At 27.3% G+C, this 62,848-nt stretch overlaps 6 protein-coding genes across 11 annotated transcripts in view; 2 read left to right on the forward strand and 4 right to left on the reverse strand.

Annotated features, from left to right (window-relative positions):
* Positions 1–5,057, reverse strand: part of LOC112687358 (ABC transporter G family member 23-like) — a 12,591-nt gene extending 7,534 nt beyond the window's left edge. Inside the window, exon 1 of one of the 3 annotated variants that reach the window (XM_025560006.1) lies at positions 4,618–5,057. Coding sequence is in view for 1 of the 3 variants with exons in the window: in XM_025560005.1 (XP_025415790.1) it covers positions 4,566–4,675 (110 nt within the window). In the remaining 2 variants the exon portion in view is untranslated. Of the gene's footprint in view, positions 62–4,565 lie in introns of those variants that run through there. The other 2 variants (XM_025560005.1, XM_025560007.1) reach the window with 2 other exon arrangements.
* A 6,908-nt stretch (positions 5,058–11,965) lies between these two features.
* LOC112687355 (ABC transporter G family member 23-like) lies at positions 11,966–21,008 on the reverse strand. Its single transcript, XM_025560000.1, has 15 exons — positions 20,842–21,008; positions 20,570–20,702; positions 20,328–20,482; positions 20,113–20,220; positions 19,948–20,041; positions 18,416–18,541; positions 18,214–18,347; positions 17,925–18,141; positions 17,688–17,865; positions 17,188–17,294; positions 15,825–15,895; positions 12,816–12,904; positions 12,562–12,744; positions 12,290–12,376; positions 11,966–12,198 (listed from the first exon to the last, which is right to left on the reverse strand). The coding sequence occupies exons 1-15, from the start codon at positions 20,973–20,975 to the stop codon at positions 11,966–11,968; spliced, it is 2,049 nt and encodes a 682-aa protein (XP_025415785.1). The 5' UTR covers positions 20,976–21,008.
* Positions 21,009–21,522: 514 nt separating this feature from the next.
* LOC112687356 (ABC transporter G family member 20-like) lies at positions 21,523–29,507 on the reverse strand. The gene is given in 16 exon segments (XM_025560001.1): positions 21,523–21,771; positions 22,012–22,098; positions 23,638–23,817; positions 23,878–23,966; positions 25,553–25,620; positions 25,687–25,802; positions 25,880–26,051; positions 26,118–26,337; positions 26,393–26,526; positions 26,726–26,851; positions 27,728–27,818; positions 27,887–27,994; positions 28,798–28,868; positions 28,870–28,953; positions 29,025–29,157; positions 29,374–29,507. Coding segments are annotated over 16 exon segments (2,046 nt in total). The 3' UTR covers positions 21,523–21,538.
* Positions 29,508–34,224: 4,717 nt separating this feature from the next.
* On the forward strand, positions 34,225–40,307 carry LOC112687350 (solute carrier family 15 member 2-like). The gene is made up of 11 exons (XM_025559993.1): positions 34,225–34,525; positions 34,998–35,080; positions 36,650–36,898; positions 37,006–37,266; positions 37,673–37,809; positions 37,873–38,022; positions 38,498–38,624; positions 38,754–38,882; positions 39,733–39,840; positions 39,915–40,059; positions 40,128–40,307. The coding sequence occupies exons 1-11, from the start codon at positions 34,225–34,227 to the stop codon at positions 40,166–40,168; spliced, it is 1,731 nt and encodes a 576-aa protein (XP_025415778.1). The 3' UTR covers positions 40,169–40,307.
* A 1,202-nt stretch (positions 40,308–41,509) lies between these two features.
* LOC112687351 lies at positions 41,510–44,428 on the forward strand. Its single transcript, XM_025559994.1, has 4 exons — positions 41,510–41,600; positions 42,240–42,419; positions 43,336–43,439; positions 44,211–44,428. The coding sequence occupies exons 1-4, from the start codon at positions 41,510–41,512 to the stop codon at positions 44,331–44,333; spliced, it is 498 nt and encodes a 165-aa protein (XP_025415779.1). The 3' UTR covers positions 44,334–44,428.
* An 806-nt stretch (positions 44,429–45,234) lies between these two features.
* Positions 45,235–59,150, reverse strand: LOC112687352 (exportin-1). Of its 4 annotated transcripts, none has more exons than XM_025559995.1 (20): positions 59,047–59,150; positions 57,100–57,219; positions 56,545–56,687; positions 56,201–56,482; positions 55,861–56,091; positions 55,658–55,777; positions 55,452–55,580; positions 55,235–55,390; positions 54,964–55,179; positions 54,639–54,881; positions 54,333–54,567; positions 48,421–48,584; positions 48,228–48,362; positions 48,053–48,157; positions 47,789–47,974; positions 47,474–47,722; positions 47,269–47,394; positions 46,299–46,425; positions 45,948–46,225; positions 45,235–45,744 (listed from the first exon to the last, which is right to left on the reverse strand). In XM_025559995.1, exons 3-20 carry the CDS (start codon positions 56,653–56,655, stop codon positions 45,598–45,600), a joined length of 3,240 nt encoding a protein of 1,079 aa, XP_025415780.1. In that variant the 5' UTR covers positions 56,656–56,687; positions 57,100–57,219; positions 59,047–59,150; the 3' UTR covers positions 45,235–45,597. The 4 variants fall into 4 exon arrangements, with proteins under 4 accessions (XP_025415780.1, XP_025415783.1, XP_025415782.1 ...); XM_025559998.1 differs by having other exon boundaries at positions 56,545–56,708; XM_025559997.1 differs by lacking the exon at positions 59,047–59,150 and adding an exon at positions 58,763–59,007.
* Between the last annotated feature and the right edge of the window lie 3,698 nt (positions 59,151–62,848).

Raw genomic sequence — 62,848 nt, forward strand, 5'->3', positions numbered from 1 at the left:
AAATTCCTCAATCTCATCATTTAATATTAGTTGAACTTTATAAAATTTTAATTTCATTTTCTGGTGATAACAATAATTTTAATAAGTATTGAAATAAATTACATGTTTGAATGAACTTCCGGAAAAAAAAATATTGAAAGAACGTTTTATTGAGTATGACAAAAGTACATAAAACTAGATCGGATAACGCCATGTGAAGTGAATGTTAAATATTTTTTTTTTACCTTACTGATCTTATCGTGTATTATTACGAATATTTTTAAATGCCCATTCAACACGGTGTTTATTATAATCATATGTACGCTTAAAAAAGTTGATGAAGTTCGATTAAATTTCAAATGCAACTATAATTATCTGTTAAATATGGGTTTTATTACAATGTCTTTACTCTAAAATTGAATTGACAAATTCAAAACACAGTGCCATTCACTAGTGAGTTTATTTTTATTATCAAACTTAAATGAGTAAACATTTTTTCCACTGTCCGTGAGACATCGCAGTAATGTTTACAATCAACCTTCTACCACTGTTGAGTGTTTTCTTTTACTTTTAGTATTTACACTTGACTTTATTGTTGAATAAAAAAAAGTCATCCCAATAACGATTTTAATAATTATCACATACCACCAAGGTTCTAACTATTTACATAAGCATTGTACGAACAAATAAAGAAAGCACACACTATATGTGAACATGCTGATCGCTTGTAAACACAATATTTCAGCAATGTTATGCAAATTAAAATATGAATAAGCTCTGTATACACTTCACCATTTTAATCTATTCTTCTGAAAATAATTCTCCCACGTATTGTTTTGTAACGCTGCCGTATACAAATTTAGTATTTTGATTCTCCTTAAAATCGCTATCAATCCCACAAAACGTTAAGCTTTGTTATTATTCATACGTTATCAAATTATATCCATTGATGTAAGCATACGCTAGAAGTTATAAGTTTCGACAATTAATTGGCAGATCAATAAATTATAACGGCGGAATGTGTACTGACATAGTTAACGTTTCGTTCATCGCGTACTGACCCAGTAACGTGCAGGCCGTACATATCAGACCGATGTTCATAAATTGTAAACACTAACGTTATTAAGTCATTGTTTTTGACAATTGTTTCCAGTTTGAACATTTATCGCGTTGAATGTTAAATCGTTATATTGAACGATTATATATTATTTAATAAATTACCAGAAATAACAACTTTCTAGAATATACTAGTATATTATAGTTATCGCTTGGATCGAATCAAAAGAACGGTAGTCTTGGAGTTTTGGATCCAAATTTTATCGTTTCTATAAGTAGTTTACGAGTGCAAAAATGAAATATTAGGTCAGATCCAATATTTTCAAACTAACATTACTAAAACGGTGAAGGCGTTTAAACAGCACGTGGTGAATGCGAAGGAGTTCGTTGAAAAATATAACGGTCGAAGGGTCGAAGTTAAAAGTTTTTACCATACCATAAATTTTGTTTTCTGTAGGTCCGGCACCTATAAACTTCAAAACTAAGAGGTACAATAAAAAATTGAGAATTTAACTTACTCGATTATTCGCATTACATTATACTTAGTATTGGTTTATTTACCACTACTAAAACAATAATTTAGATGTCATCTTACCAAGCGCGTAAAGGTGCTTACTTTAAGGAGAGGGTGATTAATCTTCTTCAAAACTATTGGGGCTCAAATAATGATCAATAAAATGACATATTTTATATATTTTAATTCATGGATACTAAACTATAATATTTGAGGAGGGAGGGGCAATCGCTTTTACCACAATCCTCTAAATTACGTGTTTGTATCTTACTTTTGATACTATGTCCATATATCTGCATGGATTATAACTGAATTACGCTCAAATTCATAAATAAATTTTAAAGTGTATATTTGAATAACTACAACGTCAAATGACTGATACGATAAATGATGCGCAGTAGACTTGCAATAAAAAAATATATTTTTAATTAATTAAACTAAAATAAAACAATTCATTCTTGACAATTATTTTTTCAGAAAAATAATTTATCTAGTGTTAAGAGATGATAAAGCCATATAAAATAATATATAAAATAATTATAGATTAACGTCACCGTTTCCAAGACGTGGTTATTACGTTTTCGTGTTAAATTTTGATTAGTTGCTCCTCAAACCAACATGAACTTTTAGAATTTGCTAAACATTCCTAACCAAATCTTCTAACATCAATAAAATTCAAACATTTCAGTCTGAATTTTTCCGTCTTATAACCAACGCCCCATACAGTCTCAAATTATACTCCCCACAAAGATCTCTATTCAACCCGATAAAAATTTTGCTAAAATCTTTTACTTGTGCTTTCGTTCAAATTTAATAAATCACCTAATTCCCTAAAACTATCAATAACCCACAATTCCCAGATCCCAGATAGCACTTAAGGACGAACTAGGTGTCGTTAACTATTAAATAATTAACCCCCTTATATACATGTCAGGAAGTTCCACCAATAGATAGCTTTTTCCTTTTCTTATTTTATCTTAAATTTACAACACTTAAACTTATTATAAAACCTAAAATTACAGATTTTTAAAATGAAAATAATAATAATAATATTAAAAAAAAAAATTAAATGGACCTATACATATTTTTTAAAAATATTTTAATTAACTTGGTTATATTTTTAAATTAAGACAACATAATTAAAGTGAATGGTGAAATACATTATATATATTGTATACAATATAAGCCCAAAAATCAATAATATTAGAAATGATTTTACTATCATTTTTCTAGTTACTTAATGAATACGAGAAATATGTAAAAGTGTACTTTCCGGATTTTTTGATAGTCAAATTTCTAATGAAAATAATGAAAAAAGATGTACAAGAAATTAATATATTTTTCCGATGATAAACTTAAATAGTTTACTTTCATGAAAATCTATGTGAACCCTTTTATGGTTGGAGTAGGCATTATGTAACAAAAAATATTTAATTACGAGTATGATTAATACTCGTAATTAAAATTAGTAACCAGGGCCGTATTTAGGAATTTGACACCAGGGAGCAACAATAAAAAAACGCTTCTTTATACCAAATACAAATTTCTGCCGGTTAAAAAAAATCTTTCTGAAGAACAATTCGTTGCCGGTGTACACAAAAACATTCTAAGTGCAATGTCAACATAAGGATAGATTGTTTGTAAATCTTTGGATCTATCGACAGTGCTCGACTATTATCAAGTATGTGTATGTGTGTGTGTCGTAATGCCGTGATTGGTGATATATATTTTTTTTGAAATACACTTTTTATTTTGTAAAGAAGTTTCACAAAAATATTAGATCATTAAATATTGAAAGTATAAAAAATTAGTCACCCAAGGTAACAGCACCCTGTAGCTCTCCCTAAATACGGCCCTGTTAGTTACGATTGTCTTTTTAAGTGTTTTATACATTTTTTTCATTTATTCGCGTAAATACATTGACTAAAACTTTAGTTTTAATATTATTATTATATATTATTATAGTTAACTATAATAACGAATTTCAAAGTTTAAACTTGTAGTTACAGCCGTGACTTATTTTAAAACATAATTGAATAAAGGCAGCCACAAAACCGCAACAGTAAAAACAATCAAAACGTTCAACTACTAATTACAAATTTTAGAATATTACGTTACAACACGAACGGCTTGTAAAATATTTGCTTTAAAAATATTATGACAGAACTAGTGCCGAATAATAATAAAATGATTGATTTGATAATATTTTACAGAGTACATTTTTACCGGAACACAAGTGCTTATACTAATACAATTATATCCACACACCGTTGATAAATCGGTCTATACCAGCAGTTTATACATGAGGTTTGTATATGAGCAGACATGCCCATTTCTCGTCAAACAAATTATTGAAATGAAAACGAACAATATTATCATCGGCATTAAAACTTATAAATGACTGAATAGTATTGACGCTATGTTTTTATACGCTAAACGAACCTACGAGGAACAAATTAAAAATCAAGTACTGAGTAGTACATAATTTTTTTTATGGGTGGTGGTTAAAAATTGATATTCATGCACCATTTTTTTTTTTTTTTTTTGGTCATCTCAGTGACCCCACGAATAAAAAAGCTCGAGAACCATGGTCTACACCACAGTAGCGCGTTTTCCGTTTTCTGTTGGTCCTAGGAGTAGCGTAAATTCGATACTAAAATATATTCGGTTGTTCTAACGGGGGAGGAAAACGGCCCGGATCAAATTTTACATAACTCGCGCGCACTTGTGTTACAAGACGGAAACGTATGTTTCGCACAACATTACAAGACCCGCGGGTCAACCACATGACTCGTGCGCGGACTCTCTCCGGACGGGGCCGAACGAATTATTTCGTACGCCGACTGCAAACTCTACATCGTAACGATGATAATGGCCGTTCGTACTTGGAGAAAGTGTGCGCGGGCGCACGGCCGTCATTCGCGCATTCTGATCGCGGTGCAAGGCGGGGTCGGGAATAGAAATAGAAAAAAAAAACTTAAATAAAAAAACTTTCGTGAAAAACGAAATCGCTTACATGGTGCACGACGGTACGGTCATCTGCAAACCGTCGAGTACCTGGACGTTACCTCCGTAGCTCTTGAAAGCGTCGACGACGCGAACGTCGCAGCGGTGCTCGCGGTCCATCGTCGTACGTGCAGCAGCGGACGCGAGCGAAGCCGAGAACGGGAAAACTCTGCCGGTTCGCCGGGACGGCACGCGACCGTCGGAGAAAAATGGCCCTGCGGCGGGACCGGGCGGTAATCGGACGGAAGTCACCGGGTGTCGGACGCGCGCATGTTTCGAATGCTCGCGGACGGGTCGGGCGAGAGACGGCGACGCGAGAACGGTCGGCACCGTATTGCCGTTCCGGCGGGACACGCGCGACCGTCGAGAAAAGAAAAAGTGGGCACGTCGCCGAGGCGGCTGCACGGTCGGCCGACCGACGACCTTGAGGTCGTACACGTAATGTTGTGCACACGCGGTGTTATGTAAAAAAAAACCGAAACTAGACGTGTCCGCGAGCGCACTGCTTCGGTTAGTCCGGGTGGTCCGGTGGAAATGAGTTCGTTCGCGGCCCCTTCCGTCCGAGAGAAAATAAAATTACACTAAGAGAAAATAAAATTACACTAAACGTCACCACACGCACCCTCTTGCCGCTATACCGGTACCGTGTTTGCTTGCGGACAACCAGAACCGATCGGCAACGCGCGTCTCCTCTGGCCTCCTTTGTTCCGCAACCGTTACCGCGGTACCATCCGGTACACGGCCGACGCGGACAAACACTACTGCTGCGGTTGGCGTGGATCTAGACCTCAAATATGGGGGGGCATTTTTTCTAAATGTCAAAAAGATAGCACACGATTACAAAAAAATTTAAAGTAAGTTGTTGATTGGAATTAGAACTTTATTATTTAAATAAAATCGTTAATTTTTAAAATTAAATTACAAAGTTTAATCTTCTTTGTTTTGCTTTATCAAATTTAGTAATAATATCGTCAACATTTATGGGTAAATTCTTGTTAATGTTGAGCAAAGCGACACCGGTGAGGCGTTCCTCTCCCATGTTTGAAGGAAGCCGCATCTGGGAGTAAAGAATGATCGCATGTATAGTAGGTATTTTGTAACAAGTTATTAGAACCAAAATTAGCGATTAGCGGTGCCGTAACAAGTATATAATAGATTATAATATAATCTATATAATCATTATATAGACATATGGGTAAAGGATTGACAATAATCTTATCTAAGATAATTTATCTTTCCGTCGAAGGTTGAACACTCGAACATTTCTGCAGATTTCCTATTATATTTATACTTAATCGCCAACAATATTATAGTTTATCGGTAAGTTTATAATTGCTATTATTCTTTGCTATTATTATTGCTTTATATTCTTAGAAGTTGGATAGAAATTATGATTTTATAAACAATTGGTGGTATATAAATAGAATATGTTGTATAACATTTTTATTGCAAAAAAAATTTAATTGAAAATAATTAAAAACGCAATTTATACATATATTAATTTTTAAATAAATTTTAAATATTTTTTTTTTAGGAGGGTCAGACCCCCCTTGAATCTGCCGGTGTACTGTAACTGAGCATGCACCGTGACCTTTTTGTAATATATCACCTAAACCCCGCATACAAGATTTTTATAAAATTATATCTATCAATATGACCGTCATTATAAAATTCTATGTTTTTATTTATAAATTCCATATTGGTTTTTTGTTTAGTTCTAACTACTTTCATTATGATTAGCAGAATTCATTCGTATGTAAGAATCTGTCTGCATAGCTAATAAGTTTTAATGAAAATTGCAATATTTGGATGTGCTGAAGTAAATAAATTACCAAATTTTACACTGATATAGTGATATTTTAATAGGTTTATTGATAAATGTGGAACTCCAGCGTTTTCAATATTTCAAACAATTTTATGCCATGTGGACTTTCGGTGTTAAAAATATTTTTAGAATCCGGAGCTACGGTACATTAATTTTTTGTGCGGAATTAAGGTGCATGCGGAGTTGCGGATTTACAAAATAATTTTATTCGTGCATCCAGATCCGCGCCTGGCCGTGATCGAAATCGAACGAAATTTTCTCTCGACATTAAAAACCACTGGTTCGATCTCGGACGTTGGTTCAGAAACGAGTTCGAGTTCGAAACACCATGGAAAACGGATAACCGTTCGAAATGTAAATACAAAATCAGAAAGAAAAAGAAAAACTAACTGATAAACGCTAATCATTTATTTATACTTTACTATCTCGGAAAGTGAAGAATGGAATCATTAGAAATCCGTTTTTACACACTATACCAGTTGATTTTGGATTAGTTTTACTAACCAAAATTGTATTTGAAATATAACAAATCACTACTATGAAATCAATACAGTCTCTGAATAACTCCGGCAGTCAGTCCTACTATAAAAAATTAACCTCATTCATTTTTCCTTTATACGTCCAGGATCCCTGATTTGCATCTATTTGCTCGACTTAAAAATACTAAATATTTTTCCATACTGCAATCATCTAGCTTTTCATACATTCAAGACATTTTTTTTCACCACTTAACAATTTATTTTTTTGAGCGATCACGTTTTCCATGACTATAGTATTCAGGGGCGGCTTGTTATAAGACTATCAGGAGCAACCGCTCCTGGTCCAAAGAGCGGTGGGTATGTATCTATCATAGGGCTACTGGAGTCTAGATATGCTAAACATTACAAATTACAATTGGTGGGTGGGTGGTTTTATGAAGGTTGCTCCTGGAGTTTCAGTTACTCAAGCCGCCACTGATAGTAGTGTCAAGTATACAAATTAACATTTCAGCTATAATTTTTCGTTTAGATTAACAGTGATTTTTCACTCTTTCACTCTGAATAAAATTGAATTTTATTTTTACTACTTCAGAATACCGTTTTCCCAAGTTGTGAAGTCTAATTTTAACATCAATGAATTGGAAAACCATATACTTTAGTTATAAGAGCATTTTTTTGTAATCTTTAGTAGTTTTTTTTTTATTCTTTTATTTTTAAATATAAATGCATTTTTTTTCTTAATAGTATTACTTATTTACGTTACATTTTTTTATCGAAGTTCTTATCTAAAAACGTTTATTTTTTTTATAGCCCTATGCAAATTTATAGTATTTACATTATCATATTATGATATAGTGATGTGTACTAAAGAACAAAACTATACAATACATTAGACTATCGATCAATCTTTCGTAGATTAAAATAGTAACATCTTACTCGTAAAAAAAAATTACTAAAGATGCAGCGGTGACATTAAACGTGTACCTGGTACACTGTACCTATATATAATATTTATCTAAAAGGTTAAACAAATTAACTAGTTTTTTTCTATTCGATGAGTAAGGTTAATATTCAGATATTTAAATTAAGCTCAAGGTTAAAAGTTACTTTTCATTTTATTACAAAATTGTAAAAGTTGCAACTCAAATTAAAAAAAAAGTAAGTAGTTAAAATGATGTTACATTTTTTTTTCTAAACTGAATAATGTTACAACATTTTTATAAATCTATATTCTTGTATATTATTTTGATCCCTAATTAAATTCAAGAATAGTGCTTTCAAGACTGCAATTAATTATTTTTATTTTATTATATTAATTTTGTTTTTACTAAAATTAATGAATTATTTGTTCAAAATAAACATTTTTTTTATTTTCAAACTCTATAAATGAAATATTGCGAAAATGTAACCACGTTTCTATATAATAAATTAACTCATTATTATCTGCATAAATTCTAAGTGGAAAAATTTAATTCATCTGGTTAAAAGTTACTAAAAAAAAAAAAAAAAAATCGCTCATTAAGTAATTTAATTAAAGTAGGCAAATCGATGAGATAATACAAACGATGCACCTATAACTATTACAACAGTCAACAATTCAGATTTTATTATTGTCCGGAACTTCTATTACTTGACTGTATTAATTATATATAAGTCCGAAAAAATGTAATTAAAAGTGTATACGTCAATGGGATATTATCGTTGTGTTCTTTTCTTGAATTAACAATTTTTAAACACCAAAAATTACATTTATTTACTAATTTTTAAAATTAAACATAGAAGCGAATGTATAATACGATATACCACCTAATTAGGTAGTGTAATGTAATTTAAAAAAAATACCTACGTGCATAATTAACGATTTCAACCGTTCGCAGCTCGAATTATTAATTGTTTTCCAATTTCGACCATTAGCAACGAACGATTAAACCTAAAACCTCTGTCGAATCCGACAATTAGCTCGTGTGTCACCGTTGATTGCAAACACCCTGGCGTGTGGACACTGTGATGCAATCGACGGAGCTAAGAGCACATGACGTATAATTATTTATCTGTACGTTAGTTCGTATGCACGTCGCGTCCGGTTAAACGTTCGGGCAAACATTTCGATCACCATCGAAACGCGTTCCATCGCGTCTGCACCCGGTGTGCGTTTCCGACTGTCGATAATATGCGCCGCACGTTTTTCATCGAAAAAATACAACAATTTCACGAATATTTGCACGCGTAATTATTGTACAGCCGTCGCACCGTCCTAGTATCGATGGCACAGCCTATCGCCTAAAATCGAATCCGGCAGAACGCAGCCGCCGATCCTCGCAAGAAAAAATGTGCACCTGTGAGTTAAAAAAGTTATTGGTTACCCTGTCGCCGTGTTAACTTAACATTGCCGTTGACACGATCGTGATCGGCGTGAAGTCGCCGCCGAGCGATACGTGACTTGGAACCGTACAGACTTGGTGGAAACAGTTCAGTCGAAAACCCGAAGTCAACTCCGTGTACAGCAACGTGGCGAAAGGGGTGATGGATAGGTGGCTGGCCCTCAGTTTTTTGAATGGATGAGGGGTAATATTTTAGTCTCGTAGTTATGAACGTAAATAAATAACACACACAACTATGTGATGAAATATAAATTACAAATTAATAAATGGTCAATACTCTTAAATCAATGTATAAAAAAATAAACAAATTTTTTATGTGTAGACTTAGGCGGAAATCGGGGGGAGGGGTCTTGAGGAGACTAGGCCCCCTAGAAATGTAAAGTACAGGTCTTAGTCCCTCTAGCCCTAAAAATTGTTAAGTGACTAAAAATACAATAATTATTGTAATTGTAAAATGCATTTTTAATAACTGAAATAAAAAAAAATATTCTGTGATAAAAATTAAATCAAATTCAGAAGATTTTACAAAATTACTGTCATGACTTGGAACGATCGTAATTAATGTTATATTATATTAATAATATGTAATAATACCCGCATTATTCGTTTAATTTAATTAGTTAATAATTTCTGTTTAGAATACCTACACCAAAAAATTTTAAGATAAGGCACCTAATTGTTTTTTTTGGTTAAATTGCTGAGTATGTCAAATTGTCAAACTTTGTAAATTGCCTTGTTGAAATAAATAATTGCGTACAGGGGTATTTATAGGTATAATAAGCAAATAATGGTCAGCCCCCCTCCACTAATTTTACCAAATTTTCGCTTATGTATGTAGAAATAAATGAAAAAAAAAATTAATACTTAACCTGGAGCATCATTATACTTATAATAAAGTACGACCGGTTTTGAATTAAAAATTCATCGTCAGGTAAATACAAAGTCAATAAAATCGCAATTTTTAAAATTTAAACCACTTATAAATTTCACACTTTACAAATCACATCCTACAAAAATTAAAAATTAATCGCGATTTTTTAATTGATTTTGTATACATATACTTGATCATACTTAACGACTATAATAATACTCCACGCTATTATTTATCCATGAATTTATTATTTATCTTTATATATAAACTATTTGTATATTTATTTATGTATCAAAAATATATTTTTTAAATGTTGATACAAGCAAAAACTAGTGTCCAGTAGCCACTGATTGGTGACGAAAAGTCAACGAGACTAATACGTGGTATAAACGAGCAATACAGTGTTATCATTGCCTATGGCCTTGTATGCCGTTTATTAGGTATTAGGGGTGCATCGTTTTGATTTTTAAATGCAGTTATTATACACTAAGGCCTCCCGTAGATGGGTAGGTGGAAGTAAATATGTATCGAATATTATACTTACCACTGAATATATTTGAGTTCACCTTGCCACTGCTCGTAAGGTACTACTACAGTTCGACCTGTTTGCTGGGTTTACTTACTGTAGGCCACTCGCGCTATAAAGCGGTACAATGCAATGCCACGAATAATAAAAATGATCGGATCGTCCGATGAAAGTCCTGATTATCGACGATAACCCATGGTTTCGTATGCTTTCTAATATGATTTCCTGCACACCCCATATTAATGGATGTATAATGTTATTTATATTATAAAATACGATCGCATACTATGCCAAACTCTAATAAGAATTTACATCACCAAATCCAAACATTTTTTTCTTTTCCGTCTATTCCGAATCGTGATGTTATGACAAACATCAGTATTTTACCAGGAAGTAATTATATTAAAAATTTCAAATCATTTTAGCGTTTAACAAAATAGTTTCTAAGCTGTATTTTTTTCTCTTGCAAACTGTTTTTTTAAATAACTACGGTTTCATTCGCAAATATTATCTTTAGATATTCATCAAAAATCTGTTCACCTAATTTGGCTATCCTGATTTATACACAATCATTAATATGATTTATAATGATTGAATGATAAAATTTTACAATATCATCGCCTTTACAATTTGCATGTTGATTTATCACGATCACCGTATACATTTGTTCGACTAAATTAATTTTATTTTTAATTCCATAACTTGAATATTTAATAATATTTCCTACAATGGTGGTACAATCAATTCATCCTATGATACAAAAGCAATTTTATAAGGCAGACCTTACTCGCCCACTAACTCCTACCTCCAAGTCCCCTCTATAAATAAATGCCTGTTTAGTATTCCAACGAAAATTGATTAAAATTGGTTAAAAATTGATTTACCTAGATCTAAATATACATCGATTATTCAATCACAATATTTCACTTGATGACTATTGGAGTACCCTACCCGTCCAAATTTTCACTGATAAAGTGGGGTATATATTCGCGCCATATTTTTGTATATTTTTCTAATCGATATAAAAATAAATCGTAAAATTTCATTTATGTGGATTATTATTATTATTATTATTATTATTATTATTATTATTATTTCTAAACCTATAAAATTATTTTACTGCAAGTTAAGTTTGTTTCAGTTATTTTTAGTTTAACTGGTGCAATTCAATTGTATACTTGTACTGGCTACTTTTTTTGAACTTTTCTCCTTTGTAAAATGTTCTTATATCATGAACACAAAGACATATAAAAATAAATAAGTAAACAAACTGGATCATTATTTATTTTTACAGCTTAAAGGATGAGTACATTTTAACTTTTACTCAATTATTTGCTTATCAACCACGCATTTTTCTTTACTCGGTTTAGATACAACAGTATAATTACGTGTAATAAAACGTAACCAATAATAACTGCCACTCCAACTATAACAGCTGGATGTCCAAGAGTCCATCCCCTCAAAGCGATGTTATTCAATAATCGACTGATGTAGCACAATGGTAATTTTTCGGAAACGATTTTCATGTACGGAACTTGAGCCTCGATGGGCCACATTATACCTTAAATACAATATCATAAAATCAGTACATAAAAAAAAAACCTAGTAAATCTAATTAACGTGGTATAAACTATTTATGAAAAATAATGTACCCGATAAATAAACTTGCATCATGTTCCAACCAATAATCATATTCATGGCTTCACTACTTGATTTCGATATTCCAACAACTAACAAACCTAAAATAAAATAGCAATGATTAATTATATTTGGAAAATACACGTATGTATAGTTAGATTTTAATTTCCAATAGGATTTTTATAAAATAATCAAATTATATTTCAAAAATCATAAATGATAATATTTTATTCCCTTTTTATAAAAAAATTAAATAGTACTCGTAATTCGGATAAGAAATACTTACCATAAAGTAAGCCTAGCCATCCAGTCAAAATAATTATAAATATGAATGCGAATAGTCCGTTAGTGATCTCGATTGGATTTTTGAAAATGAAATACGTTACAAACATAACAGATACTGTCTGGATTAAGTGTATTACAGTTTGAATGCATGTTATAGAGATTACTACTTCTTTTATGGTAATGCCTACCAATGAATATAAAATTGTGTTAATAACAAAATTATTTTCTAGGTATAACAAGTATATCACTATTTACCAGCTGTCATAGAACGGTCGAGGAAACCTTCCATTTTCTCTGTCAACATGAATCCTGTTGATATCACACTTGAGAAATAAAATCCTATCCTAAAAATAATATTTAGGTAATATATATTGGTTAAAATTGGATCAGTGATGAGTATAATGTTTACTTCGGTTATTTTATTTGTAAAATGTGATGGTAAATTTTAACCAATAAATATTAATAAGAAATTATGTGAATTTATTTTCAAATTTATAGATGAGTACAAGTACAATGTAAAACCAGATTTAGGGATGGATGATCTGGGCATACGTCCAAGGTGCCTGTTGAAGTGAGGGCATCTCAATGATATATTAAAACTGAAATAAATATAGGAATTTAATTCTATCCATTCTGTAGTTTATTATGGTATACAATAATTTAGTTTATAAATCATTTGTCAGCCGTTGTTCGTAATCGTTATTTATTTAGATACAATCATTTTACTGAGGGAGACTGCAGATGATAAAAATAATCATACAAAACAAACCATAAGCTAGACACTGTGGAACATGGATTTGACGGATTTTAATTTTAAAAATAAATTGAAAATTTTCAACAACTTTACTAAATCTGATCGAAGGAATTTCCGAAAGAAATTATCATTACTAATGTAAAGATTTTACAATAATTTATATTTTAAAGTTCACGACTCACACACACTAGCGTTCATTTACTTTTCACACACATACACGCCATTAAATAAGTAACGTATAAAATTTCCAATATACGACTCCTAAGAAATTGTACAGCTGCAGCCCCATAGTAACACCAGATAATAATAGCTGTAACGACAAGATTCGTTGCGGTTATTATTACCGAAAATGTCTGTAATATAATACCTTATTTGGTTGTTTACGAGTTAACACTAGACAGTTGTGTACAGTGCATGACGTATGTTTACTAGTATTAATTGGTTTTACTCTACATCTACTACGTTTCCACGATTTGGATTTAAACGTTTCGTTAAAGTTTATTTATTATTGATTTCATCGACATCTCGACATATTATGGCCGTTAAATAAAGCGAAACGTAAAAACTACGTATTTGCGTTGTTTTACTAATGTTGGATTATATATTGTCGTGATTGAAAGCCAGTACAGGACCCATTTTAGAATTAAGTTTTTTATAAATCTAAAAAACAATTGTAATTGGTCATTAGGAAAGTTAGGGCGCAAAGACATGGTTTCGCCCAAGGTGCGAATATTTTGTAGCGCCAACCTTGAGTACAATCAATAAAAATAATGAGTGCCTTAATTTTGTAATTATACTTATTGCTTAATGAATACCTAGTATATATTGTATATATACGTGTTATAGACACGTATCAAAAATATAATTATGCAAATTTAGTAATGTTTCTAACATAATAATCACAGAGAGATCTCTAGTACGATATATTAATTATAAAGATACCTCGTCGAAAAAATTTTAATAATAAAATGAGATTAAGAAAATATAAAGCGTTGTTTTTTTAGTATTATTATTTTTAATTTTAATTTTTGCTTTAATTACAATGGATCAATTAATATAGTAATGCAATAAAAGTTTTGAAATTTATTTATATGTGAAATTGGACCCGAAATGAAATTCACTTTCAGACTTTAAATTTATTGTTAGAACTTATAAAAAAATGGCAATATATTAGATTGCTAAAAAAAGTAATCCTCTGTTGTTGTATAATTGGATGAAACACAGAAAATATATAATTCGCATGTTCTATAACTTTTCACACGTTACTTTCACACGCACTTTTAATTATTTATTTCTTCTCAGAAAAAAAAGTGAATGTAATGCACACAAAAACCCAAATTATCTATTAAAAATCCATTGTTAAAAAGATAAAATGGAAAATTAAACCTTTCGATTGTCCGGAGAGCTTATTTGTATGGTTACATTTAAGGAAAACTGCACCCCAAAATATTAAATTAATAAGATTATCCAAATAATATCGTAGTCATAGACTTTTTAAATATTGTTTACACTTACGGAAGCAATATATAAAAACAATACATTATAATATTATAAATCGCGATTTTATTGACTTTATGCATGTTAAGGACAAAATAGTAAATCGAATAAGTACACAAGTGTCCGGTCACTATGCACAACGCATTTGAATGCAAAGTATGAATAATTTTTGCCCAAAAATTGTCCAGACATTGTATACAATACTACTAACCTACTTAGATTTGGGTAGTGCAGTTTAAATATTGAAAATATAAAAATTAAATAAAATCATATTAGGTATTTTATTAGACTTATAATAAAAATAACTTGAAAAAGATACCTTGAATAATAGTATTTAAATAATTTATCTAATTAGGTACCATTAATATATATAATAGGTATTCTATTGAAGAATAAATATTATTATCTAAAGATAGTTTGAGATGAATAAAATAAATAAAATTAATACTTAATAATTTACAAAAATTATTTAATATTGCTATTTTAAAATTAATCATTGCTAAAAAGTCATATTAGATAAATAGAATTAAAATATTTTTTATTTATTATTACATACACCACTATTATGGCACTTTGAATTACAAAGTCGACCAGATTATTTAATGTTCGGTTAATGTATTATAATTCCGACGGTAATTCTTAAAATGTCCAAAATATTCGGACATAATGTACAGAGCCCGGGAATTGTATCACAATACCCAGATTTCCTACTTTGCCCAATATATATATATATATACTTGATGATGCATTTTTAATTCGAACCCGATCGTACATTACAAATATAATAATACTCTAAGCATTTATTTATTTATTTATTCATTTACGAGTATTAACAATTAATTAAATTGTTGTTTATTTCATTACTTTATTATTTATGATAATACGTTACTTACCTATAATATAGTTAATTATATTACGTACGTCTAAGATTAAATAATTATGACACATAAGTACAAAATAATTACTGAAAAAAAATCGAAATTTTCACTCCATTAAAATATTATTATACTTACATCGAAACAAACATAGTGGCTATACTATTAATGAATTGTTTGACTTTGTCTCCCACTAAGTAATCAATTTTCTGTAATTAAATATAAAAATGCTATATGATTATTTTTAACAATATAAATTTTTAGAATCTGATGATTGTTAAATATTGATTATTTTAAGTCACATTAATATAATAATAATAATAATAAGCTATGTATTGATACATATTAATTTCGTATATTAAATACATTTTTAAAATTTCTTATAAGAAACGATAAAATTGTTTGTTTTCAAAACACTTTTTATTGATACAATCCCGTTAAGTTTTTATGGAGAAATATTTTTAAAATAATCATGTTTTAATGTATCAAATAATAACCTTTTTCGGTTAATTAAATAGTAAAAACCATTGCTCATATAATCTATTCATTGCTATATAAACAACCTATAGCTATATAAAAAAAAAAAAAACACTTTTTATTCCATCACAACCCCTTATTTACACGAATCTATTAGTTCCCCTAAAATTTAATTAAAAATTGTAATATTTAAATAAATAAATAAATGCTTAGCCCGGAGTATTATTATATAATAATACTCTAAGCTGAGCATTTAATTATTTATATATTTCTATATAAAAACTATTTGTTTATTTATTTATATATTAATTTATGAGTATTAACCATTTAATAATTTGTATTTTATATTTTTTTATATTATTATTTAAAATATATAATAATAATATAATATATGCACGAGTTACAAATACTGATCAAATTGATGCATAATTATATCAATAGTCATAAACTTTTAAATGTAGCAATAAAATAATGATATTTGTCAGGAAAACTTTATAAATAAATAAAAAAAAAAAAGTAAAATAATGACTTATAACAAGCAAACATGTTAAATAGTGGTAAATCGCCAAAGTTTTGGTGAGGAACTCGCTTTAGAGTCGCATATAATATAGCTCATACTGATAGCAGAGTAAATTTTGTACTTAGATAATTAATTACACAAAATTGAAGAATAAACATTCTATAAAAAACAATAAATTATGTATTTTAGATCCCACTTTATTTAAAATAATAATAATATTTCAACAAAATAAATTTTTTAACTTTTTTTTAAAATTTATTTTCAATTAAACGTTTATTTCGTTAAAGTCTATAATTTTATTTAATTTATTATTCATTATTTAGGTTATTTTTCAAAAAGTAATCGAAATTTGTTTATGAGATAAGGGTCATTATTTATATTAAATAAATCCAACAACGGACAATAATAATAAAGATAATAACTATAAAACGTATAATATAATGAAAAATTATATTAAATAATTTTAATGCTTAATATTTGTCGGTATTTAACCTATATACTTACAAACGATTTCCCAACGAACTTTCCATTACAATTGCGGGTAGTATTAACAATTACTTTTTCCATTACATCAAATAAATTCCGAAAGATTTGACTTTTAATCAAAAAATCTAGAAGAAAAAAATCAGTAAAAATTTTAAACCAATCACATTAAGATTTAGGAAATTTAACTAGAAAATTAATTAAACGTTAGGTTTATAAGTGAGACTATTTGATATTCGGTATCAAAAAAATCTACGGACAATTTAAAAACACAACAATATTTATCTCGACCGTAATACATTGAATACAATTTAATACAAGCGCCCAAAGCAAACTCTACATTTTTATTTTCAGGACTTATTTTACAACCCAACTTCCTGGAAATTATTGTAAGATACATTATTAGACTTGTAGTAAAAAAAAACTCACCAACAATACATCTGTGATAGTAAAATGATCAACCATTATAATAAATAACTGGATTCGTATTCGCTATAGATATTTTAACGGAATGTACTCACTTCCATTGTCGATATTTGCATAGGCTAATGATTTTGTTGAAGTTTCACCGCTTAAATCCCACGAACCTAGAACACGTTGTTGTAGTTCTTTACTGAAATCTTGAGGGAACTGAATAAATGCTATCGAACTAGCTAGTTTCACTAGATTATCGCCTGCTTCCTGGCTATCGACCTCGATCTAAATAGTACAACTTTTTAGTACCATGTATTAAAACTATTGGACAATGAACATTTTACCAAATTATATTTTAGAGCTCGTAGACCATCCAAGACTTCACAGCTTAAAGTAAAATTTTTATTATCATCATAAATGCAGTTATTGTTTACGACGTTTCGACAGTCGGTAATTTCTTTATTTTGAATAGCTATGTCAACGTTTTTAATATTACCTCCTATAGCTAAATTAAAAATGATAGCTGCCAACATTGGGAATAAGATCATGAAAAATATAAACCTATTTCGAAAAAATTTGATTTAATTTTGACGGTTAGTGTAGTACAACCGTTTACTATAATATTAAAATTACGTGAAATCACGAGTGCAAATGGCTACATTTTTCTTGATGAAAGCACGAATTCTAATAAAAGATAATGCATTGTCCGAGTACAACACATGTGATGAAACTTCACTATTTCGAATTGTTTTGGTCACTTTTTGTAACTAAATTAAAACAATAATTTAGTTAGTGAAAAAAAAAATGAAAAAAAATGATAGTATACGATATTCACTTTATTAAACTGCTGAATTGAACTTAATGATAAAAATGCTTCTTCTAAAGAGTTTGTATTTTGTTTGATCAATAATTCTTCGGGTGACGCTTCTTCTATTAAAACTCCATTTCTCATCAAGCCTATCTACAAGTTAAAATGGCAAAATATAATTAATTGGCAAGTATAAATAATTGGGTTCGCCTTATATTTTACTATTCTTGTTGGTTTTTTTCGAAGCCATATCTTTGTATATCCTCTTTTACATTAAAACTAAAATGTATACGTCTGCATCGCAATGTATTACAAGACGAAAAACATGATTAAACGTTATAAATGCATCGTAAATTACATTAAAATTAAAATTAATCTATTAAATGTAGTATCATTTGTGTAATGCAATATTGTTTAATGAAATATAGTGCAAATGTGTAGTGTACAATGGAAAATATAATCAGTTTAATATGGCAATGAAACAACATAATATACTAATAACAATTATAAATCCATAAAAGTATATCCATATATATATATGTCGCTGTAACAACTACTGATAGGTGTCGTACCCGTTGATGGAATAATCAACTATTCTTTTGGAAAACCACAACAAAGAATGTTATGACTGATAACTACGCAAAGATATCCAATAGTAGTTAGTAAAAATAGAATCCTTTAATATACATTTATGTATTGAAACATGAGTTTTTCACGACTAACATAAATAGCAAATTATTTCAATATATTTTATTTGTTATGAACATAAAAAAAAACTTATACCTCTTTCCATTACCTATTATTCTCAGCACAATTATATTCTCGTTTATCAGTATTTTTCCGTTTGAGTTCAATAAATCTTAAGATAAACCCAAAGTTTTTAATTCCTAAAATACATTTTTTTCACTTTGAAATCGATGAAGACCTCGCAATTGTTTATAAAAATGTTTCAAGGAACATAAACCGTAACAACGTTTATATAACTGTATTGAAACAATTAAATTTTATTGAGATACTCCACCAATCAATTTTTATACATTTAAAATGCGTTACTAATGAATACATTCAAGAACAAATGTTAAAAGGTTTTTAAACTACAAAAAAATCCTATACAATTTAAGATTATAGTTTCAGTAAATAAAATAGGTACTCATATTCGTAATCTATCATTCCCTCGGTCTTCGTTATCATTCATTTTAAAACGACGTCTGATTAATTAAATGCGTACCAAACTAATCAGTTATAACTACAAAACCACACGCAAACCTTTAATCATGAATAATTGTATTTGCTATACTCATGGTCATCTATCTCATAATCAATACTTATGCATTTTCAGTACCTAACTAATTATTATTTATTATTTCCGCCATAACGTTTCCGTTGTTTTGGATAACCATGTGTAACAATATAAAATTATTGTTATTAAGAATACAATTGATATTTTCGTGTTATTAAAAATTACAAAGATTTTTAGTTTTATGTGCATTATATTTAACTATATAAGACAATTTTTCATTGTTTTTCGGTAAAATATTTAACATTTACGTTTTCCTTACGGTATGCGCCTGATGTGCTTCTTCTATATAATGCGTGGTAATTATAATAGTTTTGCATTGTTCCTTTACGATTTTTAACAACTTTTGCCAAATTCTAATTTCAACAAATCACGGTTATCAAAACAAAAACATAATTCCATTAATTTTGCAGTAAAAATAGCTTACTCGTATCTCAAAACAGGGTCGATTCCTACTGTGGGCTCGTCTAGAATAATAATTTTTGGATCGTGAATTAACGCGACGGCCAACGAAACCCGTCTACACTGACCTCCACTGTATGAACATCAACAAATAATCGTGTTATATATATGCAATATTTAATCGGCTGGAAAATTATTTTAGCTTTCTAATTTCATAACATATGTATACATCATATTAACCTTAAATCTTTTAGTAATGTGTTACCCGACGGTAATCTGAGCCAAGCAATAAGTTCATTGCTTTTGCTAGTAATTTCGCTTTCATTCATCTTGTACAGCGAACCGTAGTATTCGAATGTCTCGTATATGGTAAGCATTGTATCTAAGCACAAATCCTACGGGAGTGCGATTAATAATTGAAATTAGATTAGTACACGCAAAGCCTATGTACTGTACGGTACAGTATACACAACAATTCTTACTTGTGGCATGTATCCGATATCAGAGGCGTGATTTGTGTTCATTTTAATAGATCCCGAATCCAATGATAACTTTCCAAGAATAGTGTTTATCAATGTAGTTTTGCCACATCCGCTCGGTCCCAACAGACCATATCTGAAATACATTTCGTTCTATAGATCATTGTAAACATTGTTGCATAATATTGAATACATTTTGTTTTGTAATATGTATAAAACTATTTACGTGCAATGTTAATTTCTAAAATAATTTTAATTAGCGTAATAATACTCACATGGATCCTAAAGGTACATTCATGCTTAAGCCATTAATAACACGAGTGTCAACAGAAAACGTTTTGAATGCTTTTAAAATACATACAGCTGATTTCAATCCTGTCCAGACCTCTTCGGTTTTCACAGCCGCCATCTTCAACAGTCAAAAGTCGTATTACTTTTGACAGAAAATTATCTTTGCCTAACAATCATTTATATGACATAGTATTTTCTAATCGATTGCCATACGCGTAGAATACGATATTTATGACCAATTACTAAATGTTTATATAATTTGAATAAATTATGACTTTGCAAAAAATCATATAACAACAAATAAAATGAACAGTTAACCTTGTCTTTAGACAATGGTTCTCAATGATAGAAATTGCATAAGACAATTTGATTTATTATTATTAACAGGAATAAAAATTGTTTTAATGCAATTTTCTTTTAATTTTTTTTTTTTTATAAATTCCTCTTTATTAGAATAACCAGTAAATTATGAATTACATTTTTTGTGTTCATTTAGTATATTTATTATTTAAACTTGAAGCTAAACCATTATGTATATCACAAATAATCAATTTTTTTATGGAAATGATTTATATTTTTATTAATTGTTAGATTAAGGATACAATTTGGATACAGATATGTATTAACTAATGAATTATAATATTTATAAAATTTAATATCGCCAACAAATAACAATCATTTTTATTTTGGTTTCAACCAAGTGCCTTTTTTGAACAAACTAAAAAAAAACACGGGCATTGCGAATACAATTAACCATAATACTGTTAAGATAAATCCACGTAAAACTATAGGATGTTGAAGTGGCCATCCTTTAAGAGTCAAATTTCCAATTGTTTCTGACGCAATGGATAAAGGTAGAAAACGATTAAAAGCCCTCAGAATCGGATGTGCGCTTTCCATAGGCCAAATGAGACCTAGAAAATTATACAAAACGTTCAAGTACTACTTTTATAATACTTCAATATCTGAAAAATCTAAAATAAGCTCAAAGCGCTCAGAATCGTGTTCAAAACTAAAGCAGTTGCTGTAGGTACCAAACAACCAAACTGACTAAAAATTTGCATCATCAAAACGGTTAAACATAACTGCTTGTTATTACATAACATATTCTTCTTCTTATCGTGTCCAATTTAATAAATTAGATTAGAACTTACCACACAAGCATGAAAATAAAACATTTGTTCCCATGTTAATATGTGTAGCCATTGAATACGTTTTTGATACAGCCGCAACTAATATTCCTAAATAAATCAGACCAATGAAATAATGTGAAATCAAATCTCATTGGACTTCATTGACTTTTAAAAGTTTAAATCGTTTTATAATTTCAAGTGGTGGAAATTAAAATTATTATTTATGTAAAATATATGTTTACATGAATGAGCCTCGTTATCAATGAGAATAAAACTAAATACCTAGTAATGACTAGACATCAGAGGCGGCTTGTAAGCGTTTACTACCGGGGCTGTGCCCCGGTAAAAAACATTTTTTATGTACATTTTTAGTAAATAAATTGAAATTTAGTAGGCATACCAATATGTTTATAATCATATTTAGAGATACATAATTTACGTTTTAGCATTTAGGTAGTTTTAATGTGATCGAGGGAAACCAGAACAATTTTTTCAAGGTAAGGGGAGAGGTGGTTTAAATTATACTGCCCCGGTAAGATGTAAATGTTCAAACCATCTCTACTAGACATATGGCAAATACAGCAGCTATTAAAGTAGGTCCCTACACCTTTGAGCAAGTAGATGAGTTTAAATACTTGGGAGTCAATATCAATACAAAAAATAATATGCATAAGGAAATTCAGTTAAGAATAAGTAATGCAAACAAAGTGTATTTTGCTATGAATAGGATGTTTAGCTCCAGATTATTGTCGAAAGCTACAAAAGAGAAACTGTACACCTCCTTCCTCAGACCGATAGTAATGTACGCATGCAAGGCATGGTCCACAACATAAGGGAATGAAGAAAAGTTACTCACCTTCGAAAGAAAAGTTTTACGAAAAATTTACGGACCTGTCCGAAATTAAAATGGAGAGTATGAGAGACGAAAAAACGATGAACTAAAAAGGTTATATAACAAACCAAATATCGGATTGTTCTTAAAAGCGAAATGATTAGAGTGGGCTGGTCATGCCTGGTTGGTGAAAGTGTCATACGAAATGTCCTAATCCGAAACCCAACAAAAAAACGACCAAGGGGAAGACCTCGTCAGTGGTGGTTAAACAGAGTTAAGAAAGATATTTCAGATACCGACGAGACAAAGCAATCGAAGGATGCAATGGACCGTAATGTATGGAAGTTTGGTTGAAGCGTGCAAAAGGCCTTAATGGCCTGTATAACACAAAAAAAAATTAAAAATATGTTTACATGGTATTTTTGTCAGTTAAATAAAAATACATTTTTTAAATTGTTAGTATATTATTTTATAACAATTTATGAAATTTAAAAATTAAAAATGTTGCAAATATAAACGAAAAATAATTTAATTTGCAAAACTATTCTAAGTAAACGCCAAATAGGTAATCACCTTTAGTGGGTTAAAACAGGACGATATTTTACACTTTTGATATTTTTTCCATACAGTTTAACAGAGAACAGGAATACTCACTCTGTATATAGGTTATTTTAAAGTTAATTTCAATTGGAATTTTCGTTTGGTTAACAATTAAACTCCCATAGTAAATATAAAATATAAAATAGTCCTCATTTTTTACTATTGACATTAATTTTCTTAATGATTAAAAATTAAATATGAAGACTTTTATTTACCAGCAAACATTCCTTGGTATCCAATTACCATTATACTCAATGCAAATGTCCAAAAATTATCAGTTGAAATTGGATTATTAAATAAAAAATACATTATACATATTTCGATCGATGACTGTATAATATGAACAGTTGTTTGAAGAAATATTACAGAAACAACAAATTCCGAGAACTTTACTCCTTTAACAAATTTCAACATTTAAAATAATTATATTCGTACTAAATGAGATTTTATTATACCTGCAACCATAATACGGCTCATTATTCCCTCGTCCTTCTCAGACAACAATAATCCGGTCGATAGAATCATTGGGAAATAAAAAGCTAGTCTAAAAAATATAAATGGGTTAAAGGCAAATTAAACTAATTTTTAAATAATAATCACTTTAACAATATAAATGTACTAATAATATTTTTATTAGATAAAATCATCCTCCGGGACTTTATGGCGTTTGATAATGTTTTCGTTTTAATTACTCCTGTCTAATAAAATATTGTATGATTTAGTGCATTTAAACATTTTTAAAACAATTATGCGATGTAAAATTATTTCGATTTAAAAATAATAATTCCAATTATTTAAGATCAAATTATAAATGTATAATTTAACTTTTATCAATAAAATATATGGGATTCGTTAATAAATATTTAAATTAATAATATAATAGAAAATTAAAACAAATAGAAAGTTAAAATAAATGTTTGAATATTAATTACAAAATTCGATACTTCAGCCAGGATATCACACTGGTTGCCAAGTATCAACGGATACTACGACACGTTTTACACACAACACATGAGTGAAATGCATTGTTTCCAAAACAACGAATATTTTATGATTTTGACATTTTAACTATGATATTACTGTAAATTTACTATATCAACCAAACCGTTTGTAAGTAAACAATGCATTTTACTAGTTTATAATTTTCACTTTACGACCTTGTAACACCACGTGGCATGACGTTTTGGACAAATGTTTATCATTCCCCCAGAGATAAGATATATCTAAGTCAAAATGAGTGAATCTAGATAATATTTGTTTATTTGTTATACGCGTGTATTTTAAAGTAATATATTTACTAACCAAGAAATTGGTAAGTATACGATAACAAACATTTATCGGTTAATTTTTAGAATTAAGATAATTAATTTGAATTACATTAAATGAATAAAATACATTTAAATACACACTATATATTTTAAATTAACCGCTATACAATTACATTAGGGAACAAAGATTTAACGATTTATTTCGAACCATTCGAAGTGGAAATATAAATATAATCAGCTTACGACGAATCGGAAAGCCCGTTAACTCTAGGTATATTAATTAAAATTTAAATAATTATTCTCATTGCACTATCATATTTTTAAGATTTACTCACATTAATAATGAAATATGAGCGTATTAATTGAACGTAAACGACGTAGATATTTTAACTAAAATTTTAATTTACATTAACATTTTCCCAAGCGTGTTCACAGTAGATAAGTAGGCAGATGATAGAATTATAATTACATTTTCTTTTCTTCTATATAAACTAATTCTTCGCAACGGACTTTGTTGTAGGTATCAATAAAATAACACAAAAGCGAAACATGCATAATAACGTAAAGCTAATTTATATATATATATATATTTGTTTAAAATATTATGAAAAATCTTTAATTTTAAAATTAAAAACGAATGACCATCAATCGATGCATACGTGCATTATCGTCTGTGACCCGTCATACTAATGATATTATATTCAATAAACTAATTATTTTTATTAATTTCAAATAATAATGTTCTACTACTCATCAATGTCTTCTTAAAAATTAACCTTATTTATTCCTTTTATAATGCATTTTCACTTTGCGATTTTGTATATTTCGAAATAAAGTTTAGTATAGAACGATTAATACTTACAAAACTATAAATCCCGGAGAAGCTGAATGAATAAACTCAGTGACTTTGACATTTCCTATACTCTGAACCTACAATTCAAATACCAATAACAATTTAGTTAAACTAAAACCAAAATAATATTATATTTTTATTACGGTAATAGGATATAAATACGATTTGTCACTTATATTACAATAACTTGTAGCTTCCTTGAATGTTTTAACAAAAGTCGATGTCACATCATCTTTTATTTTTAATTTCATGATATAATCTAAAAAATATCACAATTGATTTATGTAATTAAAATCAACTTGTTAAATATACTTGTTATGAATCAAAATAATTTACTTGTTGGATCTAATGTTACTTGCACTGAACTAAAATCTATATCATAGTGGTTGACAAATAGATTGATACGATTTTTCAACATCAATGTATAATTTGAAGTAAAATAAATCAATCCCCATACAGCACTGGCATTCAATGCATCGTTGCCGGACTTCAAACACGGATAATCTATCTGGAAATAGATTAATTTTGATTTTTTTTTCTATTAGGTAATTATTAATGTTTTAATTTAAATTACCAAGTAATCATTAAACTCTCGTAGATGTTCGATGAACATACAACTAAGCTTTGTGTTGTCGTGGTCGTTTAAGAAACATTTTTGACGGTAAAGATCAGTGCTACAATTTTTTGTCTCATCGTTGACAATTCCTAACTTAGCATTTTGAATGTTATGACCGACACATAAGTTGTACACAATAGTTTGAACCAAAGGTAAGACAAATGTGAAGAATAAAAATCTAAATACAAATCAATTTTGAAAAAATATTCATTGAAAGAAATAGCAAAAATTACGTATGATCTTTATATAGCAATGCTGTATTTTTATAGGTTAAAGCTCGAATCCTTCTCCAGGAAAATCTATTTTTTAAATGATTCGTAGAATTCGGCAATTTTGTTAAATATTTCTGTTTAGGTACACTGGAAAGCTATAAAATAATTGAAATAATGAAATTATAGATGGACAAACTTGGTATAAAAAAAAATTGCTATTTATAACTTAAAGCTATGCCTACTACAAAAAAATAACATTTTATCTCATATTAATTTAGTTAATTTAATATTAAATACATTTAAATTAAAAATGATTTTTTTGAGATTCTGATTTAAAAATGGTATAATACGCACTTTCCCGCTTTCTTGTACACAACAGAGGGATAAAAAAGTTTCTTCTAATGTAGATGAATTTTGTTTGAAAATCAGCGTACTAGGCGAATCTTCGCCAACTAAAACTCCATTGCGCATAAATCCCACCTATAATAACAAATTATTATTAATCATTTGAAATCATTAGCTGAAATTATGTATCTAATTTTAATCATTATTTTGACTGAAAAAAAACATGAAAATATAGTGTCGAGATAAAATTATAATCCATATATTCAGAAATAATGTTGCCAAAAACACTATTTAAGTAAAGGAAACGTTACTATACACGTATAATTTTTGCTAACCACTAATTACTTTTAAATTTTAAAATAGTAATCAGCGTATATTTTAATATTTTACTGAAGAAGAAATTATGTAGATATAATTATAAAATAAAAATAATAAATTCACATTGATGAATCAAAAATATTGAAATTTTTCTTTTTTTAATATTATTTATTATTAAGTTTAATACTAAATTAAGATAAAAAATAATGGTAATGGAGTTTGAATATTTTCACTGCTAAAATTCGCAGCCCTGTTTCTTTAAGTTGGTTGATATTAATGTTATAATTTATATATTATTATATTTATCAGTCTTGGAAATTTTAGATTATTTTTTTTAACTCTAAAACATAGGTAAGATAAACACTATACTTGAAATTAATCATTTTTAACAACTTTAAAAAAATAATAATATAATAATAACTATACATATTTATAATTATCCAACATTATTGCTCATTCAGATTCGAGGACACACATGTAAAACTAATACCGATGATCTAACAATTTCTGATTATTTAACGTGGTAAAATATAACGTAATAAGTACACGTAATGTAATAGTGATGAATAATGATGATAACGTGATGTTACTATCTGAAGGTGGCAGAGAAAAATGGCAAAAACAATAGGAATAAAAGTTATGTATTATATTTGAACAGACATTTTAACACCGAATCAAGGGTAAATACATTACCACATTTGCTCTGATGGCCTCCTCGACGTAATGAGTAGTTATGATGATGGTTTTTCCTTCCAGAGAGAGTTTAACTAGATGATCCCAAATGCTAATGCCGGTAAACAAAGAAACAGAAACTGTACAACAACCAGTGATAGATGACTGACATGCGATTACCTTTGCCTTATAACTGGGTCGATACCGACAGTGGGCTCATCGAGTATCATAATTTTAGGATCGTGAAATAATGCTACCCCAAACGATAATCTTCTTTGTTCCCCGCCACTAAAAACAATAACGAGTAAACAGTTCATCATTATTTATGTATATATATCAACTATAAGGTTTAATGTAATGCCATGTCTCGATGTACTTTTCGTTTAATAATGTATTATAAGACATTCGTTTTCCCCTTACGCACGACTATTCAAAAATCTTTCAACAAGTTCGCTTTGTATGCTTAAAAGTTAAGACCCACTATATGATTACATTTAAATATATAAATAGATACATTTTTCCACGGACGGTTTTAATTATCTGACAAAAGCCTAAAATAAATAAAATGTTTCAATAGATACCCATCAATACTAAAAGTATTACATGTATTACCAATGGTGATATAAATATTTATAGCAATATCACTTGTTCACATAAGTTAAACAATAATAAATAATAGCAAACAAATGACGAATATGTTGTAGCTATTATAAAAACTAAATAATATTTAAATTCCGAATATATCATGTAACAAAGACTATTTCCAACGAAAATATTAAAAATTGTAAAATAAGAGTTTTTCGAATAGTAATCATTACCAGATTCCAAAGTTACTGTTAGTGATAGTTACATATTTTTTATCTTAAGTAAAATAGTAACCATCAATATCACTAACGTAATTTTTCTATCATTCTTGACCTTTTCGGCTCATCAAAAACATTCAAACCTCTAATAATGCATTACATAATAAAAAAAAATCAACAGAATACTAAAATCGATTTAAACAACTATTTAGACAATATACTCATAATATAAGATTTATGTTGTTATTCGAATATTTTCGCCTTATTTCTACTTATAACATGGTTTACCTTAAATTTCTAATTTGTAAATTTAACGATGGTAATCTCAACAGACTATATAACTCGTTGATTCTTTTTTTTCACATTTTCTTTTTTTATTCCGTACAGTAATCCATAAAATAGAAAAGTTTGATATGCAGTTAAATTATGGTGCAATGTAATGTCCTGGAAGAAAAAAATACTTAATTTCAGTATTTATTATGAATACTATTACGGTAATTAAATCGTAATAATACTTGTGGCATGTAACTAATTTCCTCATGACGTTGCGCATTCAAGTATATTTTACCAGAGTCTAACGAAATTTGACCGAGTATGCAGTTCAGCAAAGTTGTTTTACCACAACCACTTGGTCCAAGAAGTCCGTATCTGAAGTGTAAATTTACATAAACGCTCGTACACGCACACACACAAATGTATACATAAAATGTATGCATAAAATATTGGTGAATAAAATAAATAATCGATTAAAAAACACTTAAACCTTTAGTGTGGAAACAAAGGAATCGATAAAAAAAGCTAAATAAAACCGTTCATATCCTAACATTTTACATTTATATTATTATATTACGTTTAAATACGTACATTGATCCTACAGGTACGGACATATTCAAGCCTCTCATACTTATTATGTCAGCATACCGTTTGTAAGCATCTCGCACTATTATTGATTTATCTCCCATAATATTTTCTAAAGTATTGAACATCTCCGCAGACATTATTTTATTGTTATACTTAGATCTTTTTTATATCAAATACAAAACCAAGTTAGTATGTAACTTATTCGAAACTGTAAAACAAAATCGCTATTGTAAATTGATATGTCATAAAGAGCTTATTTTTTTATTATTTTTTTTTTTCAAGGACTAATCATTATAAATATCTGATTAAATATTTCAGAGATATTTATCACGAAAGTACAACTCAAAACGAATAACACTTTTTGGTAGATGTACAATTTTCACATATTATGTTATTATACACTTCCTGATACATTTTGATGTTTTAAAATAATTTATCATGTCATACAATTGTACCTACAAGGCTAACTTTAGTCATGCGAATAGTTCTAAAACACAACAAAATTTCTAGTGACCGTTTAAATGTGTGCTTATCATAACTGATTCCCGTTGAATGTTACAGATTACAACAACTACTCCTAAATATTATTTTCTTTTTTTTCAAATCATATTTCGATTCATAATATAACTATTGTTCAATTCGTTCATTAAGTGATATATTTTATGATCATAAATGTACAATATTAAAGAAAATATAGTTTAAAACTATTCTAACTAAACATTATTTATATATGAGAAATCGATCAATAAGGATTTACAATTATATATCCATTAATAATACAATTGAAATCCCTAGAGATAGAAAAATGTTATCAATTCAGTTGTCAGGCGATTTTTTACATTTTATTTGTTTACTATACATTTAAATTTTTCGCTATAACTATGTAATAACATAACTTTGCATTTTTTATTTTTATTGATATTGATGTGAGAGTAAGTTGTAATAATCAATATAAATTATCGTCATGTATCCAATACGATTGTATTTTATCATTATAATGGAGTTCTGCGAAAGGTTTTCTTTTTCAAGTCTTCGATGTAAGTCAAACAATTATACTAATTAAACTAAATACAAATATAAATATTCATAAAAGAACGAATAAGATGATGAATACGCGATATTAATATTTGGCTTTATTCACCTCAACACTGTCAATATAACATAACTCCTAATTTAAATGTTTATAATAAAAGTCATCATCAGTTTTTAAAATTTTTAAAAGCAGAAATTTTATAATAGGGATTTTAGGATTTTAAAATTGTTAATTTTGTCAAAGTAAAAAAAAATTTTGCTAACTCCTAAATTCCCATTTAACCTCCAAAAAATATCGTTTATGATACAATTTTAATACAAAAATAATAACTATAAATGAATGTATCTACTTATCTAAGTAATAGATTAATTGATTAATAATTTATTGATTAGAGGAAAATATTTTAAAAAAAATCTAAAATAAATATTTAAAATTTGTCAAGAAAGAACGAAGCTTTTAGAAATTGAACATCGCTTTTCTAACAGGACTACTGTAGAATAAATTCAAGTTTAGACATGAGATGGAGACAGAAATCTCTTTGCCTTTTATTACTTAACTAATCTGATAAGCTTGGGTGGAAGTTATAAAAAAAGTGAGGACATACATAAAAGCTTGGAAAAGTCACTTGAATGAAAGGGTTTTTTTTTTGCATTATGAGCTTATATTTGAGTACATTAATAAACATTATTTTGAAAAACTATCCTGAGGGATATTTGCAGAATTAGCTATTAGTAAATAAAATTATTATCGAATTTGGATAGCTCACTTATAAAAAAAACTGCTTCTGTCCACAACTCATATTTAAAATGTAAATATATTTCATGCAAAATTATACTAAAAAAAAAAAAAATAAAATAAAAAAAAAAAGTATCTTAAGAAATCATATAAAAAAAAACCCAAATATTTCTGTAGACATTTTACATTTTTCAGTTATTCCACTTATTTGGAAAAAATTTGAAAAATAACATTATTAATATTTTTTGTTTCCATTAATGTATGAGAAAAATTGTCGCATGAAAACATTTTCATATTATCTTAACCAGCCGACAAAAAATACAATAATAATGTGAAGACAATGTACATTCCTCATTTCGTTCGGAATGTAAAAAAACATACAAAACCAATAGCTTCCTCACTATTCAAACATAATTTTAAAATATGCATTTTACCACAGCAATATTGTCGTTTTACATGCGAGACGTTTTACTGTACGACGAAAGACAAGCAATTGATATTTACCACGTGTTTATGATGCTTTGTTACGTCTCAGCCATAATAGGAGGAACTGTGGGAAACACTAATTTTGGCAAGTACAAGTAAGTATCGTACTTAATACATTACTAAAATTAATAATATCTTAACACTACGACTACATGGAATTGTCGTCCATAATATTGACGTCATATAATCTAAAAAAAATCAATGCATTGTTTCTCACGATTCGCATAGTGTGACGTTATTGTTTCACCTGTTTTCAGTGCGTGAAAAGTAAATGGACGTTTTACTGTAGAAAAATAAATATATATTCATCGAACTAGATCACACCTTACTCCTAAATCAAATATATCCGACCTGTAGGAAACAACATTGTAGCCATGTGCCAACGTACCCGATAAACACGACCCCGAACATCAGTAGCGCTGAGCACGTACTCCAAGCAGTTCAATTAAACTGCCTAAAAAATTGGAATATTACTAAAAAATAAAAAATTATTATTAACAAAATCAAATTAATTTTTATACATTAGATAATGGGCAATTCTTCTGTTTAAATTAAATTAAGTTAAAGTTATGTATTTTTTTTATAGAAGCTTGAAAACATTTTTGGGTATTTGAAGGGTGGTAATGTGGAAATGGTGGGTAGGTAAATCTAGTTATTTGAACTGGCAGATTCAATTTCATTTGGTACCACTGCCGAACACGATAGTTCCCTCATTATCAGGAATGGTTGAAACCAAGTAATTTCTCTATGACAATACTTCAAGTAGGCCCACACGTAAGTCAATAATACGTTCACACACACTGTATGAAAATAATTCACTTTTGATTTACACCAATTTAACCAATTACATTGAAATTAACTACAACTTCGTGTATTTTAATGGAGGACTTATTATTATTACGCAAACATAATTTACTGCATATCAGGATTCCGTCTGGGGAAAAAATAAGATCGTGGGAGCAATTATTTAACCCCATTGTCCTCTAAAAACCCGTAAACGTACCGATTATTATCAGGGTATTATTTTGGTTTGATTACCGCGTTTTAACTGCACATCAATTTACAGAAATAATACAATAATTACTTTTAAGCGGTAAACGTTGAATTCCCAATGGGGAAAACATTCTCTCAAAATGCGGATTAATGGATTGGAACTCCAAATGTGTTTATGTAAACAAACACATACGTTTAAAGGGATAGTTAAAGAAAATAATATTTTCTGTAAACTCTAAAATTAGTATTGACATATATATAATTACATAAGTACTTTAACAAACGGATATAATTTATGAAATATATTATTATTATTATTATTTTATTTTTTTATTGTTTTTTAGAACAATCTTATTGTTCTCGACCGTCTATTGGATTGGAATACTAATTTTGTTTTGGACAACTATAAAACCACCAGACAAATCAATGAAGTTAATAGAACATTTATATTTATTTTTAGATTATTTCATTCAAATCAATATTTAAAACTAATAATTATTTTATTTTTATCCTTAAAATGTTATTGTAGATCAGCGGTTCTTAACCTTTGCTTAGTGGCGACCCAAGATATTTACCAAATTTTTCCTGCGACCTTTCTATAAATAATATTCAATGACAGGATAAAAAATAACTATTTGTTACTCTTAATTTAATAAAAATTTTTACTCATATTATTTGTATTCATAACAAGTCATAATATTAATTACATTATATTTAAAAATAAACATTTCTTTTAATAGTTGTATTATACATATTTTTTAAATAATTTTTAATTTAATGACTTCCTTGGTCTTGATGTTGCTTTACCAATGAATCAATTTAAGTTTCTATGGAGTTTGTAAGTGAAATACGCATCGTGGGTTCGACATCAAGCTTGTTTCTTGATTTGGTTTTAATTGTAGTTAATATCTTTATTATAACATGTAAAAATATTAGTTAATGGTCTTTGCATACTCAAATTTAACTCATTTAATAACGAAAAAATATCTGATGGATACGCAACTTTTGTCAACCAAATAATATCTTGAAAATGGTTGGATAACAGTGAATTTTTTTCTCTTAAAAATATTTATATTTCAGTTCTTAATTCAAAAAATCTCGTTAAAACTTTTCCCCGTGATAACCAATGTACATGAGGTGTCATTTATTATTTATAAGACTTAAAAATAAAAATATTATACCAAGGTTTTAAATTTTTATCCGACCCATTTAAAATTATTGGCGACCCAAAATTAGGTCAGGACCCTATGGTTAAGAACTGCTGTTTTAGATGATGTTCCACAAACGTTTTGGCGATTATACTTTTTACTGTAAATTTTTTAAATTAATTCATTATTTTACATGATCATAACGTCGATATTTAATTGTTTACAAGCAATTGTATTTTAAAATTAGTCGAGCTAGGCGAATAGAAAATTTTCCGTGAAACATCGGTACACCAATTACTCTGCTTATGCGATCAATATAAATGTATTGTTTTACCTTTTTTTTTATCCGTTTACGCCAATAACAATGTGTATACCATATGTTCGCGTATTACGTATTACGCGTAATATGCGTGCCCCTCCCCCCCGTATATTATAATGTATACTTATAATGGTAACAAGATGTACTTTTCTAGCTTCATGGTATTGTACAGTCTCGTTCTTGTTTCAATTGGCATGGGCGGTATAAAGTCCTGTATCGCTGCATTCGGCGTGGATCAGATGATCGAAACCGATCAGAACATAAGTGCAACACACGTACGCGTATTCTTCAGCACGTTCTATTTTTCCATACATCTGGGCGTGTTTTTCGGAATGTTCGCATCGCCTGCGATCACCAAAATCTTGTCTTACAAGGGCCACAACGTCAACGAGTATGTCGTTAGATTTGGATTGCCTGCCATCATGATGACGACCTCTATCAGTGAGAATACCTTACGATAGTTGAATATTTCAGAGTATCTAAAAACTGCTTAACATAAGTGAGAATATGACACTACGAAATTTCCAAGATAATTTATTACATATTATTGAATTTCATTTCGATCCCTTGTAACTAGTATTTATTTTTATTTATTTATTTATTTATTTTTTTTTTTTTTACATACATTTTGCTAACAAACTGAAATCTATTTTCTATACAATATGTAGTTTTCACTATCAAAATTAAAATATTTTGTAACCCTTATTACGTGCACAACCCTCTGATTAATTCTATCAATGGATGGTTGTTTTATCATTTAAACAATACGTTAATAAATATTGTACAACCTACTTTATTTGGTTTTTTTTTGAATTTTACTATTTCCAGTAGAAATATCTCAATAAGTTTCCAAATCCATACAATATACTTAGTAAAATTGTAACATAAGTACAATATTGATTTCCATTCACAGGTGTATTCGTTTGCGGAAATTCGTATTATTTTTTCAAAAAACCTGTAGCGAACGTATTACCAAAAATGATCGAATGCATTTGTGTGAGTAAACTTTTAGAGCATCGTATAATTTTCTCATTCGAATAATGTCTAACGCAACCAAACGAGCGCAATCGCTCCGGATAGGTATTGATATTTTTTGGGGTTTCGTTAAAAAGCACTAATTGACATTCGCGCTCGCATCGATGTGCGTGCGGAGAAAAAAAAATCCGTTAAATTCGTTTTGTACCCCCGGCGAATGGATGTTTTCGGTTTACATTTGGTTCGACCCCGGAAAAAAAAACTGTTTCGGATACAATAATATTGAAAAAAACGAAACAATCAACGGGGTCTCTAACATCCTCTGACGCACTGGTTCCTAAAGTGGGAGGGGGTCGTGTACCAGAGCCGTAACTAGGGTGAGGCGAGCGAGGCACTTGCCTTGGGCATCTGAAGCTGGGGAACGTAAAAATATTAAATAATTAACTTATTTTTAGGAATGTTTTTTCTTATTTTGCTAGAAACCTAATTACAATTTTTCAGATTTTTCCGACTCGTATTATACATATTAAAAGCTGTGAGTGTGACAACCTTACAACGATTGCGCATTGCTTCAGTTTTGCCTCAGGATAAAAAATGGCTCGGTACGGCTCTGGCGTGTACACATTGCTGAGGAGGCGCAAGTAGTTATTACGAAATACAATTTTTATTGATCGATTCCGAATATTATGTAGTTCATTTGTAAAATACGCGAAAAAGAAAGGTGATCGATTTTTTTTTAATTCATATGAGAGGGGGTGGGGATGCCAGATTTTTTAAAGTCTGCAAAGGGGGCCGTCGAAAATAAGAGGTCGGGAACCGCTGCTCCAAGGTGACGTAAAGCCCCCCAAACGGTCACGACGTCTGACTCATACGCGCGTCGAATGACCCGACAGTTCGCCTTGCGGAGAAAATTGACGCGGAGCCGCGGCGGACGGCGGAAGCACGTGCACTGGTTGGACCGCGCGGAACCGTCTTTCCCGAACTGCGTGATCGACGACACGAAGAAAACGTTGCGCATGCTCAGCCTCTACGTGCCCCTGTCCATGTTCTGGAGCCTGTTCGACCAGCAGGTGAACGGTTACGAAATGAATTGTAAACGCGCGCCACGAACGTTTTGCATTTCAACGTTTTAACGATGTTTCCTATTTATTTTTATTCGTCGTACGGCTACTGACTGTTACACTCCTTTGATAACACATAACATCAATACAGCAAAATTAATATACATGTAAATAATACGAATAAAAGCATGACAAGTCATAGAAAATCATATAAAATCAACAAATAACCATAGAACAGGAATAAAATAAATGCGGTTCCTATGCGCGCGTCTGCAGTCGCGCGGCCAAGAATGGATTCCAACGAGTACGACGCGACCACCGCAGTCCCGCCGAAACGGTTTTGTCCAGTGACATTGTTCGTTGTAGGGCTGCGGACGCGCGGTTCGGTCGCGGTTAAGAATCACCTACATTAAAAAAAAAAAAAAATAATAATAAAAAAAATAGGAAAGAATTACTCGTGCGGAGACGCGACCGCAGACACGCGCACGGAAACCGTACCGATTAATTACGGCAATTGTTGCGCGCGCAGAACACGACGTGGATATTCCAAGCGTCGCGCACCAGCGGCCGGTTGTTCGGCGTCCGGTTCCCGGTGTGCATGCTGCAGGTGGTCAACCCGCTGCTCGTCCTTCTCACCATACCGCTGATGGACCGCGTGGTGTACCCGTGGCTGAAAACCCACGGCACGTTCCGGTACCCACTGAAGCGAATGCTGCTCGGCGGTGGCGTGGCCGGCGTGGCGTTCGTTTTCGCCGGTTGCGTCGAAACGCGTTTGGAAGTGAGCGCGACGAGAATCGTTTTCGAGACCCATTTCTGTCCCTCTCGCGAAAACCGCCGGAAAAATCCAATTCTGATCTGTGCACCCACCGCGCGCGTGTGTTACAGAATGGTGCCGAAAAAGTGAGAATGTCCGATGACCGTCGGAGTGTTGCGTGGCACGCTAGACCGTGTTCGGCGAACGTGTGGATATCGAACTTGGGATTGCAACGACTACCCGAAAAGGAATGTTTCGTTGTGGACAATGTTACGATTCCGATACGTGTGCATGAAAAATCTATAAAAATCCAAGTGGCGGACAATGAAAACCCTAAACGAAAAACCAAAAATAACCGAGAAATCATCAGATTGCGAGGCAAGAGAAATAAGGTGAGAATACATCACAAAGCGTTTTTTTTTTTTTTTTATTCGATAATTATTGAATAGAATCGAGTGATGAAATGGGAAATAATTAAAAAAAAAAAAGTATTGTGGTTATAGAATTAATTTTTGATAAAATTTATAAAAAAAAAATTAATTTAGTTTTCAAAACAAATGACAAGATGATATAACTATATCTAAACATTTTTTTTTTTTTTACTATTATCGTTTCTTCCCATAGCTATTCAATTATAAAGAATACATCATATTACATAATTATTATCAATGTAAAATTAATAAATATGATAAAAAAACATTCAAATACTTAAATTAAACAAAAGAAAAATGTTTGCTTGAAAATAATTTTAAAGGACCTTAAGTTAATATTAATTGTGTATGTTTACAAAATTTTTAGAATTCAATTGTCTTATTAGTGATGGGATCAAAAAAAAGTTCATTTAAAGGCAATTATTCTTCATTTAATTCACGTATCGTCGTGCTTATACCGGAAAACGTATCCAGAAATTTTGAAAAACCCAAATCATCTATTTAGTAATATTTTGAATTCTCAATGTATTCAATAATAATATATTTTATTATTTTTCTTCGTTCTAGTATAATTTTTCCAGCTAACAACAATGATACAAGAAGATTACAAATCAAGAGCCTTACATTGAAGTGTAAATCAAGTAATATGGTTGCCATTTTTGAAAAAACACTTTCTACTCATTTAAAGTCCGAAACATTACAAATTCCTAAGGGGTTGTAAGTACATGTAGCTTTTATGTACATCGTCTTACGACATTAACATTTCATAAGCTGTTAAACATTATGCTATGTAATTATACGTCTAAGAATAATCTTATAGAATAGTCGAAGAAGAATAAAATAGAATAATAGAATAATCGAATAGTAAATAATGTTGTAGTATAAAAGCGTGTATTGATAACATTTTGAAATTATAATAATTTCTTTTATCTTTTTTTTCCGAAAATTAATAAAAAAAAAAAATGAAGGAAATTAATGAATCTTGTTATTATTACAGAAATAACGCATGAATAGTAAACAATTATGGAAGTTTATTTATTATTATATCTTGTTGTCTAAATTTTTTTATAATTTTTGCACAATTTCTAATAATAAATTCAAAATAAAAATAATATCTTAATATTTATCCAACCATTTATGTACGATGCGAGAAGCGAATATTTCTAATAACTTTTATTATTATTATTTCAAGGTATACCTTAATGATAAATTATACAGATAAAAATCGACAGCCAAAATTAATCAACGTACTGAATCTTGGAACTGATCAAATGTTTGTATACCAAAGTATACAAGTATGTAATAATGGAAAAAATACTGTAAGTGTTCTATATCAATATTATCAAATGTAACAGTACTTAGCACAACAGTATAAGTAAACTCGTAAAAAAATTTGACGAATATTATAACACTCGTACGATAAATAAAGTTAAAGTCTATATTTTCAGAAATATCAAACCAAAACAATAGTAGAACCAAATGTCTTGAGTAAAGAATGGTTATTACCTCAATTTATTTGCATGGCGTTCGGTGAAACACTTTTTACTATGACCGGATTAGCATTTTCTTTTTCTGAAGTAAATACCACATTTTTTATTGTACAATCTTATGTAATCACTGTATAATTCATTTTAAAATTCCAAATATGTTGCGCTATTACTAAATACCTTCATCAGTTTTCTTAAGAAATACTTCAATTGATTTATTGTTGAACTTTGACTTGATTGATTTACACAGACTTTTTAAAAACGAGTATCAAATATTAATAATCATTTTTATGACTTATATGCAATTTTTTTCATCCATAATTAATTATTAAACAATTCGTAGCATCATTCTTAAATAATTGTTACTACAAAATAACGGAAATGATTAAGTTATGTGTGTGTGTGGGATAGTGTGTATACAAATAGGTACATAAATATAAAGTAATGTATGAGTTGAATAAGAAAAAAGTTTAAACTTCGTTACATCTGTTTTAAGTTTTAGCCTTAGTTTACTAGCTGCTGATTTTATTTGTCCAAAGTTAAATTGAAAACGAAAATTAAAACTATTTATCATTATAAAATAAACTTCGCTGATTTAAAGCTATGAAAGATAAAGATCATTAAAGAAAACTATTAAATTATTGGTATTTTTAATTTTATAACAATGAAATAATACAAGATTTCTGACTATAGTTTCAACATAGTAGAGGTATTAATTACATTCATATACTTGCTCATCATTCACTACATTTATACCACGCACAAAATATATGTAATTATATTTCAATTATATTTCATTAAATATAAATAAATTTGTGATTAAAAATGAAAGTAAAAATATACATATGAGTAATAATAATATTTGTATTTCAAAAATGTCAATAAACCTATCTATTTTGCCATTACTCTTTCGCGTCAGAACAAATAATTTATTTTCCAGGCTCCCGATTCGATGAAAACCGTATCAATATCCATGTGGTATTTCTCTGTAGCTCTTGGAAATTTATTTGTGATTTTCATCAACAAAACCGTATTGTTTGAAAAAAAAGTAACGATTAATGATATTATTATAAATGTTTGTTTTTCATTCACAACAAACATTTTCTTCTGTTTCAAAAACAGTCATACATGTTCTTTATGTTCGCTTTCAACACGCTTTTAGCGATCATTGTCACCTATAGATTGAGTAACGCGTTCGAAAAACTATATTATGTCGATAAGAAATCAGATACAGAAAAGGCAATAAACGAAGAGAATGTCGACTTAGGTTGATATCTGCTTATTAATTGATTGATTAATTTGCGTATTTAATATTTATTTTATTGTGTTACACAGCAATGTTATTGAAAAAAGTAAGTTACCGATTGTCGTTTTAAAAATGAAAAATTCCTAAATTTATGGGTTCAGGAATAATGCACCAAATAGATACTACAGTAGATGCGACTAATAAAAGTTTATACATTTCGACAGAAAATCAACGAGATACTAATAGGTGAATCCAGTTATTACAATTGGATCATGGAAAGTTCATTATTTATATTTAATTGAATTATTGTGTTATTTGTTTGAATTTAATAACAAAAAATATAATATCTTATGATATTTGACCAAACGATATTTGTATGAATTGAATTTGTGGTATTTTTTTTTTACAAAATGTACATGATCCACCAATAATACTTTAACAGCAATATATCCTTGTACATAGTCAGATCTGAACGATCTGGTACAATATTAGCAATTATTTTAATGATTTACTTATTGTGATCACTTATCACAATACGACTGTTGTGAAGTCTCAAAAATATGATGTCAATCATTGATTGAATGAACCTATATAGATATTTGTTTCGTTCAAAATTCGTTTTTTAAATATATAAATGATAATATAATAAATATATAAATATATATACATATAAAAAAACGTGTGATTCTTAATGGATAAATTTGAACATGAAAATTAATAGAGGAAAGAAGGTGAGAAGCATCTATTGATCCATCAAGTAAACTTTGAATAAAACGAATATCAATTCGTCGGGAAGAGTGCAATATAAGTGCTTTTGAGTAGCTGTGTTGAGGATGAACAACTTTAAGTAAGAAAGGAACATATGAAAGAAACCTGTTCTGGACTCTTTCATTCTAATTTTTCGTTAAATAGGAATGAATAACTATAATACAGTATAGTCTGGTAACAAGAAATATCATTAAATTTTAACATCGTCAGCAAAAAGGAGGAATTTAGTCTTGGTGATCGATTGAGTTAACGAATAAGATAAAAAGTAGGAAACTGAGATGACCTTTCTTAAGGGACACCAGAGGGTATGACAGCTAAGGATGACTTACAATTATTAAAATTTACGAATTGCTGCCTATTAGAGATATTAAATATTTTAAATCGTACTTGAGATAAACAAAAACCAACTGTATTGCATGGTCGAATATATTTAAATCATATACACATTCCGAAGAACCTTTATTTGGGTCTTATTTTATAATACTGCATTTTACTTAGATATTTAACTGTCTTAGTTACAAAATGTAAATATATAAAATAATTATTTATATTATCGACCCATCAATGAAATTTAAACACTTTTACATTTTCACTTGATAAACATTAGACTGCTTAGTATTATAATATAATATAATCTATATCATAACCTTGACAACAGTTCGTTTATTATACTACATATGATGTATTGAGTTTAAATTACGAAATGAAAGTTGACACAGAAGAGGTTAAGAGGCACTTGGACATCTTGGGGTACACGCATATAGAGCCCAATCTACTAGATGAGTTCGTTAAAGGTGAGTATTGAAAATAAATTCATTTAAAACTCAATATAATTAATATTCCTAAAAAAATTCATTTGGAAAATACCCAACATTACATTTTATAAACGCCCACCGCTCTAAACGATAAATAATCATATACATGAGAACCTGCATTTATATTCGCGATCTTACAAACGTACAACAAAGCAAATTTGCGTTCAGAAATTAAAATTTTAAGTTGTTACTTTTAATATTGTAGTAAATTGGCCTATTATCAAATATATAGGGAAGAATATTATTAGGATTCTTTTCGGTATATACGATGTTTAAATTTTTGAACAAATTATGAGTATATGAAATAAAACAATTAAAAAAAACTCATAACTCAATTAAAAAATAAAATATCGTAAAACTATCCAAAAAAAAAACAGAGATATTTTTTCTTTCTTTATGTTTGATAGGTAACAGATCAGTTTACTGTAATATTAAAACGTAACAACATAACACTATACGACACAATACTACACTACCGAACGCAAATTTTCTATGTTGTACTATTATAAAATAGTGACAATATAAGAGGGTGTATTATTACTCGTATGCGGGTGTAACGTCCTACTTAGTACAAAAAGATTTTGAACCACATTTAATTAAGCATTAATCACAATTTAGATTTGAGAAAGCTTATCGAATATGACCAAAAACACAACAACCTTAGTACGCTTTCATCATCAATAAATAGAGACTGGGATCAAAGTTACTCCGAGAGGCTGAAAACAAGTACTTTAAACAAAAACAACAGCAATTCAAATCAAATTTTGAGCACAAATAAACAAGAATTTGATCAAAGAAGTAAAATATAAAAAAAAAAATCGAAATAGCAGTTTTTTGACGTAGTCCATTTTTAATTCAAAGAATAAACAATTTTTTTTTCTTAAGAGTAGATTGAATTAATAATATTATTATTAACTACCTATATTATGTATTAACAATCCAAAGACTCATTGGCTATAATTCTTCACTTCTTACTGTTTCGAATTTTGTTTTAACTCGCAGTACGATACAAAATCATTATATTTTATAATGATACCAGTCTAGTAATAAGCAATTTTTCTTTGCTGTTTTCCCTTTATAATATAAAATTGTTAACATTTTATTTTAATTTCAATTTATTTAAAATTGTAATAAATGTTAAATACTTTCTATTAATATACCAAATAGATTATTGTGGCGAAGTACAACGTGAACTCTTCTGTTTTCAAGATCTTGAAGAACTTTTGAAGTTATCTTCATTATATGATTTTTCCAACTCTTCGAAGAAATACTTCTCCGCTTATTATGAATTATGTTCAATTTATTTTAAGCATCCGCTTATACAATGTCTCAAATTCAAGAATAATATCTTTTCAGTTTTCACTATAGTCTGGTGTCACACTTTAATGTAACGTTACATCAGAAACATTTTACGGATGATTTTGCCGGATTACACATGATAACACAGACGAAATAATAATCCGTTTGTTCACTAAACGCACGTATTGAAAATTAATTGTAGTTCGTCATATTTTATAATAATTTATATATATTCAAAATTCCTAAACACAACTCTGCATACATAAAAAAACTGAATAATATAGTGTACGATTTTAGTGAATAAATAGAAAAAATATAATGTTAAATTATTATACATTATCGATTGAATATAAAAAAAAAAGTGCTCAGTTGTATCATAAATATTAAATCAAATAAAATTTTTTTTTTTTTTTAGAAAATAAAAAACATCAAAATTGCACTTATCGAACTTCAAAAATGATAGATCAACATAATAACACTTTCAGGAAAAGAACTTCAACAAATGAATCAGAAATAACAGTAAAATTAAAAATAAATATTATGATAAAATAGTTTAGATTCTGAGTGAAATGAGGAATGTATTGGTTCAACCTTGATGTGATTTTTTGTTGTCTGTGTACACGATTTTGACCAGGATATTTCCCCTATCATCACAATCATTTGAGAATTATAAAAAAAAATGTTGTCTAGTTGGTACTTTAAGGGGGAGCTTCCTCGAAATGACTATCTTACAAATTTTCTAACAGTTTTTAATTATTGCCAAACTAACAAAATATTAAATACAAAATAAAACTGCAAATTTTAAGAAAAAAATCGAATTTTTATGTTTATTGTGACTCAAAAAATAAAAACTGACAAATTATTTTTAAAATTAATACAAGGTTCTTCATAAATATGTTGCTAATTAAAGAAAAAAATTTACTTTAATTTAAAAAAAATTTGGAAAATTTTATTTTAATTTAAAATGTTGACAAAAAGAAAATGTATATATATATATATATATATATATATTAATCGGCTTAAATAACTAAAACAAATACATGAAAAAAAAAAGGTAAAAGATAAATAAACTTGTAAAAAGAGGTTTACCAAAAAATAATATTATCGCAAACAAAAATTATAAATACATATGTTAATTTACCAATTTCAATCAATAATTAAGCAATATTAGATCACAAAAAATTAAGAATTTTAATATTGTGTATTAATTTATTATCTATACATTAACTTTTTAATACCTTAAGTAGTTAATATTATGAATGAATTTCTTTTTAACATTTTTATTTTTAGCAATCAAAGTGTTATTTTTGTGGGAGTAGTTCTATAGAAAATCAAGCAAAAGAAAAAATGAAATTCAATTCAAACCCGTCAACTACAATTTACATTAATGCAACATTTAATATTGAACTATGAAAACTAAACAGCCAAAAACATTCAAGAATTCATGTTATTACTCATTGTAAAATGAAAACTAAAAACTTGATTTTTTGTTAATTTAACATTATGCATACCACTAAACTTTGAATACACTGAATAATAAAATCAATTTAGGTTTTGAGTATCTTAATCTAAATAATGAAACGTAATTGATTGAACTTATTAAAATCTATTTATTTTCTATTTATGTATTTTTTATGTTATTCACAATTGATACACTTCAATATGTGACATCATAATATTATTTATTCTAAGATAGAAAATTAAAAATTTAAATGATAAAACTTTAAATAACAAATATAAAGATCAGGCATATTTAAGCATATTTGATCATGTATTTACAAAGTACATAAAAAAAAAAACCATTTGTGTCAAAAAGATATCAGTTTAAATTTATTAAATGCCAATAAATCTAAAACCTAATTGAGAACAAATTACAGTGAACTTATCAAATAATAGATAACAAAAAATCTAATGCTAATCTGCTAGATTAAGTTCTCCAACTCATTTCATATAAAAATAGTAAAGAAAAAATTTGTACAATTATTTTTACAATTGGGTGGTTTTTAAATATAAACCTTGTTTAATTATTTACTTGTATAAGAATTCAACATACTACAAATTTATTTCCCAACCATACTTTTCAATAATTTAAAAAAAAAAATGAATTCACATGTTTTACTGAAATATTTACAATTACAATTATTAAATCAATTGATTCTTAAGATTTTAATCATCTGTTTATTTAATTTTGAATGTATAATAAAATTAAAAACATAAGATACACACACACATATATATATATATATATTAATTATATAAAATACACACACACAATATATATATACATATATATTTATTTTTGCGTGTATATAAAAACTTACCAAATAGTAGTCTAAATAAATAGAATTGGTGGGTTAAAAAATACATGCCTATAGCAACAGCAAATACCAGTAAGTTTTAACTTAAATCATTCTCAGCCAGTCAATTTTTCAGTTTTAGTATAAACTTTTCTCAACATACAAAATGTTAAAAAGTTTGGTTTGTCAATGAAATTTACAAACTATTTACTTATTAGCAAAAAAGACAGTAAAAAAAAAAAAAAAAATGTCTAAACATGCTAAAAATAAAATATTATAAGTTCAGCTTCGAATGGATGGATTTTATGAATAAAATGATAACCAAATGTAACAAAACAAGTATATGCATGTTATGCGAAATTTGCCAAAAATTCATTATTTTAATCTTGCATATCATCAGTGATTTCATGTGGATTTAATATACCAGGTACAGTCTTCTGCACTTCACGCTTTTCTTCTTGAGCCGCTCTTAATGCCTGTTCTCTTTCTTCGAGATACAAGTCAGATATATCTTCTCCCGTGAATTCCTAATATAAAAAAATAATCATATAATACTTAAAATTTATATTTTATCATAAAGGTCACTTATAAATATTAAAATAGTCAAGCCAAAAACAAAAAATTAAATTATATATTACATTTTAATTGATTTTTATTTAGTTACATTTTAATCGATATGTTGAGGAAATGTATTATTATTTAACTTATAATAATTATTATCATAACTCACTCTTATCTGAACAAGGAAATCACGAAGATGATCTTTAAAAGCTACAAGGTCGTGATTCAAATTAAACATGCCTTGCACAGTAAGGGCAATTTGAGGATCAGCCAAATGAGGGAAGGCTGTCTTTAGTAATGATGCTACAAAATCACGAACATAAGCAACATTTTTTTCAGTGACTTCACCGTCTGGAGGAGCACCAGGTGCACTCAACAAAACTTCAATCCTATCACTCTCAACTAATTTGAACATGTAGGATAAGATTTGCGCATGCATTAATAAACCTAAAAATGATTTAATTTTTAATGAAATTAATACTAATAGTATATAGTAATTTATTTAAGTTATAACACTTACTCGCAGTATGCGATGTATCGGTAGCAACAGAAAAAACATGCTGCAGAATATCAGTAAAATATGATACATAGAAACTTTGAGCTGCTTGTTTATGTTGTTGAACATTTTGTAATAATTTGTACAATATCTAAAAAAAAGATCATTATTCGCTCATTATTCATAACAGATTTTATTTAGTTAGGTTAGGTTTTATGTAGGGATCATATTTTACGGAATTGTTCCGTATTTGAATTAAGTGTCCTGGTGTCCTGACACAAGTATAAAAATAACACTTAAGTTCCGTATTTTGAATAATCTATTTCGTATATAACTTATTTTAAAAGTTGATTTGTTTACATAATTAAGCTTTTTAAATTGTATATTATTAATAAACTATAATATTTAAATCAAATGATAATTAATATTTGATTATAAAATAAAATCATAAAAAAATAGGAAAGTCACTTAATTATTTATTTTTAGTATTAATTATAATTTTTTATATATTTGTTTGAAGTATCAAATATTGTGTGTTTAACTTTATTTTATAGTATATTTAGTAACTGTGAGGAAAATGAAATGTTACATCGAGGCCAAATGTAATTTTAGCTCCAAAATGTTTATAAAGAATTTGTATAACATGACATATTTCATTTTGTAATTTTGTATTTGCTAAGTTATATATTAAATTATTAAATTCATAGAAAAAAATATCAATAGCAATATTATATCAAAGCATAAGATATGATAAAACGACGAAATAAAAATTTCAATTACATGTAAACTTATTTTATTTTTTAGTAAATTTGCAAAATTATAAATAATAAGTTTAGAAATAATATTTGTTTTTAGTTGATTTTTTAGGATTATGTCTTTTAATTATTATTATTATTATTTTAATAAACTTATTAAATATATTTCATAAATAAAATAATATAATTAATTTCAGATTATTTATTAAAATAAATTAATTTTAAACTTATTCACATACCAATAATCCAGTGTCAGCAACATTACGCATAGTATGTTTAAAAGCCCAAAATATTGAATCCAAAACTAATTTAAATTGAGGAGCTGGTATGGACAGGAATGAAACAAAGCAATGATTATTTATTGCCTGAAAATAAAGTTTCAATAAATAAATGTGCATGATTATACTACAAATAAGAAATATATAATTTATTTAGAATACATACTTGTAGAAGGAGGTAGAAATTTGTTCTATGTTCAGGAAACTGCTCAAAATCTTTATTTATCATCGTAAGTGTAGCTTCAAACACAGCATCCAAAATTTTGGATACTGCAGGTGTTATATCTGATTGTAGTTTATCAATTATTGTTGCCATAGCACTAAGTACTTCTGGTTCTCTAGCTGATGGATGCATAGTTTTACTATAATCAGCCAATACTGTTTCCAATAGAGGAGGAATAAAGTTTTCTAATACCTAAAATAAAACAATTAACAATACATTTTGCAGTTATATATGTATGATTAACCAAGAATGACATACCATAGCATTATCATTAGACCTAGAAATCCAATCTGCTATCAAACGCAATGTTTCTTTTTTAATAACTCTCATATTTTTAATCAAAGGTTGTTTAGTAACACTATCTCCATTGGTTGCAATAGCATCAGTAATATTTGCACTCATTACATTGTAAATATTCAACATATCCAAATATATCCTACCCAACTATACATGAGAGAATAATATAGGCAGTCATAATATTATTATGAAAAAATATTTAATAAATAAAAATAAAATACTAACTTGAACAACATATTGATGTCCAAGAGATTTACAAGCTCTAGCATTTGTTTTCAAAATGTTACCTAATTGTTTGACAAACTCTGGTTCTTTTAATATCTCTACATCCTAAAATAGATATTTAAAAAAAATGTTAAAAAAATATTGAAAAAAAAAAAATTAAAAAAAAAACTATTACTTTTGAAGCTTGACTAATACAATCATCCCAAATTAAATTTGGTAACAGCATATATTTATCAATAAGCTGTTCTTGAATTTTAGAATTCACTTGAGCACTTATCATAATACCAACAGCTTCATAAAATGTATGCACCTAAAATTAAAACACCATTTACAATACACATTTACAATGATAGTAAAACTTAAATTACTTGTTGTGGTTGCAAATCGCTAATAATTGTAGCCATTGAATTAAGAATTTCATCAATAAATGGCATAGCTTCTCCAACTTGAACTTGTACAAAATACCTTCTGCATTTCATTGAAATTTTTATGAAGGTATCACAAGCCATATCTTGAACACCATCATGAGTTTCTACAAAAATATAAAGCACATATGTTAAAATAAACAATAATAATTATATATACATATATAACATATAATCTAATATATTAACTCACTTTTAAATACAAATAATAATTATGTTAGAAGTAATTTATTAAAATAACTTATTCAAATTCATCAAAATGCAAATAAAATTAATCTAAGAGTAATTTCTCAGACTAATCAATATAATTTTAATAAAAAAAAAAAAATGAAATTTATCAACATACATGATACTTTAACAAAATTTTGTTTTAATAATAATTAATAAAATATTTCATCAGTTATAACAATTAAAATATAAATAATTACAATGTGACTTGTTTATAAATAATATATAAAAATATTTAAATATTAAATAGTTAAGTGTCAATAGTGAAATATTCATAATGAAACATGTTTATTACTCATAAAAAATAAAATAAAAATAAATGCTATAATTATTAGGCATAAGCAATAGTTGCTTAGATTCATTATCTTTGCAAAATAAAATTTATTAAAAACATTTAATAAAATATTACATAGATGTAAATTACAATTATTTACTATAAAACTTAATGAGTTTGAATTTAATATGAAACCTAATCAAATTTTAATTTCTTTTCTCCTTCAGTTCAATGAAGATTTATTTTTCCTATACCTTTTTTTTATTCAAATATATATATATATATATAAATATCATAAATTCTATTAGTTATTTCTTAATTAAATGTTATTTTAAATATTTAACTGTTGATCTATAATATCAACTGATAATAGTACTATAATAAATACTAAATTTGTTCCTTAATCATTAAAAACAACAAATTTATCTAATAGATACACAAAAAAATAAGCTGCTATTTTAAGGATTTATAATATTTAGTATAATGCATCAGTGGTTCCTTAGAAGTTATCTTCATTTTATTTTTTAAGCATGTAATTTTAATCATTTGCATTAAAATAAAACAAATATAAAAAAATGTTTTTATTTTAAAATCAAAAAAACAAAACTATTCAATATTCTCAGAAAGACTAATCAAAATCATTTTTTTCTATTACTAAATGCAATTTTTCATCTTTGAATATTTGATACAAATACATTTTACTAATAATAAGTAATGTTAAACAAAAAAATAAAGCATCAGTGGTTCCTTAGATTTTTATCATCACTTAATTATCTTAGAAAAAGTTTTATAATCATCTGCTTATCAATAAAACAAAAATTTTTTTTTTTAATATAATAATCATACTTTAACTGTACAGAACCTTCAATATAAATAATCTTAAAATAATTAATACTAACTTTTTTCTAAACACCATATTTGATTTTCATTAAATAAACAAAATATAACAAATAACTAAATTTTCTGGATGCAATAAATCAGTGGTTCCTTAGAAATTATCTTAGTTAATTTTTAAAGTGTATAATTTATAAATGTAATTTATCATTTGCATTAAAATAAAATAAAATAAGAAATATAAATTTTTTTTTTAAATCTACATAGAAAAATAATAAGATAACCATTCAATATTCTCAGAAAGACTAATCAAAATCATTTTTATTATTATCACTAAATGCAATTTTTCATCTTTGAATATTTATATACTAATATATTTTACTAATTCATAGAATTATTTAACAAAAAATATAAAATATAATTATATTCATGAAATATTAAAAAACAAAATCAGTGATTCCTTAGATAATTATCTTAGAACAAGTTTTATAATCATTTGCGAATAAGTTTAGAAGAAACTAAAATTTTCTTATACAGAATAACAGTGCTTAAAAATTACAGAAACTTAAATTTAATTATTCATATGTTAACTAACCAAAATCTTATCTTATAACGTAACAAAAGATTTTCATTAAATAAAAAAAATATAGCAAATACAACTAAATTTTCTGGATACAATGCATCAGCGGTTCCTTAGAAGGTATCTTCACTTTACTTTTTTAGCATGTAATTTATAATCATATGCATTTTATAATCTACATAACAAAACACTCAATATTCTCAGAAAGACTAATCAAAATCATTTTATTGTAATCACTAATTGCAATTTTTCATCATTGAATGTTTGTATACAAATATTCTTTACAAATTGTTAGAATACTATTAAAAAAATATATAAATATATTTAAAATACATATAGTATTAAGTTTACAACATCAGTTTTTCCTCAAATTATAATTTTTACTTGATTATCTTAGAATAAGTTTTATGATCATTTGAAAATAACTGTAAGAAATTCCCTTAAAATAGAATTACTAAATTTATTTTACACTTTAACCTAAATAGATATAATCTAAAAATAATTATAACCATATTATAAAATCACAATTCAATGTATTTATGTATTATACACCTATATAATGTATAAAAGATGAATTATATTAAATGTTCTGTATACAATACATCAGGGATTCCTCAGAAGTTATCTTCATTTAATTTTTTTAGTGTATGTAAGAATCATATACATAGTAAAAATGTCAAAAACTTGTTGAACAATTAGTTTTTAAATATGAAAAAATTGTAAATGTAATAATAAATTAAACAAAAATCAAAAAATATTCTCAGAAAGACTAATCAAAATCATATAATGCCATCACATAAGCGATTTTCCTCATTGAATGATAAAAATTAAAATTATGTAGATTTGTTATTCAATTAAAATAATAAAAGTAATAATTTCATAAATAATTATCTCAATTTATAACATTAAATAACATAAAAATATACCTATATGCACCAATATAATATATGCTTATATATATATATATATATATATATATATATATATATATATATATATATAATAGTAACTATTTAAATTTAAAATACTTAATTTCAAAGGACAAACAACATATATTAAAATGAATTAGAAACAAACTTAAAATACTAATAAATCTTTATAAAACTTTTTATAAAAAAAGTATTTCACTAATACTTTATATAGAATACTATATAATAAGTAAATACTAACTTACTTAACTATTAACGATTCTATAGAAATTATATGCAGAAATAGTAATAATCTCAGAAAAAAATCAATTTTAATTTCATATTTAAAAATCAAAATTAGCATGGCACTTAATCATCATAGAAGTACTATTGAGTCAAATAAAATTAATATTATTTAAAAAATAAAAAAATTAACCCAATTTATACTTACAGTAACGCCTAATGTAAAACATAAAATCACAATAAATTTAACAAAACAAGTCATGCTTTAGATTATTATTAATATTAGTCAGTAACTAATATATTTCATAAGATATATTAATCATATAATTAAATTGAATAAAATAAGGTTAGAAAATCAATACTAATTTTAAATTTTATATAGCAGTATTTTAAAATTATAAGCGGAAATAATTATAATTTCTATAAATTAAAATCTCAGAAAAAATTAATTTTAATTTCATGTTTTTAAATCAAAATTAGCATGGCACTTTATCATCATAGAAGTAAACTTAAAAATAAAGTTAAATAACATTTATACAACTATTTACACAATCACTTATCCACTTAATATATTTATGACCCATATTATTTTACTACTTAAAACAAAACATAATATTGAACAATATATAGTCATGTTAATGTTATTATTAATTGGAGTATTCAACAATATTTATTTAAATATTGATATTATTCAATTTCCAGGATATTTGATAACAATATATATTTTTATTTCAATTATCGACTCCCTACTCTTTTTAATTGTTTGATATTTTTTTTATTTTGTAAAAAAAATTGTCTAAGGGTATTTTCCTAGATCTAATGGGTACTTATTTACAATGGGATTGTTGAAAAAATTGCAATATTTTTGTTGGATACTAATATTAAGTTGTCAATATTGTTGATGATTCCAAGTGATTAATGTAAGTTTAATATATATACTAAAGAAAATTTGGAATGGAAATAAAAAAAAAAATGAACTATGAAATATCTAAAATAGATTGGAAAAATATTTATTAATTAATTAACTAATTTAGACACAATATCAAATTATACAATAATTTAAAATGGTTTATAAACTTTTTTAATAATAATGATAACTAGTTAAAATTATAAAATACAAAATTTCTAATTTTTAATCAAACATATTTCCTGAATCTCGAAAAATGTTGGATTATTTACAGAATTTTGGGATATGGGAAATAAAACGATTTTCTGAAATTCAGGATACCTGCTCTCTGCTAATATATATATCATAAAAAAGGTTTATTAATTATACATCACATAGAATGATATAAAGTTAGCATCTAAATAATAATTTTACTATAGATTAGTCTATAAATTAAACAGAAATAATTAGAATTTTGATTAAAGATAATCTCAGAAAAAAAATGTTATTTCATATTTTCGAAAAATCTAAATTTGCATATAGTATTTTGTCATGACAGATTAAATAAAATGCAATAATAACAATAATAAAACTATTTTTAAATTAAAAAAAAAAAAAAAAGAAAATTTATAATAACCTAACCAAGTTTTTATTTTTATAAGTTTATCACTTAATATAACACATATAATTAAAATATTAATGTAAAATTGAGCTACATGTAAATAAGAACAAAGCTGGGAAGGTCAATAAAACAAATAGCTAATTTTGAAACCAAAAACAGATCGATTATAAAATCATGATGATAAAATTACTTTATTACATTAAAATGTTATTATAGTATCTAATTTTTTCATGATGTAATGTAGATATTATATTTTTCTCTAGCATCGAACTACAGCTAAATCATTAAATGTCTAAAAATAATTTATATGCATAGCTAACTTTACTGTAGGTATTAGGTACTTATTATACTGTATTGGTACAACCGTAAAATTTAATTAATTAAAATAAATGCAAATTGTTAATTGTAAACAACTTTTTCATTTATGTTTTCTTAACTATGACCCGCTAGAAGTTCTAAAATTTAGCTTTCTAGTTACTTTGAATTGCCCATTCCTTGTATATAGTAATAGTCTATTACTATCTTCACTACATGAACATTTGATTTGTATTTAAAACTGATATCATAGGGCACTTGTGATATAATTATTATTATCACTTGTATAAAAGTATATAAGTAATAAATATTATATTATTAATATAAATGAAGGCCTTTGCCACATAGGTTATTAACTGCTCTTTACGTATTATAATTTTTTGATGAAAAATATTTAATTATTTCACTACAGAATTTATTATGGTATTAAGTAATTTATTTTTTTCTAAGTATTACAATTGGGTAAAACGGTTTCAGATTTACAAACTTTCTAATAAAATATAATTTGGAAAATACACCAGCAGTCCTCATTAAATAATGAAGTCTTGAACATAAAATTATTATGATAAATAAAATATAATTAAATTAATCTTTTATTCAAATATTAAAAACTAAAACTAGAAATTCTTAAAAAAAAATTTTGTAAATAAATTTCATAATAATAATAAACCTAATAATTATTCTAAAATATAAGATGCAAGTTGTAAATATATAACCTAACATTTTATTTTAAATATTTATATTTAATATATTACCTATAATTATTAATTAATGGTAGGTTTCTTAAAAATTACTTTATAAGCATTTAAAAGATAAATAAAAAAGTTTTATCTATATAAATTTCTATCACTTTAAATCTCTAATATTCATTTTTGTAATGAAGCTTAAATTTAAGTTTTAATTTTTACTAATAACTATTAAAAATCCCTTACTTAATTAAGTAAATACTAAAATTATTTAATTACCGTGCATGAATTCAAACAATTTGTTGACAACTGTTTTCAAAAACTTCCAATGAGCCCGTAAAAATCTTGGATATTGACCAACTACATACATAATGTTGGAAGCGATAATGGCTTTGTTATCTTTGCCTTTTTTTTGTTCACATAACCCTAATAAATCTTTAATAGCTGTGACCAAAAATCTCTTTTCATCTTCTTCATGCATTGCTCCAGAAATACTGCCAATAGCCCAACAAAGCTAAATAAAATATTTAACCAATAACTTTATATAATCATTATAATAAGAAGTTAATGAAAATAAATACATACAGTATTCAAATTTTTCCAAGACCACTCATTTCCATTAACTTGATTATGCAACTTTTCAGTCATAATACGCTCAGTATCTACACAGTCCAAATGAGTCAAATAAACAAGAGTTTCTCTCATACTTTTGTATAAACTTATAGCATCTGTATCTTTCATGAACTCTCTAACCACTTCTCCATTTTCATTTTCTACAACTAAAACTTCCTCAGGTTTAGCCATGCGACTTATCATAATGTAACGCATCTGTATAAAAAATAATTATAATTTTAAAATTCATAATTTATTTCTATTAAAATAAAAATACTAATAAATAAATACAACAAACTTGAGATAGAACTGGCGCATAAAATTGTCGTCTAGGGGAGATAGTGTTGCCATCTGGTCTACTATTCGGAGAAAGTGAAAAAAGACCAACTATTTGCAACTGTCCAAATGGATTTTCTCGGTACAAACTAGCTGCCAAACTATTCCAATACTCTAAACAAATCTTGAATATTTCAATCTCATCAACTTCAGATATCATGACCAAATAATGCAGTGCCTTAAATAAATAATCACAATGAATAAATTAGTCTATAATTAAATTACAATATTACTTTCAATAAATCTTCATTAGATCCACTTTTTTCTACTAAAAGAGCATGCTCTTTGAGAAATGTACATAAAAATAATGCCAAATTTTGTATAAAATTTTGTTCTTGGTCTTGTCCAGATGCATACGCTTCTTTAATATTTGTATGGATAGGTAACATCTAAAAATTATATAAAGTAGATAAAAGAAATATAACATATAAATATACAATATTTTTATACCAGAACAAGTTGCGCCATGGTTTTTGAAAAGAGACCTGCAAATGCAGCATCATAATTTGGTACTGTTACTGCAGCAATCTCGGTCAAACATTGTAATGTAACATTTCGAAACATAGGAACATTAAAAAACTAAAACATTATACATTAAACAAGTTAGATAATCAATAATATAAATGAGACTCAATAACATTAAATATCAAATTTACTTTAAAAATCAATGTATCAATTAAATCAGTTTCAAATATGTAACCAAGAGGTATCCAATTAAGAAATCTAAGAAGAGTATCTAGTGTTGCATTTACTAAAGCCACATTTTGAGAAGTTCCCTGAAAGGTTATAAATTTAATAAATCACTAAAAATGTAATTATAAAACATAAAGTAAATTTTTTGAAGTAAAATTTTACTAACTAAGACAAATTGACAAAGTTCAAAAATTTGTGCAAATTCAGAACACATTGTGTCTTTTAAATGCTTTGCTTTCATTTGAGTCATATTTCCAGCTGAAAAATCAAATACTTCTTCACTTAGCAGTTTCAATATAGTCATGTTATTTTGACAAAGGCTTTCATTTGTTCTACTAGCTCCAACTATTTCACCAACAAATGATTCCCAATTTTTTGGCCACTCTCGTTTTAAAACCTAAAATATATTATTATAATTAAATATCTCTTATATAGAATTAATACTTAAAAATAAAACACAATATTTAACTTCATAAAACATACTATTCTCCTAAACATAAACTCACTTGAACAAGGATAATGTTTAATTTATTCAAATAAGTTTTTTCACGTTCCATTGTTCCTGGGTCCGAAGATGTTTTTATAATGAGTGCAACAATATACTTTTTAATACCTTCACATTGATTTCTAGGTAATACTTTCCAACGAGTTTTAATCAGTTGTTCCAAAATTTGTAAAGCAAAATATTTAGTTTGCTGATTGTTTGAAAATTCAAGTATAGTATCTACTCTTGTCCATGCGTCAGGATGCTCCTTCAATGTAGTTAATACTTCTTGAGCAGCTCGTTGCTATAAAAAATTCATTACACTTGTAATTATTCTTATATTGTAAATAAAAATTATAATCTTACTTGATCACCAGTGCCCGTATACATACAACCAACAATATTTTCTAAAAGTGTAATATCAAGTTTTTGAGAAAAATCCAAAAGCTTGGACACTTGTTCTGTCATCGTAGCCATATTTCTTTTTTTTTATGAGACTTAAATTTCAGCTATAACAGTTCAATATCACTCTATTTTAATTAACAAATAACTACAATCAGTATATTTAATATGTATTAAAAGAATAATTATGCAAATTTGTGATTTTAAATACAAATTCAAGGATAATTACTTCGTGCTTAAGATATTGGTAGAATTCAAAAGCAAAAATATAAACAGAACAATTTTAATTTATATATTGATATTATATTAAAACTCAAGATGATTAATTATAAAATATATAATATTTAATATAATAACAAAAAAAAATAAATATTTTTTAATTAACTATACAAGAATTAATTACCTTTTTCTCAAAAAAAAAAAAAAAATGAAAAGCCAAATTAAAAAAATATTATTAATTTATTGTAATTAATGACAGCTAAGTACATGCATATATATTATTTATATAAATAAACTTACTCAAAAACAGACAAACGACAAGTATACGCAACAGTAACCTTGGACTTAAGACCTAGTCACTGCTCCATTCACTCAGAAGACATTCACACACACAAACAAAACAAATTTTGTTTTATAAACCTGAAACAAAAAAACAAAAGTATAATTTAAATTAACTAAAAATTAATCAGATTTTCGTACTGCTATTGATTTCTTAAATCAAATAATATCAGATACCAAACATCAAAAGGTGTTTAATAAGAATTAAAAATTCTTAACACAATGTATATAAAAATATTATAAATATCTTTAACATTAGTTTAATTTGAAGATGTAAATACAGTTCTACATATACATATAATTTTCATTTTTAAGGAATAGTCAAAACTGAGATATAAGAATAAAATAAATAATTTCAACTGTAAAACTTAATGAAAAGCCCAAATGTACATAATATAAAATGTAAAATACATTTTCAAAAACAAATTATGTATTCATGAATGATATACTTTAATGTACAAAAAATTAAAACATAAATAAATTTGTTTTTACCATGCAGTTATCATAAAACATTAAACCAAATAAGTTATTCTAATATCAAATTTTAGAATATAAAAATATAAGTACGATAATAATTAAAAAAATAAATTGAAACATTTAAACAATATTTTATAATTAAAAATAATTGGGAAAATAAATAAAATTGAAAACAGAAAAATAATAACATGTATACTTTACTCTTTTTGCCATTTTTGATTCAAATTTGTCAATTAAGTATACTGTATTTCAAAATCAATTGTTTTTAATACTACTTAAAGAATAAATATATTTAGATTTCTCATCACAAATTCATCAATAAAATGTACTTATTTAATATTGACATAACATAACATTCTTGTTAAAATAAAAAGTATTTCAACATAAATAAAACAAGTAAAATAATTAAAACAAATAATAAAATTAACAAGCCAATATACTGTTTATAAAATTATAAGCAATAATAAAATATAATACTGCTTTTTAAAGTGATAAGGAAAAAACAATGGTCAAAAGTTCTGAATTTAAGATTTTACTCAAAATAACAGCAATTTTACCTGTTTTATGTCCTAACATGAATTTAATTAGGTAATAAGTTATTTATCTTACAAAAACTTGCTAACCAGAAAATTGAACAATAATATACTGTAAATAACTCATTGCGTAAACCATTATATCAAACATATTTCAGAAGAATGTTCCAAAGAACGATAACACATCAAACCCAGTTGGTATAAGGTAAGTTAGTATACTTCAAACAAATTAAAGAAAATAATACTTCAAATTAAAAAAATTAGTTCAAAAGCATTTAATCAGTTGAATAAATATAGGTAAATAATAGATATTTAAATGTTATTCTATAGTATTCACAAATCATATTATAAGTTTCTGAATATTTGAAATACATGAATTATACTCCCATATTATAAACATATTTTCATGTTGACAACTACTTATGGATAAAAAAAAACAACCTTTAAATACTTGATACAAACAAAAATACTGAAAACTAGAGAAAGTAGACCAAATGTTTTAAACCGAAAACAAAAATGAAAAACAACGTACCCAAGCTATAATGTATGTAAAAATACTAAATACACTATTGAATAAACTGATTTCTCTATTGGGACACACTACACCGACATACCGCACTACCGCCGAATCAAAAGCACATGAACCGCGAGGTTTATAGAAATGCACATCTGTTATTCCCTTTCAAATGGACAACATCCAAGTTACTTTTATCAGCTTCCCGCGTCCGACAATAACCGTAACACACGAAACGTGTAAAACAAACAACAGACCAATTCTAAGCGACGCATAGGATTCGGACAAAACGTATGACGCGTACAAAGATTCAATTGTATTCAAAACCACGAGCATTACATAAACATAACTTAAGTATAATAAATAAAAAAATTTAGCACTTACTACATGTATTGGCTCCTTACTGAAAAACTAAAGAAAAATAAAATACGCAGATGATTCGTGAATGATTACGGTTAAGGAATATTTTCATTAAGATGGCGTCGTCGCAACCAACACACATATTATGTTCACTGGAAAATGTATGCGCTGAACGATACCACGGTCTAATATCACTATCACCGTAAAATGGTATTGTATCACATTTCAATGATAACGATTTCAACGATAGCTTCCCAAGCGCCGGAAAACCCAGAAAGTGTCCTTCAAGGTTTTTAGTTTAAATTTTATAGTTAGAAAAAAGGATTTATTCATAAAAATTATTATTAGACAATATACAAGAAAAGCCATCAATTTCAACTCCGAACATTAAGAGAGTTGTTTGTTTGTTATTTTTTTTGTTATTTAATTCGTATTTAAGCACAATTCCAATACGACGCGGTTATCTCCCAGCAATTGTATACTACAATGACGTCACTAGATAAGATGTAACGTGCGGGTTTTGGCTTTGTTTACATGATTATGAGGCATCTCTAAAAACTTTGTGTGCCTTGTTTTTCCATAGACTTATAATAAATTATAAGTCTATGTGTTTTTCTAATGTTTTTTATTCGACTGTTTTACTTTCACGATTTCATGTCCTCATTTACATTGTTTACGTGTATTGTGCAAGACTCAAGACTTAAGAAAGAAAATTCTTGAAAATTCTATCCATTTATAAAAAATTGCGCTTTTATGTTTTATTAACTATGTATTATATTTGTGTGACGATCAATTATAAATTATATTTACCATTTGATGAAATGTATTTAAATGAGCAACAAATGAAAATCTACTTCATTCTTCGACCATTTATTATTTTACGAAAATCTAAATCTTTCGAATATTGCTTTACAGCTGAAAAACTGCGTTTCTAAATAGTTAATATAAAACAAACATTCAGTACTTGAATTATTTAATTCAATTTCCAATATACTAGACCAGTGACGTAGCTAGGATTTTCTGAAGGGGGTGTTAATTATAATTATTAAATATTATATATAATACGTACAAACTAAAACTTTTATTTTAATTGATTAATATGTATACATAATGTCTGTAATAGAGATGTAATGTATATTCGAATTCGGATAGCTTTACAATATTGTATTCGAATATTTGACTATTCGAATATCAGTATTCGATGCTACAATACCTATTATTATTAAAAGTTTTGTGTTAACAAAAAACGTAAACGAATAATTTTCGTCACGTATTGTCGCAATCGCGATAATGTTAACCTGTATATATGTAATTAATATTGTGCATTATTTTATATTTCATATTGTATTATCGATTTACTTATATTCCTATAATAATGTAATATATGATACGACTCAAGGGGGGGTGTTATATCTACCAAACACCCCCCTTGTATACGCCACTGTACTAGACTAATGTAAATAAATATTAAAAATGTAATTTAATAATATAACTAATCGTATTAATTATTATTGTATAATTTATTCAGTATTTTTGAACTGTACTAAATTAAAAACCATTTAACTAATACAAATTTAAGTAAACTTTTCATATAATTTTTACTTTATCGAACAATAATTTATATTAAATTTTAACAGCGATTTATTACTAAGTCTTAAATGTAATTCTTACACTAACAAAAACAAAAAAAAAAACATAGCATATCATTTTAGTTATAAGACAAAACATATAAAATATATATCACAATCTAAACGCATAATCCGGAGGGGTTGACTGCCCTATTAATTTCACAAAAGCCACAAATTTAAAAAATCGCCTTGAGTATTACATTCGATAAATTCTTCTTTCCTTTTTCGTCCATATAATGTTACCAATCATGGTTCGTTATCTATCATATCCATATAACTTTTCATAAAAATATGGAACGGACCCAGTAGCAGTGTGAACAAAATGTACAGGCAGACTTTTAACTTTTGTTCAACTATAGGCTATTTATATACATTTTTACTTGAAATATTAGTATTTTATTTAATATATGTATATATGCCGTACTAACTGATTAACTTAGCTAAATAATTCCGATTATAGTTAATTATATTTTTGTTAGACAACTATTCAACAGTAAGTAAATTGTTTAAACTACTGAAAAAATATTGATATATTGCATCGTTTCTTATATTCTTATATATCTAAGATATATTATAAATTAAATTCGAACTTCAATTACTTAATATTCATTTTATAGACACAATTAAAACTGATAAAATAACAAACTGAAATTTAAGGGTATATTTTCCGTCCAATAACTTCTTCTAATGTATAATGTTTTGATACCATATTTTTAATTTTTAACAAGAACGCAGCAAGTTTACAAATATAATTTCGCACCACCCAGTAGCATAAACTACTGGGACTAGTCTCATGGTCCGTCACGGACTCCATACATAAACCATTATCTCTGTAATTCCTCCCTCAGAACTTTTATATGCCACCTATAATATTAGAATTGAGACTGTTGATCGACCGTCTCATTCGTTTAACGACCGCGTTATCCGTCGTTTATCGTTATCGATAATTTCAAAAATAGTGTAGTGCTGTTTTACCAGAGCGTATATGTATACATACCATACGCGCATCACGATGGAAAGAATATTTCTTCGTACATACATGTATATATTATATATATAGTAAATACTGTCGACAAAAGAAATATTATACATAAATCATTCAAAAATATAAAAATATTTAAAAAAATTTTGTTTTGCCATGCTGTCTCAAACTTTCCCCTGACGCACCGCCACTGATCGGACCAAACCAACACTTCACCTATTTTTAAACGACAATACTGGACCAGACCACATCATGATCCGGTTAAGTCAGAACTCAAATAGACCGGACCATGTCAAAGGACTACCGTGCGCGTATTAGGAAACCCAGGATAGCTCTTAAATATCGCGTTTTAATTAATCCAATTCAAATTTCGCGCCTTTTTCAACATTTACTATTATCAATAAACTTGTTGGTCGTGCGGGTGTAACGCAACGGAAGACGCACGACTCTTTTCCAACAGTTTAAAAAAAAAATTAAAATAAAGTCAACACCGTTTATGAATATAAAAACAACAAAATAGCTCAAATAAAAAATTATAGCTAGGGCCCGGAATTATATGTACTAAAAACGTACGAAATATGCATGCATTTGTGCGATGGTTATCATTCAAATTTGCACTCAAAATATGCGAAAATATGCAAACAAAAATGCATATTTATTATTTATTAAATTAATTTAATTTTAAAATATATACAATTCATTAAATAATAAATATTCAACAAAAAATATACATCAACTGTATTTTATATATTTTATTGAGCTGTATGGAACTGTATGTTGTATTGAAATTAAATTGTATTTTAAACACTCACTCATCTAAACAATAAGTCACGAACGAAAATCAATTTAAACAAATCAAGCGGATTTTTATATTTTTAAAGCAAACTTTATCTTATCTTATCATAACACAAAAATCAAATTATATGACTGCACGATTCACGGAATTTACGATGGACATGTGCTAAGTAATAAATAATATTAATAACTTCGTAATATTTTTTTCTATTTATGCATTATATTTCAGAAAAATGCTAAAATATGCATAATAATTTGAAATGTTCCAAATATGCAAAAATAATGCCATAAAAAATATACCAAATTTAATTTCGCATACCAACACATTAGATTAAGATTCAAATTTCTGTCTTACCTAGCTACTTTTTAGTTTAATATATAAAAATATGCAATTTCATACAATTCCGGGCCCTAAATATAA

This window comes from Sipha flava, unplaced genomic scaffold, assembly GCF_003268045.1.
Source record: "Sipha flava isolate LNK unplaced genomic scaffold, YSA_version1 347_pilon_pilon, whole genome shotgun sequence".
NCBI classification, from domain to species: Eukaryota; Metazoa; Arthropoda; class Insecta; order Hemiptera; family Aphididae; genus Sipha; species Sipha flava.

What these genes read in the sequence shown, in the direction of transcription:
- LOC112687355 (XM_025560000.1), bottom strand. Translation starts at nt 20,975, where the DNA reads ATGGCGGCTGTGAAAACCGAAGAGGTCTGGACAGGATTGAAATCAGCT. An exon ending in AATGTACCTTTAGGATCCAT is followed by an intron (nt 20,703 to 20,841) that starts GTGAGTATTATT and finishes AATGTATTTCAG; the next exon opens with ATATGGTCTGTTGGGACCGA. An exon ending in GATGCAAGTTTATTTATCGG is followed by an intron (nt 12,199 to 12,289) that starts GTACATTATTTT and finishes ATTGTATTTAAG; the next exon opens with GTATAATGTGGCCCATCGAG.
- LOC112687352 (XM_025559995.1), bottom strand. Translation starts at nt 56,655, where the DNA reads ATGGCTACGATGACAGAACAAGTGTCCAAGCTTTTGGATTTTTCTCAA. An exon ending in CCATGGCGCAACTTGTTCTG is followed by an intron (nt 55,391 to 55,451) that starts GTATAAAAATAT and finishes TATAATTTTTAG; the next exon opens with ATGTTACCTATCCATACAAA. An exon ending in CTAATGAAGATTTATTGAAA is followed by an intron (nt 55,180 to 55,234) that starts GTAATATTGTAA and finishes TATTTATTTAAG; the next exon opens with GCACTGCATTATTTGGTCAT.
- LOC112687351 (XM_025559994.1), top strand. Translation starts at nt 41,510, where the DNA reads ATGAAAGTTGACACAGAAGAGGTTAAGAGGCACTTGGACATCTTGGGG. An exon ending in ACTAGATGAGTTCGTTAAAG is followed by an intron (nt 41,601 to 42,239) that starts GTGAGTATTGAA and finishes ATCACAATTTAG; the next exon opens with ATTTGAGAAAGCTTATCGAA. An exon ending in CAAATGAATCAGAAATAACA is followed by an intron (nt 43,440 to 44,210) that starts GTAAAATTAAAA and finishes TTTTATTTTTAG; the next exon opens with CAATCAAAGTGTTATTTTTG.
- LOC112687350 (XM_025559993.1), top strand. Translation starts at nt 34,225, where the DNA reads ATGTACTTTTCTAGCTTCATGGTATTGTACAGTCTCGTTCTTGTTTCA. An exon ending in AAATGATCGAATGCATTTGT is followed by an intron (nt 35,081 to 36,649) that starts GTGAGTAAACTT and finishes TTGCGCGCGCAG; the next exon opens with AACACGACGTGGATATTCCA. An exon ending in AAACCCAAATCATCTATTTA is followed by an intron (nt 37,810 to 37,872) that starts GTAATATTTTGA and finishes TCTTCGTTCTAG; the next exon opens with TATAATTTTTCCAGCTAACA.